At 44.5% G+C, this 72089-nt stretch overlaps 2 protein-coding genes across 4 annotated transcripts; one reads left to right on the plus strand and one right to left on the minus strand.

Moving 5' to 3' along the window:
• Positions 1–11692: 11692 nt before the first annotated feature.
• Positions 11693–13722, minus strand: TP53RK (TP53 regulating kinase). Its single transcript, XM_056548253.1, has 2 exons — positions 13288–13722; positions 11693–12295 (listed from the first exon to the last, which is right to left on the minus strand). Exons 1-2 carry the CDS (start codon positions 13529–13531, stop codon positions 11826–11828), a joined length of 714 nt encoding a protein of 237 aa, XP_056404228.1. The 5' UTR covers positions 13532–13722; the 3' UTR covers positions 11693–11825.
• Positions 13723–24326: 10604 nt separating this feature from the next.
• Positions 24327–46420, plus strand: SLC2A10 (solute carrier family 2 member 10). 3 transcript variants are annotated; one of them, XR_008849196.1, is made up of 7 exons: positions 24327–24654; positions 25106–25154; positions 29898–31205; positions 33529–33651; positions 36054–36189; positions 42585–42759; positions 46332–46420. XR_008849196.1 is itself a non-coding variant. In XM_056547803.1 (6 exons), the coding sequence occupies exons 2-6, from the start codon at positions 25151–25153 to the stop codon at positions 42700–42702; spliced, it is 1689 nt and encodes a 562-aa protein (XP_056403778.1). In that variant the 5' UTR covers positions 24327–24654; positions 25106–25150; the 3' UTR covers positions 42703–42920. The 3 variants fall into 3 exon arrangements, 2 of the variants coding, with proteins under 2 accessions (XP_056403778.1, XP_056403779.1); XM_056547803.1 differs by lacking the exon at positions 46332–46420 and having other exon boundaries at positions 42585–42920; XM_056547804.1 differs by lacking the exons at positions 42585–42759; positions 46332–46420 and adding an exon at positions 36942–37514.
• The last annotated feature ends 25669 nt before the right edge of the window (positions 46421–72089 follow it).

Here is a 72089-nt window from a genome sequence, read left to right on the forward strand (position 1 = left end):
CACAGTGTTCTGCCTTTCGCTGACCTACGTGATAAATATAATCTCCCTGACTCTTCTATAACATTATATTAGCCCGCTTCCCCCGTCTACCTCATTTGAGGGATTATGTAAAGACGATCTCTTCCAAAGGCCTTATCTCTCGGATATACACGATACTGTCTACTCCGACTGATCTCTCATCGAATCTACGCTCATATATGCACAAATGGGAGGGCTATTTGGAACATAGCATTCCTTTTGAAAAATGGCACGTTATCTGGTCTAACGCAGCGGGATCTGCCTCGTGTGTTTCTTTAAGAGAAAATCAATATAAAATATTCCTGGACATACAAAAGCATCGTATGTTGATGCTGCCTTCAACATGCGATGGCCTCTAAGAGGCCATCGTATGTTGAAATGATCGTATGTTGGGAGGGGTCACTGCCTGCTGCATTGTGGCAAGGTGTAGGGGCAGCAAAGAGTATTCTAGATGGGGGCATAGAACCCTGATGATACATAACAGCACAGTGTATGAGAGGGTGCACTGTCTTATCCTGCTTTATATAGCAGATACTGAAGCTGTTAGCTGATGATGGTTGCTGTGATCCTTTGGTTAATATAAGTGCTGCTTGTAAAATATCCTTGGACCGGTGGAACCACAATTCCACAAGAGGAGAATTGGGCACTTGATCCAAGTATTGTTCTAGCAAGTGTGTAAATACACCACAGACACAAGGAGCCTGCTGTGCTTGGACATCTTGCGCAGCTGCAGGACGGGGGAATTGAACCCTATACAGGAGAATGAGAGGCGGACGCTCTACCCTCTGAGCCACATTCAAGGAAGTCCCTGCCTTCTCTGCTTACACTTCCTATAACCATGTGCACTCATGCCAGAGCAGAGCTCCCTGCACCTAGTGCTGAGCATTATATTAATAGACATTTGTAGGATTGTCGCACGAATGAATACGCCTTTTAGCCATAAGAATAAAACCATTGTAAATAACACAGATTATCTGATGACAGTGGCGTCTGGTTTTGAGAGGGTTATTATGAGACGAGTGACCAGATTTTGCAGTTGATGTTGGAAGCACGAGAATTGAGCAGTTATAAGGACCTGAGCAACTGTGACAAGGACCACATTATGTTGTTTTGATCCCAGGGTCAGAACATCAATTTGTAGTATAGCAGGAGTGTATATACAATTAGGTAACTCCCCAGCCCTATCAGACTCTGTTCAGACACTTTAGTCATAACGCAAGATTTCGGGGTCCTCCCCCTTATTCATCCCTGGATGTTACTGTGATATGTTCCACCTACCTAAACATTGTACAGACCAAGTCCCCTTCATTTAATCTTATAGTTGATCACTGTGTGTATATACACCACATAGAGAAAAGTACTGGCCCCTCCAAATTGGAGTTATGTGTAGTAGCTGTATACAGGGAGGAATGTGATGTATATACACTATATGGAGAAAAGTATTAGACCCCCACCTACTGGAGCTTCAAGGCCATTCTGAATTATTAGGCAATTAAAGAAGCACTTCAGGTCGTTTTGTTCCCCCAAATAATTGTACGTCTACCATCACTTGTCCTACAGTGGCATCTATTTTTTGGCAACACTGCTGCATCTATGAGTTTCTTTACTGTAACTGGGTGATGTGATCACCAGTCTGACCTCTTGTGGTCAGTCCTGGACCAGCTGACATCTTGTGAACTACAAAAGGACCTATTCAATCACTCCTCCTAGCTCACAGACCACTTCTCACCCAACTCTATCTGTATACTGCTGCGGCTGCTGCTATCTCGATGAGATCAGGATATATAGTAGTTATACACCTCCCCTGAAAATTTGTCTACCTAATGTGGGGGGACATCTGCTGCCTACTATGGGGAACTTCTGCTGCCTACTAATGGGGGGGGTGACTTCTGCTGCCTACCTAATATTGGGTACTATCTACTACATTCCTGCCGAGTTAATATGGGAACTAACTACCAAGCTAATAGGGGGCTACCTACATAGCTTATGTGGGGGGTTTTAAACAGGGGACAGCTATCTGGGGAATTTACCTACAGGGGCAACTCTATCTGGTTGGGTCCTACCCTACTTGGGGCACCTATGTGAAACTACTAAAGGACCCTGTCTAGCTACAGGAGGGACATAATTTCCTATTGGGTGGGACTTACTGATTCTTCCCTAACCCACCTATCTACCCCCTTTACTAAGTGGAAAACCAAGGGGGACATTATTATGGTATTGTAATGTCCGTTTTTGTGTTTTTGCATTTTAGGCCCTGTTCAGACTTTGTTTTTATGTATTATCTGTTTTCTGTGCTATTCTCCCTTGCTAGGGAATAGTTAATGGTATTAGCCAATGAGAACTCGGGTGGGGCTATTTAAACCCGAACTCTGCTACACGAGCTCTGCTACACTCTGTGCTGGTTATTAGATCTACTCTGACTATGTTATTAGTTATACCTTTGCTATGTTTGTTTGTCTGAATTTTAACCATGGTTATTATGCCTGTTTATGATAGATTTTAGTCTGCTTGGTTTTTACTACATCTGTTGGTTTTTAGGATTATGTATGTCCGTTCTGTGAGTCTTGCTTGTACGTGCTCTGTATTTAGTATTCCTGTTTAGAGCCCTGACCCGTATTCCTCCATGGTATGGAGTTTGGTTTTGTATTTTCCTTTTTTGTATCCTGACCAGTATTACTCCATGTTGTGGATTGGTTTTGTGGAGTCAGTTCAGGCTCATCTGGTTCTCAGTCCAGTGTTCCGTGTATTATATTTCTGTTTCCTTCTAGGCCAGCATCCTGATCACACAGTAGAATGTGCGTGCTGGTTAGAAATTTATTTGGCTTTAGTCATGATGTCCCGCCATGTTTGGAGTGGGGAGTCTAGAGAGTTCATGATTTCAGATCTCAAGTGTTTTTAGTACGTGCACTGATCGTGTACAACATTACTAATCTAGAGTGTCCTCTGTACATTACCATTGGTCTATAGTGTCCTCTGTACTTTATCACTGATCTGTGTCCTCTGAACTTTTATCTGTTTGTGTAGAGTGTTCTGTGTCCAGTGTGAAAACTGTTCTATGTCTCCTGACCGGTTTAGTGTTTTACATTCAGTTCAACTGTTAATCCCCTGCATCTCCTGGTTTCTGCTGTATACTTATTCCATATCTAGTCTTGTTCATTTATTCATATCTGCCGTTTATCTTGATTACGGTTTCTGAACTATATGTTAGTATGCTGTATACTGCCCTGTTTGTATATTTATATCCTGTCTGGTTTATCTGGTTGTTTTCCCTTTAAGTTTCTGACCTGTCCCCGACAATGTACAGTATTATTTTTGTACCTTTACTCCCATGCACTTTAGCGCAGGTAGAGACTGGCACCGTGGTTGTCAATCTGCCGTTTAGGGCAGATGGCCAAGTAGGCAGGGAGAGTGTTTCAAGGGACAACTTAGGGCTCATTCTCTCTGTCCATCCTATCGGTCATGACAGGTTTGGTGCATTATTGGTCTTGGAAAAGTTAAAAAGTTTTTTCTGGCAGGTTCTACAGAGACGAATGGTAGATGGAAAAAAATCGTCATGACGGTCTGGGCCAAATGGAGAAAAAATGGAAAGTAAACGATTCCAATCAGAGAAGACATCACCTGATCTAACTGTATGTAATTACTTATATGGTCTGTGGTGCTAATGATGTCAGTCTTTCCTCTGTATCGAAGGTCCTCCTAAACTTAGGTGAGGGACTGACACAGCTATTGCTGTTAAAGGGTGCGTTCACACTGTGGAGATTCCATCTGGCGGCTACTGCCGAAAACACTTCGGAGCTAGGGCCGCGGGGCACTGATTTGTCACCATTGACGGCTATGCAGTGCTCGTGGAATCCGCGCAAAGAATGTACATGTTCTTTCTTTGCGCTGAACAATTTCAGCGGCGGAATTGTCCGCCGCTGAAATTCTGCAGTGCAAACTGTGTCTCGCGGAGACCCATTCACACTAATGTTAAGTTCACACCGGAATTCCACCCATGGAATTCCGTGGGAATTTCGTAGTGTGAACGTACTCAAAGAGGTATTCCCACTCTGCATGTGCAGGTGTGATGAGGGAGTGGTTAGGCGTGTGGCCGAGGGCGTGGCTAGTGAGCATGGCTTGTCCCTCTTTGTTCTCAGCAAAAGTTGGGAGGTATGCAGCTCTCTGGGAGAGCCTACATACTGAAAAATAATGTGTTTTGAAATAGAATGGGATACATGACTCAGAACTTTTCAGTGCTGAACCAAGGCACCTCTATTGGCTGCCAGGTGCACACCCGCCCCCTACCATTGGTTCTTGGGGGGGTTGGGGGGGTGCGCATGTCACGTGACCATCTATATTGTGGGATTCTCTTCAGTGTGTTAGCACATGCGCTGTGGCTACAGCCAGACCCCGCAGCTTCCCCCCTTCCCCCGTTGCTCTTCTCCGTGGCCACATTTCTCTACAGCCCGATCCTCCACTCTCACACAGCGGGATATTCTGCACACACTCTCCCGCCGTGAGAGCAAGGAGTTCGGCATAGAGATGCAAGGAGGATAACCGCTCTCATCAGGACAAAGCTGCAGTCTCTGAGCCAGGGGAGAGCAGGGGCTTCATGCAGCCTCCTTATCACCTCTCCCCCTGCAGCTTCCTGCCTGCTCCTTCTCCACGATCAGAGCCAGGGGAGAGCGGAGGATCGCTCCCCACCCCTTCGGCTCTGACAGCTTCCTTATCCCCGCTCCCCTTTCAGATTCCTGCCCGCTCCTTCCACCTATTCTCCGCGATCAAAATCTCTGATGTTTTCCCCGTTGCCTCCATGTATGCTTAACCTCTTGGGGATGCAGGGCATATGCATATGCAATGCATCCCTGATCCTTGAGGACTCAGTACGCCCTGAGTATTTCCAATCCCTGCCACTCGTAGGGTAGGGACTGGGATACCTGGGATACCTGCGGATCCTCAAAGCGCAGCAGCAGGAGGTAAGGCTGGCCTCCTGCTGTTGCTTAGCAACAACTCCCAGCATGCACAAAAGGGCAAGCTGGGAATTGTTACTATGCAACAGCAGAAGGCACAACTACAACTCCCAGCAGGCCCTTTGGTAGTTTGTGCATGCTGGGGGTTGTAGTTATGCCAAAGGGCATGCTGGGAGTTGCAGTAGTGTGCCTCCAGCTGTTGCATAACTACAAGTCCCAGCATGCCCTTTGGCTGTAAGTGCATGCTGAGAGTTGTAGTTTTGCAACAGCTGAAGGCACACTGGTTGCAAAACACATCATTTGTTACCAAACTCAGAGTTTCGTAACCAGTGTGCCTCCAACTGTTGCAAACTACAACTCCCAGCATGCACTGATAGACCGTATATGCTGGGAGCTGTAGTTTGCAACAGCTGGAGGCAGACTGGTTACAAAACACAGAGTTAAGTAACAAACTCTGTGTTTTTCAACCAGTGTGCCTCCAGCTGTTGCATAACTAAAACCCCCAGCATGCACGGACAGTCAAAGGGCATGCTGGGAGTTGTAGATTTGCCACAGATGGAGGTTTGTCCCCCCCTCACCCCCATGTGAATGTACAGGGTACATTCACATCTTCAATTCCCTGGTTGGACTTGATGGACGTATATCTTTTTTCAACCATACTAACTATGTAACTATGTAACACATGGGCGGGGGTTTATAGTAAGTTTTTCGCTGCAAGTTTAGGAAGCAGCTAATTTTCCGCTGCAGCTTAAACTCCCAGCGGGAAACTCGCTGTAAACCCCCACCCTTGTGAATGTACCCTAAAAACACTACACTACACATACACAAAATAAAAAGTAAAACACTACATATACACCTACACAGTCCCCTCCCCCTTAATAAAAATGAAAAATGTCTGGTACGGCACTGTTTCCAAAATGGTGCCTCCAACAACTCCCAGTATTGCCAGACAGCCATTGACTGTCAAGGCTTGCTGGGAGTTTTGTAACAGCTGGAGGCACCCTGTTTGGGAAACATTGCTGTAGGGTAATTTTAGTATCGGAGGCAAGTGTCATTCTTGCATCCGGGTCTGTCCCTAGGCAAATCCCTAATTTAGTCCTTGAATGCGCATGGCGCTCTCTCACTTTGGAGCCCTGTCGTATTTCGTATTTACAGTTAAGTGCCACATATGGGATATTTCCTTACTCGGGAGAAATTTTATGAAAAGGTAAAGTTGGGGTCTACACCAGCATGTTGTTGTAAAAATGTTTTTCTTTTTTACACTAACATGCTGGTGTTGCCCCATACTTTTCATTTTCACAAGAGGTAAAAGGAAGAATACCCCCAAAATTTGTAACGCAATTTCTCCTAAGTACAAATATCCCATATGTGGACGTAAAATGCTCTGCGGGTGCACAACAGGGCTCAGGAGTGAGAGCACACTATGTACAGTATTTCAAAACACAATGGGGGATTTAGACTGTCCAAATTTGTCGACTTTTTCACGACTTTTGCTATAGAGGATTTTTAGTCCATGATGCATTTTAGGCTATTTTACACAGAAAAATGCATTGGTGCTGAATTTATCAATAACGACTTTTCGGCAAAAATTCACATCGGGCGTAAGTACGCTGAAATGTCAGACCATGCTGGAGCAGGTTTAAATACAGTCTAAACCGTAGATCCCGAAGTCCGTGCGCAGAATTTATCAAGAGCCTTGAGACAACTTTGATAAATCCCCCCATTATTCTTCAGTACATCAATATGGTGATATGTCTTGTGTGTCTAAACGGCTTCAACTGTTTCTGTGTCTTCTGCTACTATGCCTCCATCTTGTGGCTGCTTTGTGAATTACACTATAGGTTTGCTTTCATGCTTGCCTCTTTTTTGCATGATATAGGAATTTCTTTTCATTTGCAGATGTTTACCCAGATGTCCAGCCTGGCTCAGCGTCCTACAGCAGCTGGCTGTAATACCCCTCTTCCTGATGAGAGTGATCTTTTTTACTATAAGGACTGCTTCTCTGCAAATCCTTCAGACACCCCACCCGCCACCAGGAATGTCGTCACATGGGTGAAGGATTTTGTAAATTCTTCCTTAGGCTAGAATTCCACTGAGGTTTTTCATGCAAAAACGCCGATAAAAACCCCAATTTTGCCACACAGCGTTTTTTTTCTGTGAAAAAACGCTGTGGCCAGATGTTAGCTGCAAGTCAATAGTGAACGGCAAAATGCCAGATCCACATGGTGTTTTTCATTTTGGCGTTTTTTTTTTTTAAATCCTTTGGGTGTTTTTCAGCTCTTTTGGGCTAAGAGGCTGGTTTTCAAAAACATCCTCAAATTCAGAGTATGTTTTTTTTGGGGAAAACCTTGTGTTCGTGACACCAGGGCATGGTTTATCCTCCATACTACCCGAAGGTATACCGCTGGATCAACAGCACAATGGTTCAACGGTAGCTTTACGGAGTAATACAGGTGGAATAGTCTATACAGCTTAGCCAGGCCCACAGAGGTGACCACTGACTTCAGAGACCTTAGGGCTTGCTGGGACTTGCAGTGGACTGGGACAATTTTGATGCCGGCCACTCTGACTGAAGACAGGTTGACTTCAACTGACTTGACTGAGACTGACTATACCTTGTTTGTTGCTTAACAGGCTCTGACTGGGACCTGAGGGTTGTAGACTTCTGGTTGCGTGCTTTACTTGAAGCCTCCTCTGGACTCCAGAAACACTCTTAGGACTTGAATCCGAAAGAAGAAATTCACATCTGCACTCACCTGTGTACAAGTTCACTTTATTTCGTCATCATAAAGAATATACAAGCCGGCCTGGTGGGATCGGGAAAGGATCCAAAGGATAGGGGATAAGATGCCTGATTGCGGGAGTCCAGCCGCTGGGGACCCCCGTGATCTTGGACGCGGCACCCTGTTTGTAATCATTCCCTGGAGCGTGTTACCGGCGACCACAGGGCCGGCGGGGTGTGACGTCACGCCTCTGCCCTCGTGTGACGTCACACTCCGCCCCTCCATGCAAGCCTACGGGAGGGGGCGTGATAGCTGTCACGCCCCCTCCCATAGGCTTGCATTGAGGGGCGTAGCGTGAAGTCACACGGGGGCGGAGGTGTGACGTCACATGCTGCTGGCCCTGTGGTCGCTGGTAATCAGACCCGGAGCGAACACGCTCCAGGGAATGATTACAAACAGGGTGCCGCGTCCAAGATCACGGGGGTCCCCAGCGGCTGGACTCCCGCAATCAGGCATCTTATCCCCTATCCTTTGGATAGGGGATAAGATGTCTAAGCACCGGAGAACCCCTTTAAGGCTCACTATACCCCTTGTTACGTTCCTTGAGGGTTTCCCAAATAGGGTGCCATTTTATTTTTTTTTTGCTGTTCTGGCACCCCATTTTGCCATGCTGACCTAAGAATTTTGTCTATCCAAAAAAATAAATAAATAAATAAACCTGCTCCCGTGCTGCCAGTGGTCAGCACTGCAGTGTTACATGATCACAGGCCACACTCCTAACTCTGGAGTAATATGCATGACTGCTGAGGCTACTTATTGGCTGTGGCAGTCACATGACACCCATAACACCAGAGCACCGACCAAGGACAACTGCCGAACACCAGAGGCAGAATGGGGAAGGAGATGAGGGGACAGTATTGTCTGTGACACAGGGAGAGATGAAGGGACACCAATAGCTGTGATGCTGGGAGAGATGAGGGGACACTAATCATTGATCATATAATCTCATGTTACTAACTTTTTTTTTTTTGCTTGTTCCTAGGTTCAGCAAGTTTGTCAAGCGCTGTGTAGGGGATCAATGTAACAAAAATCTACATCAAAATCCAAAAAAAAAAAGCCAAAAGGAGTAGGCCCCTTCACCCCTGATCTTACAGAGGATTTCAGGAAAAGAATACGCTGGTATTGTGGGAGGAGTGTTCTACTGTTTATGGAAATAACTATAACAGCTGGCACCTCTCTATTGCAGTGTCCACCTATTGGCTCGAAATGTAAAAATGGAGTCAAATTTTCTGGTTGCCCTTACAAAACACTAAAGCACTTAAAAGGAGTATTCCGGTATATAAAAACATATCCCTTATCCTAAGTATAGGGGATGTGTCAGATCTCTCGTATGGGGCCCTGGCTGTCTGAAGGAGGAGGCGTGTTCAACCAATGCACAAAGCAGCGGCTGTCACACCCCCTTAAAGGGGTTCTCCAGTGCTTACACATCTTATCCCCTATCCAAAGGATCACAGGACATGCACGCGGCACCCTGTTTGTAATCAGTGCCCGGAGCGTGTTCGCTCCGGGACTGATTACGCTGGACCGCAGAGCCGGCGGCGTGTGATGTCACGCTCCGCCCCTCAATGCAAGGCTACGGGAGGGGGCGTGATAGCTATCACGCCCCCTCCCGTAGCCTTGCATTGAGGGGCGGAGCTTGACATCACACAGGGGCGTGACGTCACACGCCGCCGGCTCTGCAGTCGAACGTAATCAGTCCCAGAGCGAACACGCTCCGGGCACTTATTACAAACGGGGTGCCGCGTGCATGATCGCAGGCGTCCCCAGCTGCGGGACTCCCGCGATCAGACATCTTATCCCCTATCTTTTGGATAGGGGATAAGATGTGTAAGCACCGGAGTACCCCTTTAATACATCTCTATGGGAGAGTTGGAGGACTGCATAGAGGGCGCATGTCGGCCACTGCTTTGTGTGGGGGTGGACACACGCTTTTTGGATGGAGAGCCGGGGGCCCTGTATGGGAGAGCAGAAACTTATCCCCTATCTTTAGGATAGAGGATACGTTTTTTTATATCCCAGAGTACTCATTTAAAAGGGGTACTCCAAAATTTTATTTATTTTTTTAATCAACTGGTGCCAGAAAGTTACACAGATTTGTAAATTACCTCTATTAAAAAAAATCTTAATCCTTCCAGTACTTCTCAGCTGCTGTTTTGATCCATAGTAAGTTCTTTTGTTTTTTAATTTCCTTTCTGTCTGACCACAGAGCTCTCTGCTGACACCTCTGTCCATTTTAGGAACTGACCAGAGCAGGATAGGTTTTCTATGGGGATTTGCTCCTGCTCTGGACAGTTCCTAAAATGGACAGCAGAGAGCACTGTGGTCAGGCAGAAAGGAAATTAAAAAAAGAAAAAGAATTTCCTGTGGATCATACAGCATCTGATAAGTACTGGAAGGATTAAGATTTTTTAATAGAAGTCATTTACAAATCTGTTTAATTTTCTGGCACCAGTTTATTTAAAAAAAAAAAAAATTTAAAATTTTTTTCCTCCAAGTCTCCTCCTAGGGGAGCACTGGGCGATGCCAAATCCATGGTCACGAACCAAACATAAATAAAATAAGGTGCAATTTATTCTGCGTACAACATGTTTCAAAGCCAGTCTAACTTCTTCCTCAGGTCCAAACACAATACTGAAAAACGGAGTTATACATATTTTTACTTTATTTTTCCTAAGTTTTTCAGTATTGTGTTTGTAACTGATGAAGAAGCCGGACCGGTTTTGGAACAAAGAACAATAAATCGCACCTTAGATCATTATGCATGGTTGGTTTAGGACCACTGTTTCGGCAGCACCCGGTGATTCCCTAGGAGTCTTGGAGAAATATTTGTCTTTAATCGCACCCTGAACTATGTTTGGGGAGAAGCAGCAGCAGCTTCTCTTCCATTATTTAACCCAGTGTTTCCCAACCAGGGTGCCGCCAGCTGTTGCAAAACTACAACTCCCTGCATGCCCGGACAGCCAACGGCTGTCCGGGCATGCTGAGAGTTGTAGTTTTGCAACAGCTGGAGGCATCCTGGTTGGGAAACACTGGGTTAACCCTTTACTTTGTGTGAGTTGTGCCAACATTTCCACAACTTTGTAAGGAGAGTAGATTTTTGTCTTTATCCTCACCTGCACTTTTAAAGAAAGATTAAACTTGGGGGTGCTCTGTTTTATGTTTTTTCTTCAAAACTTGCTAGGAAGATGTTAAAACTGCTACACGTGTTTCATATAAATTACGCAAATCAAAAGGAGCTTTGTCCAGCACCAGCTCTATTGATTTATACCGAGCAGGATGAGGTTTGCTACTCTGTCTCCCTGATGTCACCAATTCATCCTTGAATTCCCTGTTTCTCTAAACTGTCCCTGACGCCAGATCAGTCTTCAGCAGTGGTCCACAGCCTGCGGTTCTCCAGCTGTTATAAAGATACAACACTAGGCTGCCAGGGCATCATCGTGACAGATGGAGAACACTGCTCTGCAGGCAGAGATTCAGATTCGGTAACAGGGATGGGTGGAGGAGGGTTTTATCCCTTGGATTGCTTGAAATTGGCCAGAAATATTAGCCACATGTCAACTCGTACAGCCGAGAAAGGGCGTTATCAGACAGATACTTCTTGCTCTAAATTCTGCAATTAGAGATGAGTGAACTTACAGTAAATTCGATTCGTCACAAACTTCTCGGCTCGGCAGTTGATTACTTATCCTGCATAAATTAGTTCAGCTTTCCAGTGCTCCGGTGGGCTGGAAAAGGTGGATACAGTCCTAGGAAAGAGTCTCCTAGGACTGTATCCACCTTTTCCAGCCCACCGGAGCACCTGAAAGCTGAAGTAATTTATGCAGGATAAGTCATCAACTGCCGAGCCGAGAAGTTCGTGACGAATCGAATTTACTGTAAGTTCGCTCATCTCTAACTGCAATGCTAATAGCCAAGAGAGCCCAGAAAGGGGGCAATGTTGCTGCGTTATTCTTTTTTGGAGATACATATATTTGTAGCGTAAAAATTACCAAGATTTAATAGCGTTTTTTACATTATACACAAAATGTCAGAGAGTCCAGAGCGGTCCCTGAAGGGTTAAACGTTGATTTCTCATCTACCCCACCATGGACCTTTTTCTGCCCCTAAGCCTGACCTCGTCCAGTTTCTTGATGACGGGGCCGGATTTCTTGGAGGTGGCAGTGTAGCTCTTGAGTAGGATCCCAAAGACGTCCTCTGTCTTGGGGTGAGTGCTGAGAAAAGCCTTTTCCAGGACATAGAGGTCAACGCCTTTATCTTCTGGAAGAGCAGAGGTGAAACTCAGTCCGAAATCAATCAGTACCAGGTTCAGGTCGGAATGTGGCGGCCGCAGGAGAATGTTAGAGGTGGTCAGGTCACCGTGGACTACATCCTCATCGTGCATCCGTGCCAATACCTGACCGATCCTTTCCGCCAGGCTACAGAGGATGCCCCCATGTTCTCGTGCATTCATTATGAAGTCCCGGACAGTGAGCGACCCCTCTATATCCTCCATGTAGATGCAGTTAGAAACGTAATCAACAAAGTAGACCACAGGGGCGGCGATACCTAAGAGACAAGGAACAGGACATGTCAGACAAAAGAGCCTGGAAGGAAGAGGTTACTGTCTGCCTCGCCCACAGTCCATCATTAGCATGAGGTATATAAAAGGGGACCAAGAACTACTCAGGCCCCACAGGTACTACAAATACATGCATAACACTTCAGGGGCCACCTTCCTAGATTACTGTCTCCCTCACAGCACCCCTGGGGGCTCACCAGCCTTCCTGCCCCTGAGAGCTAGTTACCTCTCCCACACTGTCCCCAATGGCTCATCTGCCTTCCTCCTTCAGATTTCTGAGTTTCCTTCAGTCAAAGCGCCCCCCAGTGGCTCCCCTGATTAGAATACTGCCTGTTTCCCCTCAGACACAGCGCCCCCCAGTGGCTCCCCTGATTAGAATACAGCCTGTTTCCCCTCAGACACAGCGCCCCCCCAGATTAGAATACAGCCTGTTTCCCCTCAGACACAGCGCCCCCCAGTGGCTCCCCTGATTAGAATACAGCCTGTTTCCCCTCAGACACAGCGCCCCCCCCAGATTAGAATACAGCCTGTTTCCCCTCAGACACAGCGCCCCCCAGTGGCTCCCCTGATTAGAATACTGCCTGTTTCCCCTCAGACACAGCGCCCCCCCAGTGGCTCCCCTGATTAGAATACAGCCTGTTTCCCCTCAGACACAGCGCCCCCAGATTAGAATACAGCCTGTTTCCCCTCAGACACAGCGCCCCCCAGTGGCTCCCCTGATTAGAATACAGCCTGTTTCCCCTCAGACACAGCGCCCCCCCCAGATTAGAATACAGCCTGTTTCCCTCAGTCACAGTGCCCCCCAGTGGCTCCCCTGATTAGAATACAGCCTGTTTCCCTCAGTCACAGTGCCCCCCAGTGGCTCCCCTGATTAGAATACAGCCTGTTTCCCCTCAGACACAGCGCCCCCCAGTGGCTCACTTGACTTCCTGCCTCAGACGGTTTCCCTCAGTTGCGGAGTCGCTCCCTGGTGGCTCACCTGCCTTCCTGCACCGGAGGATGGAGCGCACCTCCTGCGCCGTGCGCCTGTGTGTCAGCTTCTCATCCAGCGCGGGATGTCTGTACGACTTAGGGAATCTTTCCTTCACCACAGCCGCCTTCCCCAGAAAGCTTCCCCGGTACACCCGCGCCTCGGCCCCCTGCTTCATCAGCTGCAGCCCCTCCAGGTACCGCCGAGTTCGCTCCCGGCTGCAGCTCTCCGCGCCGTTCTCCATGGCATTCATGCTGACAGTCTTTACGTAAAGAGCGTAAGCAGCAAGCGTATAAGAGCGGCACGTTACTTTATAGCGCAAACAATATGAAGAATCCAAGAGAACGTACGTACGGGTTCAACTTAAAACAACGTCCGGGTAGAAACGGGACACGGCGAAATAAAGATCCGGGATAATTCGCGGAAAGATGCATCACTTTTAGGTGTCCGCCAACGTGGTCACAGCAAAGTCCGAGATGAACCCGCCCAAAAATCTTATGACAGGTTGTGTGACGGATATAAACTCCAGAAGAGGCCACTGCAATGTGCATGATCTGCTCTGGTCCTGATCATGACTGTACTCACCTCCAGAGCTGCAGTCACTATTCTGCTGTTACATCATGTCTTATTTTACAGTTACAACCAGAGCTGCAGTCACTATTCTGCTGTTACATCATGTCTTATCCTACAGTTACATCCAGAGCTGCAGTCACTATTCTGCTGTTACATCATGTCTTATTTTACAGTTACATCCAGAGCTGCAGTCACTATTCTGCTGTTACATCATGTCTTATCCTCCACTTACATCCAGAGCTGCAGTCACTATTCTGCTGTTACATCAGGTCTTATCCTACAGTTACATCCAAAGCTGCAGTCACTATTCTGCTGTTACATCAGGTCTTTTCCTACAGTTAAATCCAGAGATGCAGTCACTATTCTGCTGTTACATCATGTCTTATCCTCCAGTTACATCCACCCCCTTAACCCTAGAGCAGTGGTCTTGAACCTGCGGACCTCCAGATGTTGCAAAACTACAACTCCCAGCATGCCCGGACAGCCGTTGGCTGTCCGGGCATGCTGGGAGCTGTAGTTTTGCAACATCTGGAGGTCTGCAGGTTGAAGACCACTGCCCTAGAGGATGCAGGGGGCGTACAGGTACACCCTGGGTGCCTGGGACTTGGTGCACCAGGACTTCCCGCCCAGCTATGAAGCGAGAGCAGAAGCTGCGCTCGCATCATAGCCCTCGGGTCCCAGCTGATATCAGCAGTCAGGGACCCGCTGGTAATGGTGGACATTAGTTGTCGCGCTGATGCCTGCCATTAACCCCACAGATGCCGTGATCAATATAGGTAATTGGGCGGTTTGGTTGACTGATCTGATCGCCCCCGACACGGCCACGGTAATTAGATCAGCGAAGATGGCGGCCGGAGGTCTTCCCTGCCTCCTGCCATCATTATGGGGTCTTCTTCACTGGTGTGCCTTCAGAAAAACAAATCAACATACTTGGTATCGCCATGTGCGGAAATATCCGATCTATTAAAATATTATGTTAATAATCCTGTATGGTGAATGGCGTAAAGGTAAAAAATACATTCCAAAGAAAGATCACATCATATATCAGAATTTTTTTATGAAAAACGATCTAAAAGTCCCATCAAAACAAGAATGGTACCAATAAATACTACAGATCGCAGCGCAAAAAATGAGCCCACATACATCCCCGTATACAGAAAAATAATAAAAGTTATAGGGGTCAGAAGATGACAATTTTAATACACTGGTTTTGTTTAAGTTTGATTTCTTATTAAAGCAGTAAAATAATAGAAAAACAATATCAATTGGGTAACGTTTTATTCGCATTGAGTTATAGTATAGAGAGAACATTTATACTATAAAGTGCACTGTGAAAAAATAAATTAAAAAAAAGTTGCAAAATTGCAGTTTTCTTTTAAATTTCCCCCCACAAATAATACTTTTTATGGTTTCACTGTACAGTTTCTGGTTAAATGAGTGATGTCATTACAAAGTACAATTGGTCACACAAAAAACAAGCCCTCAAATGTGTCTGTGGATGGAAAAATAAAAAAAGTAATGGCTCTTTGGAGAGGAGGAAAGAGTGAAAATGCAAAAATAAAAATTTCCTGTGTCCTTAAAGAGTAGCTCCCACCATCCTATTTTTTTTCTGTCCCTGCCTATTGCCAATCTATCCCTAACCCCCTCCCTGCTTTTAATTTGTATTTTTACTATATTAAAAATGCTTTTTGTCTGCCTGGCAGTGTGCTCACTACCAGGCAGACTTCCCCAGCAGGCACCACATCACTGATGCCTGCTGGGGGGGGGGGGGACGGGGACTTCTGCCCTTAGTTCATCTACACACGGTGCCTCCAGTTGTTTCATCACTACAACTCCCAGCTTGCCCTGACATCTATTGGCTGTCAGGGCATTCTGGGTGTTGTAGTATTGAAACAGCTGGAGGCACCCTGTGTAGATAAACTATTAGTTACATGCGGCGCTAGCCCGTCCCCTCCGTCTCCCTCTCCCCCCCCCCCCGCGCCCACGCCATACCCCGTTCCCTCCATCACAACCCCCCCCCCCCCCCCCCCCATTACACTTACTGCAGAGTCCGGCAGCGGGCGTGCAGGGACAGCGGCGGCGGTGGCGATGTGCGGGAGGAGTGGCCTCCCAGCCATTGGCTAGGGAGCCAATGCGCTCGCTCCCTGCCTGTCTGATTGACAGGCAGGGAGCAAACGCAGGCTGAATGAAAAAGGACCGATGCCCGGCCGCATCGGTCCTTTTTCAGGCGTGACGTCACGGTAGGCTGCAGCCGGCCACTAGGAGGGAGACCCCTAGTGGCCGGTTTTCAAATGTAAATTAAACTATTTTAATAAAAAAATAAAAGTATATTAGAGAAATATGTTGTAGTACATAAGTACTACAACATATCAAAAAATAAAGTTGGTGACAGTGCCCATTTAAGGGGTTAAACACACCAAGTCTCCTTCTTTAAAGGGGTACTCCAGTGGAAAACATTATTTATTTTTTATCAACTGGTACCACAAAATTAAACAGATTTGTAAATGACTTCTATTTAAAAATCTTTATCCTTACAGTACTTAGCTGCTGTATGCTTCAGAGGAAGTTGTATAATTATTTTCTGTCTAACCACAGTGCTCACACCTTTGTCTGTGTCTCTGTCTAACTGTCCAGAGTAGAAGCAAATCCCCATAGCAAACCTCTCCTGCTCTGGACAGTTCCTGACATGGTCAGAGGTGTCAGCAGAGAGCACTGTGGTCAGACAGAAAAGAACAACTCAACTTCCTCTGTAGTATACAGCAGCTGATAAGTACTGGAAGAATTAAGATTTTTAAATAAAAGTAATTTACAAATCTGTTTAACTTTGTCACCAGTTGATTTTAAAACAATTTCCGCTGGAGAGTCCCTTTAATATTTTTCCTCTGCTGACACACCGCACATGCATGGCCAACACACTAGTCATTGTTTATGGAGCAGTGTCCACTCCACATATAAAAAAAGGGCGCTGGTCTCGCTTTATTCTCCTCCATTCTGGTGATCGTGGGGCTCCAAGCAGTCAGGCCTCTACTTATTACCAAAGTATGCCGTATCCTGTGGATCAGGAACGATTTTAGATTGTGGGAATACCTCTTTAACCCCTTAAGGACTAAGAATTTCCATTTTTGCATTTTCACTTTTTCCTCCTCACCTTATAAGAGCCACAACTTTTTTTTATTACCCCCCCTACAGACCCATAGGAGGGCTTGTTATCTGCATGACCAACTGTATTTTATGATGACACTTTTTATTTTACCATAAAATCTACATAAAAAAAAAAATATTTGTGGTGGAAAATTGAAAAGAAAACTGGACCTTAAGAAGGAGTTGGAGGAGACAGCCCACTAGCTCTCCAGTGGCAGCCCCTGTTAGTCCATGTAGGTGGCACACTGAAACACAACTGCTTGCTGCAGGTCCACCATGATGCTGATGACCCTGCCTGCATGTTTTAACAACAAATGGGATGTATATTCAGGTAGAAAACAGACATGGTGCACATCTACAATCTTGCACAATGATCCAATTGCTTCTCAGCATAATTTCAAAAACCTAACAGGTTGTTAGTATACGTTTTGATCAAAAAGTACAAAGCCCACTCGCCACGTCAAGGCCACCTATTCAGAGTGGGTCCCTAACGTCCCTAGCATAAAATGGCGCAGCACTGGGCAGCGACCACCACTGCCGCGACACCAGTGCCCACAGGGGGAACGACCCAGTGGCAGATCGGCCCCAACGCCACTCAAACCAGTCTATGGGTCACACCTCCCCGCAGACACGGCAGCAACAGACGGCGCACAGCACCACACCAGTGTGAACAGGATGTGATAGCTCACTTACCATGCACTTCCAGTCAGACTGGGAGGCAGCCAGGAAAGAAATGACCCTTGTGTAGCTAACTACTACTTATATAGGGTTGGGCTGAGGGGGTGGGGAAGAGTGCAAATGGGATGTATGTTTCCCTTACCAGGTTCAAGAGACAGTACTCAAAAAGCGGTACTGTCATGCTGGATCTGGGGTGGTTGGAAGGTATGTCTTCCAGACACCTTCAGAACTTCACTCACTATTTTGCCATTACATCAAGTCTTATACTCCAGTCACCTCCAAAGCTGTATTCACTATTCTACTATTACATCATGTCTTATTTTCCAGCTGCAGTCAGTGTTCTAATATTACATCTTGTCTTATACTATACCTTCCAAGGCTGAATTCTGCATGAATTTATAGCCAATACACTTCAATGGGATTCCGTTTTCCATTCACACAGCTGTGTGTTCTTCCATTGAAGTGAATGAGCTATACATTCATGCAGAATTCAGTGCAGACATTCTGCTGTGTGAATCCAGCCCAAGTGTCCCTTTTAGAGGAACAGTCTCTACTTTTGACCCAGGTCCTTCTACCCCTCTTTGCTCTCTCTCTTTCTCCCTTCCAGAGCTGCAGTAACTATTCCGCTGTTATATTATGTCTTATACTCCAGAGTTGCAGCCACTATTCTGCTGTTCCATCATGTCTTATTGTGGTGAGGCAGGATGGTGATGATGTGGATACTTAGCTGTCAAGTTCGTGACGCCAGAAGTAGGGTTGTGATTGTAGTAAATGATGGATGACAATGGTTTTACTGTCACGTGGCAGGAGTGGTGCAACCCTATAGTGAGAAATATAGTCCCACAAACCACTACTTCAATAAATCTGAAATCCATACCAATGCCTGGGGAAATACATATAAAGCTTTACTTGTGAAGCATATCCAATACAGAAGAATACACTTGTAATCATACAGGCTGTGGGATATAGTAATTGATATGCACTTTAAGGCTAAGTTTCCACATAGGTTTTTCTCTGGCATTTTTTGGATATCTGCCACTGCAGTTTTTGAGCCAAAACCAGAAGTGGATCCAGAAGGAAGGAGAAGTGTAAGTCCTTCCTTTATATTTCCCATTCCTTCTGAATACACTTCTGGCTTTAGCTCAAAAACTGTAGTGGCAGTTTTCCCAAAAAAACGCCAGAAAAACCCTGTGTGGAAGCCTTAGGGTAGGGTCACCCATAGCATATATGTACACAAACCTCACTGCGCACAAAGGGCTGCCACTGGGTAGGCCTGTGTGTCTGCTTATAGGAGAATACGCAGCATATTTCCCACTGCGCAGAAGATTTATGGCAGCTTGAAATAAGCTGTGTATATGCTATGTGTGACCCACCCTAAAGGTTGGGAATTATCTGGTAATTGGTCACGGTCCTGAATTAATTGATATATCTTAGACTTGGAAGGATGGGAATTGTAGTCCTCCTGAGATTTAAGCCGGTTTTCTATCCCTTGTGGTACGTGTAAGATTTAGAGGCCTAGCTTGTTCTCTACTGCATTCTAGGATGAGACCTGACTTGGCTTGTGACTAAGAATGTACTAGACTTGTGACTGAAGGATTTGAGACTTTTTTTGCAATGATGACTGCAGAACTGTACTTCCTGTGCTTTTCTGTAACACGTGCTGGCTTGAATTTTGGTTTTGGCTTAAATGGGTACTCCGCCCCTAGACATCTTATCCCCTATCCAAAGGATAGGGGATAAGATGTCAGATCGCCGCGGTGCCGCTGCTGGGGACCCCGGGGATCGCTGCTGCAGTACCCCGCTATCATTACAGCACAGAGCGAGATCGCTCTGCACGTAATGACGGGCAATACAAGGGCCGGAGCATCATTACATCACGGCTCCGCCCCTCATGACATCACGGCCCGCCCCGTCAATACAAGTCTATGGGAGGGGGCGTGGCGGTCGTCACGCCCCCTGCCATAGACTTGCATTAAGGGGACGGGCCGTGATATCACGAGGGGCGGAGCCAGGACATCACGCTGCTCCGGCCCCTGTATCGCCCGTCATTACGCACAGAGCGAACTCGCTATGTGCAGTAATGATAGCGCAGTGGAGATCCCCGGGGTCCCCAGCAGCGGAACCGCGGCAATCTAACATCTTATGCCCTATCCTTTGGATAGGGGATAAGATGCCAGGGGCGGAGTACCCCTTTAAGGCTGCACTAGCTATTATCCAATGTGTGAGTACATGCCTCAGGTGTCTTCACAGGGGTGAGTGCCGTGGTACAATATGCAAAGATTTCCTCCCTCACTTACGATTCCTTGGGTTACTCTAAAACACTACTATCTTTGAGGGCATCCAGAAGGAGATCCCCAGACATTAGTCCGTTGATAGACTAGGCCGGCCCAGAGGATACTCAAACCTAGTCTTTACTTTACAAAAGAGCCCAGCTAGTTCTGCCTTTGTCTCTTTTGCTATTGCTTGTGATGGTATTCTCCCTGTAGCAGGACATGCTAGACAGCTTGCAGCTACTGTATGTTGCTTTGTGCTGACATGTTGGAGGTTTGGGCAAACTGTGAGAGCTGCTGGATATGACCTTACTCCTTCTCTAAGTGCCAGACTCATCATATGCTTTAGATTCCTCCCCTGGGGGCAGAGCAGACAGTAGCCCATAATTGGCTGTAGGGTGGACATGTGACATATTACCAGTTCTTGTACAGAAATAGTTTGCTAAGAAAGCTAACACCTTACCCCTGTATAGGCTCACTTCATGCAGACATTATACATTTACATTGTAATACACCTAGGCTAGGTTCAGACTACGGGTGCGGCCAGCGCTGACTGAATCAGTCGGCGCTAGGACCGCGAGGACACTGCAGTCTCCAATAGACTGCAATGTGTTCCGCGCGGATTTCCGCCTGAAGAAACAGCAACGCCATTCTTCAGGCAGAAATTTCCAAGCAGATTTTCCGTTCACAAATTCCGAAGTGTGAATTTGTGAACGGAAACCCCTTCACTACACTATACATTTTAGCAAGCGGAATTTCCGCCTGCAATTTCAAAGCGGAATTGCAGGCGGAAATTCCATAGTCTGACCCTAGCCTAAAAGAAATAGACCTGAGACTAAGCTGGAGACCTTTGAGGCTACAGCCGCCTGAACAGTGTTCAGAGTGGCAAAAATTGACCCTGCTCCGGGATACCACATTATATAGTCACCTCCAGAGCTGCAGTCACAATTCTGCTGTTACATTATCTCTTATACTCCAGTCACATCCAGAGCTGCACTTACTATTTGGGTATGTTCTTACCATAGTTTTTTCATGCAATTTCATCAAATTCTTTCCCGCTGTTTTGTAGCTAAAAAACATCTTGAAATACTGCATGTGCATAAAGCGTTCTTCTTTTGCACTAAGTCTTATACTTCAGGTACATCTGTAGTTGTAGTTAATATTCATCCTCCAACCCCCTACTCACTCTCTGCCCCACACTTTTCCCTCCCTTGCTCTCTGTCCCTAGTTGCACTTATCCCTTGCTTCCCCTTTGTCCCTCTGCTTACTTTCTGTCCCCCCTGCTCGCTCTCCATCGTCTCATCCTGGTCTCATTATCATTAGAGAGGATGTTGCTATAGCTGCAGTGAAATCCTGTCTATAATCTGTCACAAGTTGCTGCTTTGTTCTGTGGTTGTGAGAGTGCTGCACTCGGGTGAGGCCAGCGATACTGTGGGGTTCTTCCAGGTAAGTGACACCACATATAGACTTCAAGTATAACATCACTCTTCTTATTGACGTAAAACACTGCGAGAGAACAACTCTAAGGCTGCTTTCACACTAGGAAAAGTACCCGTTATAAAATAGCGGGCGATCGCGGGGTTAAACCGCCATTAGAAAATCCCTAACATACGTTAGAAAATCCCATTATAGTCTATGAGATTTTTCTAATAGCCGTTTTAACCCGTTATAGCCCGTTATTCATAACGGACGTTATTTTGTGATGGGCGATGGTAACGGGAGAATTAGTGCATCCACGATTTCTCCCGTTACTATCTCCCCTCATAAAATAATGTCCGTTATGAATAACGGGCTATAACGGGTTAAAACGGCTATTAGAAAAATCCCATAGACTATAATGGGATTTTATAACGTATGTTAGTGATTTTCTAAAGGCGGTTTAACCCCGCGATCTCCCGCTATTTTATAACGGGTATTTTTCATAGTGTGAAACCAGCCTTAGCCTGTGTGGGGGGGGGGTGATTATAGTTTGGCGCATATGACCCAAACGCCATTCGGTCCTATGAAATAAAAGGGACCCATTGCCTTGCATTACAGTATACAGTGATATCCCATTTTCAGCTGTATGCCAATATATATGTCTGTTGAGTGAACACACTACGTTACTGCCCCTTTAAAGGGGTACTCCGGTGCTAAGACACAGCTGTCATGCCCCCTCCCATAGGCTTGCTTTGAAGGGGCGGAGCGTGATGTCACACAGGGGCGGAGCCGTGACGTCACAATACTCTGGCCCCGTGATCCGCAGTCATCAGACCCGGAGCGAACATGCTCCGGGGGCTGATGGTAAGGGGGTGCTGCGTGTAAGATAATGGGGGTCCCCAGCGGCGGGACCCCCGCGATCAGGCATCTTATCCCCTATCCTTTGGATACGGGGATAAGATGTCTTAGTGCCAGAGTAGCCCTTTAATCGTATCTGTAGGCAATCCACTGAAAACGAGGGGGCCGATGTATACTGTTAGTGGGAGCAGCGAGCCCATTCACTTCTATAGCCGAAAGGAGTCACCCTCCTTTTGGGACTTATGAACTATTTTAAAAGTGCAAAAGCCCCCATGAGTCCATTAAAAATAGCACATACACATTCTGCCATAGAAGTGAATGCGGTCCACTGCTTCTATTAACAGTGTTTTGGGGGGGATGCTGACTGATACGATTAAAGGCTATGTTCACATGCCAGAATTTCTGTATCGAATTCTGCATGAAAATTCTGCATTAATTTATAGCCAAAACACTTGGGATTCCGCTGTCCCATTCACACAGTAAATTGGATATCAATTCTTGGTAAATTTTGCTAAATTTTCATGCACAATTCTGTGCAGAAATTCTGCTGTGTGAACACAGCCTAACAGGGGCAGAAACATAGCGTGTTCGTACCCTAAGATTTTTACAATTATCGTTAGTGAGCTAAACTATCAGCCCAGAAGAGAGATTTGTGTGCTGCTGTTGCCTTAATTGGATACATCTGTATTAAATCCTTAGCTGTGAAAAGTATTAGTCGTGTCTGCCCCTATTAAAGGGGCAGAAACTAAAAATTTAAAACATTTTTAATCAACTGGTGCCAGAAAGTTAAACAAATTTGTAAATTACTTCTATTTAAAAATCTTAATCCTTCCAGTACTTATCAGCTGCTGTATAATACAGAGGAAGTTCATTTATTTTTTAAAGGGTAGCTCCCACCATCATGTTTTTTTTTCTGTCCCTGCCTATTGCCCATCTATCCCTAACACCCTCCCTGCCTTTATTTTTATTTTTTTTTACTATTTTTAAAATGGCATTTAGTCTGCCTGGTAGTGTGCTCACTACCAGGCAGACTTCCCCAGCAGTCACCACGTCACTGATGCCTGCTGGGGGGGCCAACTTCCGCCCTTAGTTCTCCTAACAGGGTGCCTCCAGCTGTTTCACCACTACAACTCCCAGCATGCCCTGACATCTATTGGCTGTCAGGGAATGCTGGGAGTTGTAGTGGTAAAATAACTGGAGGCACCCAGGGCAGGAGCTTCATCGGGGAAGGAGTGAGCCAGGAGCCGATGCGGGAGGGACGGGTGCGGGGGAGCCTCTTCCTGCCGCTCAGTGAGTACACCCAACACCCAAACATCCCCCGCGCTCCCTGGACCTTGCAGCAGTGCCCCCCATCCCCCCCATACCTTTCAGCAGCGCCCCCCACACCTTGCAGCAGTGCCCCCCATCCCCCCCGCACCTTGCAGCACGTAATTTACAAATCTGTTTAACTTTGGCACCAGTTGATTTAAAAAAAATGTTTTCCCACCGTAGTACCCCTTTGTATTCTTGGCATTCTGCTTAAATGGGATGCCAACGTATACTGTCAATGGAGCAGCAGACCCCATTCACTTCTACACCCGAATGGAGTCACCTAATGACTCCTTTTAGGATGTATAAGCCATTTCAAAAGCACAAAAGCCCCCATTTTTAATATGTCCCAAACAGTCACTAGGTGACCTACTTCGGCCATAGAAGTGAATGGCATTCTGTTTTCAGCAGGATGCCAACGGATCCATGCGCCAAATTGATAAATTTGGCACGCATCCAGCAAAATCAACACAAGAAAACAAAAGCGGCATACCTCAACCACTTTTGTTAAAATGTCCTATTTGTGCTTCGGTTTCTCTGCATGTGGTAAGTTTGGCGCAGATTAAACAGCATCTAATAATTGCTCTGCCCGTGTGGGTTGTGGTTGGGTGGGGTTGTGCTTTTTGAGGGCTGTTTGCGCCAGAATTATGCCACTTTTGCCTGCAACCTTACAAAATCTTTCTATTTTAAAAGGCGCTTTTATAACTGTTCAAATATACACTGATTAGTTGTCATTTACATAGGACTGCCTGCTCAAACCTAGTCACTGTATATGTCTGTGTGTGAAGCTCTTAGGGGGGCTGCATAAGCATCAGAGCTATTGATATTGTTGTGGGGGACGATGAAGCTTAGAAATCTGGATCATCAGTTTCATACATTTCTCCTTTAAGTTCCAAGTTTTGTTTTCTTTTGTAACAATAAACTTTGTAGAATATAAACATTTCAATCTAAACGGACTAAAGACAAGTTTTAAAGGGGGGGTTGTGTGTGCAGGTCAGAGCTGGCAGCGAGGGGTTAATGGTGTAACATTCCTGCACTTTGGGAGGAGAGAAGCGTTCTCTGCCACGTCCTCCACACTTCCTGCAGCCGCCCCCTCCTCCCAGCGCTCCGTCCTGCTCTCCCTGTGCCAGTAAGTAGCACTCACCTGTGTTTACTCATCTACCTTTCACCTTATCACTACAGCGCCCCAGGGAAGTAGCACTGTGCCCCAGGGAAGTAGTACTGTGCACCCAGATATGACTCATTGGCCGGGTCCTTACACATTACTGGATTGCAGTGGATACAATTGTATAAAGTCTAAACAATCTCCTGTGATCTGAGGCTGATGATATATAGTAGAAAACTAAGTCAGATTTATCACTAAAAGGCAACACAGTCCATTAGAAAGATAAAGGACTTGTTATTGATCTTTGAGAACTGTTAGTAGGTCCTCCCCCTCCAGCTGTAGGTGCTGACTGGACTGGTATATGTTGGCAGATGTTCCCAGTCACTGACTAGTGGGATCAGTATCCTCTGTGGACTCTGCGCTTCCTCTCTTGTTTCCATTTGTTCACTCTCCTTTTTGTTGTGATTATTTGCAGTTATACCTGTGATGTGAGGACGTTGTTGGTGGCCACCGCTCCAGTATGGGTATGTCTCACTAAGCCTCGCTGTACACAGATATTTAACTCTTTTCATCCATGTGATAAAGTATGAGCTGCTAGTAATGGTGCAAATGTATCCCAGCAACTCACAGCAAAAAAAAAAAACCCATATAATGTTCGTCATTCGTGTAAAAACTCCACAGGATAAGGGATGAGTTGGGGGGGGGAGGGGTGCTTGGGTGTCCGACCGCTGGGACCGCAGCAATCTCCACAATGGGCCCCAGCTCGGATTGAGGAGTGTGTGCCGTAGACAGCGCGCGCTCTATTGATTTCTACGGAAGCGCTGAAGAGGCCCAAGTCCAGCACTCGGAAATCATCAGCGTTCCCATAAAAATGAATGGAGCACGTGCCGTCTAACAGTAGACGACACTCGCTCCTCACTGAGCGAGACAGGGTCCCAGAGATCATGGGGGTCCCAGTGGTCGGACCCCCTTGATCAGCTATTTATCCCCTATGGGTAGGGGATAAGTTAATTTTGGCTGCAGTACCCCTTTAATGATCCTGATTTATATCATGTCTTCCATGCCAGTCACCTTTAGTACTGCAGTCACTATTCTGCTGTCACATCCTGAGTTGCAGTCACTATTCTTTTGATACATCATGTCTTATACTCTAGTCACATCCAAAACTGCAGTCGCTATTCTGATGTTACAACATGTATTATAGTCCAGTCGCATCTAAAATTGCAGTCACTATTCTGCTGTTAGATTATGTCTTATCCTCCTCTCACCTCCAAAGCTGCAGTCACTATTCTGCTGTTACTTTAGCTCAGAAGGTGACTGGAGCATTTAACAGCAGAATAGTGACTGCAGTTCTGGAGGTGACAGGAGGATAAGACATAATGTAACAGCAGAATAGTGACTGCAGTTCTAGAAGTGACTGGACAATACGACATTTTGTAACAGCAGAATAGTTACTTTAGCTCAGAAGGGGACTGGAGCATTTAACTATTCTGCTGTTAAATAATATCTTATTCTCCAGTCACATCCAGAGCTGCAGTCACTATTCTGGTGTTCACATCATCTACTTTAGTAACATAGTTCTTAAGGTTGAAAAAAGACCAGAGTCCATCAAGTTCAACCTATATCCCTAATGAGTCCCTACTGAGTTGATCCAGAGGAAGGAAAAAAAACCTCATACTAGAGGTAAAAATTCCTTCCCGACTCCAAATATGGCATCAGAATAAATCCCTGGATCAACCTTCTGTCCCTATAGCTCTAGAATCCATTAGGATGTTATTATTCTCCAAAAATGCATCCAGACCCCTTTTATATTCTTTTACAGAGTTCACCATGACCACCTCCTCCGGGAGAGAATTCCACAGTCTCACTGCTCTTACAGTAAAGAATCCCCCGTCTGTGCTGGTGTAGAAACCTTCTTTCCTCTAGACGTAGAGGATGCCCCCTTGTTATGGATACAGTCCTGGGTATGAATAGATCATGGGAGAGATCTCTGTACTGTCCCCTGATATATTTATACATAGTTATTAGGTCTCCCCTAAGCCTTCTTTTTTTCTAAACTAAATAACCCTAATTCTGATAATCTTTCTGGGTACTGTAGTCCTCCCATTCCCCGTATTACTCTGGTGGCCCGTCTTTGAACCCTCTCCAGCTCCACTATATCTTCCTTGTACACTGGTCCTTGTAGAGATGAGCGAACTTACAGTAATTCGATTCATCACGAACCTTGCGGCTCGGTAGTTGCTGACTTTAGCCGGTATAAATTAGCTTTCAGGTGTTCCGGTGGGCTGGAAAAGGTGGATACAGTCCTAGGAGAGAATCTCCAGCCCACCGGAGCACCTAAAAGCTGAACTAATTTATGCAGGATAAAGTCAGCAACTGCCGAGCCGAGAAGTTCGTGACGAATCAAATCACTGTAAGTTCGCTCATCTCTAGTGCCCAGTACTGTACACAGTATTCCATGTGTGGTCTGACTAGTGATTTGTACAGCGGTAGAATTATTTCCTTGTCGTGGGCATTAGAGATGAGCGAACTTACAGTAAATTCGGTTCGTCACGAACTTCTCGGCTCGGCAGTTGATGACTTTTCCTGCATTAATTAGTTCAGCTTTCAGGTGCTCCGGTGGGCTGGAGACTCTCTCCTAGGACTGTATCCACCTTTTCCAGCCCACCGGAGCACCTGAAAGCTGAACTAATTAATGCAGGAAAAGTCATCAACTGCCGAGCCGAGAAGTTCGTGACGAACCGAATTTACTGTAAGTTCGCTCATCTCTAGTGGGCATCTATGCCCCTATTGATGCACCCCTTGATTTTATAGTCCTATATAGAGCTGCAGTAACGTTGGCAGCCACCTCTTACCACCATTCTGTGTAGGACTGTTGGAAGTACCTCCAATGTTACGCCAATTGTCTGTGAAGTGAGAAAAATGTTTGTCCAAATCTTGTGCAAAGCAGAATTGTGCAAAAAACTATAGATCTTAATTGTGAATTGAGTATGTACTGGACAAGATGGGGGAATTCATCAATAATTGTGGTCCTGTGCATGTTTTTACCCCCCCCCCCTTTTTTTTTTTTTTTTTTTTTTTTTGCTTTTTTTGTTGTCCAGGTTCAAATTCATCATAAGGTGTACGCCATTTGATGAATCTGGTTCGGACAACTGTTTTTTGGACCGTTGCTGTGGATAGCGATTTTTCTACACCATAAACTATATGGTGTAGAAATACGACAAAACGGGTGACTACATGCGTTTGTCGCATATGATGAATTCGTGACCACTGAACAAAAACGGCTAAATTTAGAGGAAACCCAGTGTGGTATGAAAAGCGGCAAAAACGGTTTGGTGGTTTGGCGCATCAAATATTCGCACACGATCAAAGGCGACAAATATAAGCAAAAAAAGGGGTGAACGGCTTGATGAATTTCCCACGATGTGACAGCAGAATGGAGAGATGTTACTGTCATTAAATATCTTAGGATGCCCTGATCACACACCTGTTTGTAGTTTCTTTATATGTCGTACAGTTCCCCAGATATGAGGGTTTATAATTTGTCTGGAAATTCAGGGAATCGGTCAAATGGGCGTGATCAATTGTCAAAATATAAACCCACATATCTCTGGAACTGGAGGGTACATCAAGAAACTGTAAACAGGTGTGTGATCGGAGCTCCATAAGCTATTAATAGTAACAGCTCACTTTTATGAGTTGGCCACGGGTCCACTTTAAACGGCTTACCGTATATACTCGAGTATAAGCCGAGTTTTTCAGCACGATTTTTCGTGCTGAAAACACCCCCCTCGGCTTATACTCGAGTGAACTCTCCACCCGCAGTGGTCTTCAACCTGCGGACCTCCAGAGGTTTCAAAACTACAACTCGCCATCGGCTGCCCGGGCTTGCTGGGAGTTGTAGTTTTGAAACCTCCGGAGGTCCGCAGGTTGAAGACCACTGCGGCCTTCGACATCATCCAGCCCCCTCTCACCCCTCTTTAGTTCTGTACAGTACTCACCTCCGCTCGGCGCTGGTCCGGTGCTGCAGGACTGTCCGGAGAGGAGGTGGTCCGGTGGGATAGTGGTTCCGGGCTGCTATCTTCACCGGGGAGGCCTCTTCTAAGCGCTTCGGGCCCGGCCCCAGAATAGTCACGTTGCCTTGACAACGATGCAGAGGTACGTTCATTGCCAACGTACTTCTGCGTCATTGTCAAGGCAACGCCTCTATTTTGGGCCCGAAGCGCGGAGAAGAGGCGCCCCCGGTGAAGATAGCAGCCCGGAACCACTATCCCACCGGACCACCTCCTCTCCGGACAGTCCTGCAGCACCGGACCAGCGCCGAGCGTAGGTGAGTACTGTACAGAACTAAAGGGGGGTGAGAGGGGGCTGAATGATGTCGAAGGCCGCAGTGGTCTTCAATCTGCGGACCTCCGGAGGTTTCAAAACTACAACTCCCAGCAAGCCCGGACAGCCGATGGCTGCCCGGGCTTGCTGGGAGTTGTAGTTTTGAAACCTCTGGAGGTCCGCAGGTTGAATACCACTGAGGGCGGATGATGAGAAGAGGATGATGAAGGGGGGGGTGTGGGATGATGACAAGGGGATGATGAAGGGGGGTGGGGATGATGACAAGGGGATGATGAAGGGGGGATGTGTGGGATGATAACAAGGGGATGATGACAGGTGATGATGATGAGGGTCTGGATGATGACAGGCGGTGATGATGATGAGGATGTTAATGACGGGTCTGGATGATGACAGGGGGGGATGATGTATTTCCCACCCTAGGCTTATACTCGAGTCAATAACTTTTCCTGGGATTTTGGGTTGAAATTAGGGGTCTCGGCTTATACTCGGGTCGGCTTATACTCGAGTATATACGGTATATAAAAAAAAAATCCCTTTTAAAAAAAAAAAAAAAGACAAATTTTTTTTTCGTTGACTAACAAGGGTGAGGCAACATATACCGGCTGATAAGTGGCTTCAGTAAAAAAAAAACAGATGCTGTGAATCTGAATGGTTTTCTAATATGAATTTTGACTTTACTGTGGTATTGGATGTGGATTAGCCCCTTACAGTTCATCTAATCAGCGTTCTGGCTACTCATCGTGGTTTTCAAGTGATGTCACTTTTTTTGGTAAAGAGTCTTCAGTGCCAACTTCCGATGCATAAATGTGGCCCAAAACTGAAATCAGTTCCAGTAAAACTGCAGGTTGTCCACCACTATGTATGACCTTACCTTATGCATCTGACCTCACAGCTGTTCCTATTTTCTGGCTTTTCTCCAGGTGTCTCGGTGGTTACCCTCCTCTTGTCAGCAGTAGTGTCACTACTGGGTGGCCTTATATTTGGATACGAGCTCGGGATTATCTCTGGGGCTCTACTTCAGCTGAAGAATGACTTTCTCCTGACCTGTTTCCAGCAGGAGGTCCTGGTGAGTGCAATCCTTGTGGGAGCCCTGGCGGCTTCCCTTGTAGGTGGCTTCCTGATTGACCACTCTAGTCGCCGGACATCCATACTAGCCAGCAATGTGGTGCTGCTGAGCGGCAGCATCGTTCTAGTCTGTTCTGGATCTTTCTGGTGGTTGGTGCTTGGCCGTGTCACAGTTGGTTTTGCCATCTCCATCTCTTCAATGGCTTGCTGCATCTACGTATCTGAACTGGTCCAGCCTCACCAGCGTGGCAAGCTGGTATCACTCTATGAGACAGGCGTCACTGTGGGCATTCTTATCTCCTATGGGATGAACTACTTTTTATCCAGCTGGCAATACATGTTCGGTTTTGCAATTTCTCCAGCTTTTTTACAGTTTATCAGCATTTTGTTTCTTCCATCCAAACATTTGAAGGCGAATCCCTCAGACCAAGAATCCCACAGTGGACTAATTCAGCTACAGGACTTTGAGGAAGTAGAAGATTCAAAGATGCCTTCTGCCAAAAAAGTCTACGCTTTCCTTGACCTCTTCAGCACTAAGGACAATATGAGGACCAGGACTCTGGTGGGGGTGGGACTGGTGCTCTTTCAGCAGTTGACCGGCCAGCCCAATGTCCTGTACTATGCCTCCACCATTTTTCACTCGGTTGGGTTCCGGAATAATTCCTCAGCCGTTCTGGCCTCTGTGGGGCTCGGTGCAGTCAAGGTTCTCTCTACACTGGTGGCCATGAGTTGTGCAGACAAGGCAGGCAGAAGAGTGTTACTTCTCACTGGCTGCATCATGATGACTGTCTCTGTAACTGGCATAGGATGTGCAAGTTTTATGGTCCAGTTGGATCCTCACAAGAGCTGCCAGTCCCTGACTCAGGTCAATGCATCATCTCTATCATTGAACTCCACCTTAAGACTGGAATTTATTGATGACCGGACTCTGTCCTTTAAACCTCATCTGAGGGACCCCAAGATGGAGGTGCAGGCTTTAACTTCAGACGTAGACGTAATGAGTAGTTACACAGCTGGAGTTACCAGTGCCGGCAAGGGGCGGATAAAGCACACAGATTCCGCAGTCACGGCTGGCCCCCTGCAAACTTATGCTGTTTTGAATTGGATTACTCTTTTGAGTTTAATGGCCTTTGTAAGTGCCTTTTCTGTTGGCTTTGGACCAAGTAAGTGCAGAGCAAATAAGTGCATAAGAATTACTGTGATTTGTGGATTAGTCAGGTCTGGCACAGAATATGTAGAAACCTACAGCTGTAGTCAAATGTGCAGTTTTGTGACAAAGCGGATAAAGAAGGTGTAATGTTTTTGTTAAGGAAGACCCTCCACTATCTTTATAAGTCGACTGTACTAAATAAGTGTGTTCCTTATAATATAACAATTCTGCAGCTTCTTTTGTTATAGCTCAAACTGCACCAAAGTTCTAATAAGGCTGGGTTTACAATTTTATTTCTACAAAAATGGCAAAAACGCTGCTCCCCGATGTTAGCTGGGCATCAATAGGGAAATATGAAATGTCAAACCCACTGGCAAGAAAAACACAATGTGGGTTTAACATTGACGTTTCCTTTGGTGTTTTTTTTTTCTACACTTGGACACTTTTATCTTTGTGAAAAACATTATTCTAAAAGCAGTGAAAAACTGCCAAATGCTCAAAAAAAGCTATTTCTAAAAAAGCTATTTTGTGTAGAAACATAGCAATTAAAGGGGCTGTCCAGTGAAAACGATCTTTTCCCCTATCCACAGGATAGGAGATAAGTATCTGATCACTGGGACCCCTCCCCCCAGATAGAGACCCTGGCTCTCAGTTTGCAAGTGCTGAAGATACCAAAGTCCAGCACTTGGGCATCTCCGGCGCTTATCTTCAATTTATCACTGATAAGTGCTGTGTCCTTGGGAAAGCGGCACATTCATGCTCGTAGTCTAGGGCCACACTGACGCATGATGACGTGGACACAACACATATTGGTGACGTGCTGTAGAGAATAAGATAAATAATTATGTATGGGGCTGTATTAAACAGACCAGCAGGCTGGCCAAAACCGTGCACCAAAGAGCATGCCCCCAGTTCTCCAAGAAGATCATTTGCATATTCAGCTTTTTCTCTTGAACAATGCAACAGACTTCAAAAAGTTGAACTGTATTAGAATCAACGTCACCTGCCTTATTTCCCTGTATACACAGGTTAGTGCGGGTAATGCTGATGACATATTCCCTTTAGGGATTCAGTGCTCATGGTATGAAAGTGTGGATATAAGTGAGAAGACAATGATGAGACAAATCTAATAGAGCTCTCACAGAGCATTGGCTTCAGTCAGCAGCTATACGCCCAACATTCTCAGAGCGTCAGCTCCTGTTAGCAGCTGGACACCAATTACATTGGCTCCTGGCAGCAGCTGTGCACCCAGTACGTTGGCTCCTGTCAGCAGCTGTGCACCCAGTACATTGGCTCCTGTCAGCAGCTGTGCACCCAGTACATTGGCTCCTGTCAGCAGCTGTGCACCCAGTACATTGGCTCCTGGCAGCAGCTGGGCACCCAGTACATTGGCTTCAGTCAGCAGCTATACGCCCAACATTCTCAGAGCGTCAGCTCCTGTTAGCAGCTGGACACCAATTACATTGGCTCCTGGCAGCAGCTGTGCACCCAGTACATTGGCTCCTGTCAGCAGCTGTGCACCCAGTACGTTGGCTCCTGTCAGCAGCTGTGCACCCAGTACATTGGCTCCTGTCAGCAGCTGTGCACCCAGTACATTGGCTCCTGTCAGCAGCTGGGCACCCAGTACATTGGCTCCTGGCAGCAGCTGGGCACCCAGTACATTGGCTCCTGGCAGCAGCTGGGCACCCAGTACATTGGCTCCTGGCAGCAGCTGGGCACCCAGTACATTGGCTCCTGGCAGCAGCTGGGCACCCAGTACATTGGCTCCTGGCAGCAGCTGGGCACCCAGTACATTGGCTCCTGGCAGCAGCTGGGCACCCAGTACATTGGCTCCTGGCAGCAGCTGGGCACCCAGTACATTGGCTCCTGGCAGCAGCTGGGCACCCAGTACATTGGCTCCTGTCAGCAGCTGGGCACCCAGTACACTGGCTCCTGTCAGCAGCTGGGCACCCAGTACACTGGCTCCTGTCAGCAGCGTGGCACCCAGTACACTGGCTCCTGGCAGCAGCTGGGCACCCAGTACACTGGCTCCTGGCAGCAGCTGGGCACCCAGTACACTGGCTCCTGGCAGCAGCTGGGCACCCAGTATATTAACTCATCAGCCGCTGGATACCCAGCATTTTTGCTACTGTTAGCAGCTTATGACTGACAAAACAGATGGAGAAAGCTGAAGCTTATGTGCAGAAAGGGGATGGCGACAATGACAGCCCCCTGACTGTCCACTTGTAATATAACTGAACATTGTATATGGTCAGTGACATTGATTTGCTATTTAAAGGATGCAGTGGCTCCAACACTCATGCATCTCTCACATGCTTCCCCCTGTCTTCTTTCAGTGACCTGGCTGGTCCTCAGTGAGATCTACCCCACTGAAATCCGGGGCCGAGCCTTTGCCTTCTGTAACAGCTTAAACTGGGCCACCAACCTGCTGATCACACTGTCCTTCCTGGATGTCATCGGTGAGTCACACAACACAGTATTGTAAATCCAAAAATCCATCTGATGACTTATCTGCTCTGTATGCTTAGTGTCAGTCTCTGTTCACCTGCACTCCAACAAGCTCTAGCTAGAATGAATGGGGGAGTTTCATCAAAACTTGTGCAAAGGAAAAGTTGACAAGCTCCACAACCAATCAGAACGCTATCATTTTTTTAGAAAGGTCTCTGACAAATAAAATAAGCATTCTGATTGGTTGCTATGGGCAATTGGTCAACTTTTTCTTAGAACAGATCTTGATGAATCTCCACCAATGACATAGCTGCATTGTCTGTTGGAGATAAAGGTAGTTTAGACACCATCTGATTGTTGTATAAGTCAGTACAGAGAGGATGAAAAATGATATCCGACGGGAAACTAAACGTCCAATGAGAAGATGATCAGGGAACTGTTATACAGAATCTAGGGTCCTCAGAACAGCATTTACCCTTTTACTGTGAATTTACTACAATATGATTTATAGTAAAAGTTCAACTTCTGTAGTTTTATTGAGGTATGTGGTATACAGTCATGGCTGTAAATGTTGGCACCGTTGACATTTTTCTAGAAAATGAAGTATTTCTCACAGAAAAGGATTGCAGTAACACTTTTTGCTATACACGTTTATTCCCTTTGTGTGTATTGTAACTAAACCTAAAATGGAGGAAAAAAAGCAAATTGGACATAATGTCACACCAAACCCTTAACTTAATATTTGGTTGCACACCCTTTGGAGAAAATAACTGAAATCCGTCGCTTCCTATAACCATCAATAAGCTTCTTACACCTCTCAGCCGGAATGTTGGACCACTCTTCCTTTGCAAACTGCTCCAGGTCTCTCTTATTGGAAGGGCGCCTTTTCCCAACAGCAATTTTAAGATCTCTTCACAGGTGTTCAATGGGATTTAGATCTGGACTCATTGTTGGCCACTTCAGAACTCCCCAGCACTTTGTTGCCATCCATTTCTGGGTGATTTTTGACATATGTTTGGGGGTCATGACCCAAGATCTCAGAATCAAACCCAGCTTTCTGACACTGGGCTGTACAGTGCAACCCAAAATCCATTGGTAATCCTCAGATTTCATGATGCCTTGCACACATTCAAGGCACCCAGTGCCAGAGGCAGCAAAACAACCCCAAAACATCATTGAACCTCCACCATATTTCACTGTAGGTACTGTGTTTTTTTTTTTTTCTTTGTAGGCCTCATTCTGTTTTCGGTAAACAGTAGAATGATGTGCTTTACCAAAAAGCTCTAACTTGGTCTCATCTGTCCACAAGACGTTTTCCCAGAAGGATTTTGGCTTACTCAAGTAATGTAAATGTAAAATGTAGTCTTGCTTTATGTCAGCAGTGGGGTCCTCCTGGGTCTCCTGCCATAGCGTTTCATTTCATTTAAACATCAACGGATAGTTTGCGCTGACACTGAAGCTCCCTGAGCCTGCAGGACAGCTTGAATGTCTTTGAAACTTGTTTGGGGCTGCTTATCCACCATCTGGACTAACCTGTGTTGACACCTTTCATTAATTTGTCTCTTCCATCCACACCCAGGGAGATTAGCTACAGTGCCATGGGTTGCAAACTTCTTGAAAATGTTGCGCACTGTGGACAAAGATAAATCTAGATCTCTGGAGATGGACTTGTACCATCAAGATTGTTGATATTTTTCCGCAATTTTGGTTCTCAAGTCCTCAGACAGTTCTCTTATCCTCTTTCTGTTGTCCATGCTTAGTGTGACACACACAGACACAATGCAAAGACTAAATGAACTTCTCTCCTTTCTATCTGCTTTTAGTTGTGATTTTTATATTGCCCACACTTGTTACTTGCCACAAATGAGTTTAAAGGAGCATCACATGCTTGAAACAATCTTATTTTTCCACAATTTTGAAAGGGTGCCAATAATTTTGTCCAGACCATTTTTGTGTTTTGTGTGACATTATGTCCAATTTTGCTTTTTTCCTCCCTTTTTTTTGTTTAGTTCCAATACACACAAAGGGAATAAACATGTGTATAGCAAAACATGTGTTACTTCAACCCTTTTCTTTGAGAAATACTTCATTTTCTAGAAAAATTTCAGGGGTGCCAACATTTCCATGACTGCCATGACTGTACCCATACAACATGGATAAAATATTTGCCTTTCAGCAGAATGGTACTCCTGTGACCTCCTGTTGACCATTCACAATGGCTGCCATTCCAATAGATATAAGGCATAGGTGGTCATACTTACCCCAGGACCTCTCCATTTTAATCTAAGGTACATACAAACAGAAGGAGCCGTGATATTTTTCGCTCCAGTACATGAACTGTTATGACTGGCAACCACACATTGTTTTGCTATGTCTCTGATTTACTGTGTTCTGTGTTATCTTTCCTCCCTAGAGTCTATTGGCCTGTCCTGGACCTTTCTGCTGTACGGCATCATGGGAGTCGCAGCCATAATATTTATTTATATGTTCATTCCTGAAACCAAAGGACGGACATTACTAGAGATAGATGAGCTGTTCCTGGATAAAAGGTGAATGTTATTAAGTATGCAACATACAGTGGGGCTATTAGTCAGCCACCAGTTGTGCAAGTTCTCACACTTAAAAAGATGAGAGGCCTGTAATTTTCATCATAGATATACCTCAACTATGAGAGACATAATAGAAAAAAAATCTGTAAAATCATTGTCTGATTTTTAAAGAATTTATTTGCAAATTATGGTGAAAAATAAGTAGTGAGGAGTGAGTGGAAGCTGTGATTGGCCGAGACGACCAGCCAATCACAGCTCAGACCGTGAAATAAGAAATAACACTGTAGTTTCTTATTCCGGGGAGCCGGACGGCCTGCATCTACCACCAGCTGGCTCATCGCTGCAACTACAACTCCCAGCATGTCCTCACTGAGAGGACATTCTGGGAGTTTCAATCCAACCAAATGTTGCTAAACTGCAACTCCCATCATGGGAGTTGTAGTTTAGCTACGGGGTCCCTCCAGCTGTTACTAAACTACAACTCCCATAAAGGTAGTTGTAGTTTAGGAATGGGGTACCTCCAGCTGTTGCTAAACTACAACTTCCATCAGGGGAGTTGTAGTTTAGTTACAGGGGGCCTCCAGCTGTTGATAAACTGGAGGCTCGCAGTTGCTAAATTACAAATGATGGGGGTTATAGTTTAGCAACAGCTAGTGGCTCCTTGTTTGGAAATGCTGGTTTATGGTCGTTTTCCCCAAGGGAGGGCGCCATAAGTGAACTAACCAATTTCCGTGCTTTTTTTCTTATTTCAGATCCGTGTATGCAGAGGACTTCTTCGATTACGGTAGACTACTTCGATGACCAGCTTTTTTTTGTTTGTTTGTTTGTTTGTTTTTTTACTTTTCAGGCTTCTTAGTGGAAGCTGTCTTATAGACTGAATCCATTACTAGCACAAAAAACAAAACAGTACACCATAAAGCGCACATCCGAATAAATGTACAAAAAAATATATTTTATTAGAAAATACACAATACACTTACAATATGTCTAATCAGACAACAAACAAACCCCCATAAAAACATTTAAAAAGGCATAAACATGCCCTCCCACAACAGAGGGAGCCCCTTGGACTCCTCCCAGGACTCCTTAATCTATAGTAAAGTTCTAACACCACCTCTGAATATATCCAAATAACACAAATATATCCGTATATCTATACAGTCTGCATGTATTATCACAAAAACTCTGTCAAGTACAAATATATAGTATACAACCTGATCCACAGATATGACAGACCAGAAACTGGGAAATGCAAGAACCAGAGGTAGTGCAGTAAAAAATCCTTGTACAGGTGTCCTCCTGAACCCCACGTGTTCTGTCACCTATCGGTGACTTCCTCAGGGGTGTTTGTTTTTATGGGGGTTGGTTTGTTGTCTGATTAGACATATTGTAAGTGCATTTTCTAATAAAAGATTTATTTGTACATTCGGGTGTGCGCTTTATTGTGTACTGTTTTTGTTCTTTGTGCTTTGATTACTAGTTGGTACATGCTGCAGCACCCCCCCCCCCCCCCCGCTTATTTGGATACATATATAGCTGAGCCTGCTAGTGGTTTAAAGTGTAGATTATTGGTGTAGGAATCCATTACTAAGCCGGGACTTAGAGTTAGCCCCAAAACCAGCTAGCGCTAACCCCCAATTATTACCCTGGTACCCACCGCCACAGGGGTGCTGGGAAGAGCCGGTACCAATAGGCCCAGAGCATCAAAAATGGCACTCCTGGGCCTAGGTGATAACAGGCTGGCGTTATTTAGGCTTGGGAGTGCCAGTAACAATGCTCCTTGTCCACCCTGGTAACGTAATTCTGTTGCTACTTGGTTGGTATCTGGCTGATACTGAAAATATGAGGAACTCTATCCGGCTTTTTTTTTTATTTTTTTTTAAAATAATAATAAAAAAATGCATTGGGTTCTCTGTATTTTCATTTTCAGCCAGATACCATCCAAGCAGCAACAGCCTGACATTACCAGGGTGGGCGAGGACCATTGTTAGTGGCCCTCCCCAGCCTAAATCACGCCCGTTACCACCTAGGCCCAGGAGAGACATTTTTGATGCTCGGGGGTTAGCACTAGCTGTTTTTGGAGCGAACGATCAGCCCCGGCTTAGTAATTGATTCTGTCTATAAGACTGCTTCCATTACTAAGCCTGTGAAGTAAATAAAAAATTTAAAAACACAACACGTTTAAAAAACTTTTATTCAAAAAAACACTTTCCCCACAAGCCCTCGTTAAATATTTTATTAATATTAAACCAAACAAACGTGGGTCATTGTAGTCCACCAAATCTGAAGTCCACAGGATACACGGATCTGAAATGAGAAAAAAGAAAAACTAGGGGTAAAAAGTGGTAAAAAAAATGTAGTAAACCCATATATATATATATATATATATATATATATATATATATATATATATATATATCTAGCACATTTTTCTCACAGCTGTGACTTGAGCTGGGGTTACAAAGTGGTGTTCTTAAGTAATTTGTTTTTGCTTATGTGTGCTAAAAAATGGCATTCAAGAGTGATTTCTTGCTTTTTGCTTATGTAAGCCAAATTTATCAACCCCCCCTGTGATAGTATGATAAATACATCACGCATAAGCAAACCCAAAGCAAAAAAATAAATTAAAAAAAATGCCTACAGAACTCTCTTACCAAAGCAACGATGATAAATGTCCCCGAGTGTCCTAGTGATAAAAAGGAGGTTTTCACTCAAAATCTCACGATACATGGCCCCATTCATTCTTTTCTTTACATGGATCAATCGTCCTGGTCCCTTTGCTGAACAACAGCCCCAAAGCATGATGTTTCCACCCCCATTCTTCACAGTAGGTATGGTGTTCCTTGGATGCAACTCAGCATTCTTTCTCCTCCAACCACGACAAGTTGTGTTTTTACCAAAAAGTTCTACTTTGGTTTCATCTGACCGTATGATATTTGCCCAATCCTCTTCTGGATCAACCAAATGCTTTCTAGCAAACTTCAGATGGGTCTGGACATGTACTGGCTTAAGCAGGGGGACACGTCTGGCACTGCATGATTTGAGTCCCTTGTGGCGTTGTGTGTTACTGATGGTAGCCTTTGTTACTTTGGTCCCAGCTCTCTGCAGGTCATTCACTAGGTTCTTGTGATCATTTTGACACCACGGGGTGAGATCTTGCGTGTAGCCCCAGATCGAGGGAGATTATCAGTGGTCTTGTATGTCTTCCATTTTCTAATAATTGCTCCCACAGTTGATTTCTTCAAACCAAGCTGCTTGCCTATTGCAGATTAAAGGGGTTATCCAGCATAAGGTTATTTTAAGTACATACGTGGCAGACAGTAATGGACATGCTTAGGAAGGATCTGCACTTGTCTTGGGCTAAATGGCTATGTTGTGAGATTACCATAACACTGTGGCTAGCTTTTTGTGAGCTTGTATTTCCTGTTTTCAGTTTTCTTGTTTGCCTACAAATCCCATGATTCCATTTTCGACCTTCCTACAAATCGGCCACCCTACCCATTGAAACATAAATTAGCTGCAGACCTGTGGTTTTCAATCAGGGTGCCTCCAGCTGTTGCATTACTTGCAGATTGCTCTCTCCACCCATTGAAGCAGACAGGCTCCCTGTCATCAGCTGACTAGTGAGTCAGGTCTCGACCGCATTGCAAGCTGGGAAAAATCTGAGACAGCAGTCATTTTGTATGCTGTTAAAAATAAATATTGGGGTGAAAATCACATAAGAATTGTGAGAAAACCGTCACACACAGGTAAAGACACTATATTATGAACTAAACTAACTTTACAGCCCCTGTAGCATAGTCAAATAAAAAAAATTCCTGGAATACCCCTTTGTCTTCCCAGCCTGGTGCAGGTCTAAATTTTTGTTTCTGGTGTCCTTCGACAGCTCTTTGGTCTTGGCCATAGTGGAGTCTGGAGTGTGACTGTTTGAGGTTGTGGACAGGTGTCTTTTATAATAACACGTTCATACAGGTAACGAGTGGAGGACAGAGGAGACTCTTAAAGAAGAAGTGACAGGTCTGTGAGACCAGAAATCTTGCTTGTTTGTTATTGACCAAATACTTATTTTCCACCATAAGTTGAAAATAAATTCTTTAAAAATCAGACAATGTGATTTTATGGATTTTTTTTTTCTCTCATTATGTCTCTCATAGTTGAGGTATACCTATGATGAAAATGACAGGCCTCATCTTTTTAAAGGAGTACTCCGCCCCTGGCATCTTATCTTATATATAAGATGTTAGATCGCCGCGGTCCCGCTGCTGGGGACCCCGGGGAATGCCGCTGTGGCATCCCGCTATCATTACTGCACAAAGCGTGTTCGCTCTGTGCGTAATGACGGGCGATACAGGGGCCGGAGCAGCGTGACATCATGGCTCCACCCCTCATGACATCATGGCCTGTCCCCTTAATGCATGTCTATGGCAGGGGGCGTGACGACCGCCACTCCCCCTCCCATAGACTTGTATTGACGGGGGCGGGCCGTGACGTAACGATGCTCCGGCCCCTGTATTGCCCGTCATTACGTGCAGAGCGATCTCGCGCAGTAATGATAGAGGGGTGCTGCAGCAGCGATCCCCGGGGTCCCCAGCAGCGGAACCCTGGCGATCTGACATCTTATCCCCTATCCTTTGGATAGGGGATAAGATGTCTAGGGGCGGAGTACCCCTTTAAGTGGGAGAACTTGCACAAATGGGGGCTGACTAAATACTTTTTTGCCCCACTGTATATGATGGTAGTGTCTGTCTTTCCTTACCACAATACCGAGGACTTGGTCTTAAGCTCAATCATTAGTATAAACCCCTCTGAAAAGAGACAACTATCAGTCAGCGCAAGCCAATCCCATTAAGTAAGTGCAAGCCCCTCCCACCTGTGATAACTATCAATCAGTGCAAGCCATGCCGATCAGGGACAGTAGAGCAAGGAACCAGTTGAAGCAGCAGCCAGCTGTGAAACAGACGTAATTCCTGTCTATTCCATTCCCTCCATGTTTGCCTTGATGTAAGTACAATAAAGGAAAATTGTTTCTTATACAAATACGTGAGTGCCGTTTGACTTTCTTCGCTTACTTTAATTATTGATCTGTACTATATTCTATACATTTGACTGAGCACCACCGAGTATTGTAGCTCAGCTTGCAGAGTTGAAAGGCTAGTCTCCCTTCAGGATCAGCTGTGGAAATTAGTAGAGCAGTGCCAAACCTACGGTATATCTCCTGTGGTGTACAGTAGAGCAAGCCCCGGCTATCAGTGATCACTATCCCTCAAAGCAAGCTCCTACCAACTATAAGTGCAGACCCTTCCTTACCCATCAGTCAGTTCAATGCCCTCCTGTTTTATTGGTTTCCTTGGTCAGTCACTCACACACCTTCTGTGACATGTCAGTCTGTGGTGACAGCTATTAGTGCAACCCTCCAACCCTATCGGTGACAACTGTCAAGGCAAGCGTCTCCTTCCCCATCAATGACAACTGTCGACCATTGCAGGACCGTACCGTGCTGCATGTTGTTGTTCACTGTGAGCTCATTGGTTTTCCCTCTACCTCTGTACATTTCCTCCATGCAGACTAGTTTTCAGAGCTGTGACCTCAGGTTTTGGGCCCAGTTTCATGGTAGTAACAGAGGCCAAGACCCAGGGTCAGCCTCCTCTGCATCTGATTAGCACAGGGATCCCTATGGCCTGATCGTTTCCAGTTGTCAGATCCGCAGAGAGCTGTGTACTTTCCATTTCTTTTGCCTTTTTTGTTTCTTTTTGATGTCATCTATGGAATATGTTGGAAAGAACTGCACATAATTACAGCGCAGCCATTGATGTAGTGCAGGGGGCGCCTGATTGTTCGCCACATTCTGGTTTTAATGCCCACAAATCCTCCAGTGATTATTGTAACCTCATTTCCCTGACTTCATAAATCCTTTCTTAAATCGTTCTGCTTTTTCCATTGTCTCGGGGTCTCTGCTTTTGGGCAGAGATGGCAGCTGTGCACCCAACCACAAAGGCCTGCAACACATTGGCTGGGAACAGCCATGGAAAATTTCTTCAGAGTGGGGGGAACTGGTGAGGCCTTGCTGTGGGATAGAGGAACCTTAAATACGGTGGGGGGGAATAAATAAATGCTGTGTAAACACAAACTATCTCATAAAAAGCTCAGGTTGTAATTGATTGCTATGGGCAAAACCAGACCTTTTTGTTGTCACAGTTTTTGTGGGCACTGTGCTTATACTGTGTATACACCATGCTGGAAGAAACTGTGGGATGAGAGGAAATTCCTAACCTCAAGAGCTTACGATCTACATGGATCACTGATAACTGCAGTTTAATATGTCCTCTATATAGTCATTGCTAGAACATATTACTGTAATGCCACATTATTTTATTACTTTTTTTTTTCTCCTACAGATTTCTTACCAGGAGTCCAATATGGAGGATAATGGGGAGGAGCCAAGTATCGAGTCACTGCTACCGAGAAATGGAACAAAGTGCCACATCTGACTCCAGTGTCTCAAGTGGCTTCTAATAACATTTAGAACACAGGCTGGATACAACATGGAGGATGAGGTGCCTCATACAAAATGTAGGATGCATTATATGAGGATATGGTTCTTTATACTACATGGAGATGTTTCTTTATACTACATGGAGATGTGGTACCTCATAGCTGCAATCTGGCTGCTGTAGGTACTGACGAGAGGGGATGTACAGTGGGGATCAAAAGTTTGGGCACCCCAGGTAAGAATTTGTATTAATGTGCATAAAGAAGCCAAGGAAAGATGGAAAGATCTCCAAAAGGAATCAAATTACAGATTAAACATTCTTATAATATGTCAACAAAAGTTAGATTTTATTTCCATAATTTACACTTTCAAAATAACAGAAAAAAAAAATGGCATCTGCAAAAGTTTGGGCACCCTGCAGAATTTATAGCATACACTGCCCCCTTTGCAAAGATGAGACCTGCCAGTGTCATGGATTGTTCCCAGTCATCATCTGGGAAGACCAGGTGATATCAATCTCAAAGATTTTAAATGCCCAGACTCATCTGACCTTGCCCCAACAATCAGCACCATGGGTTCTTCTAAGCAGTTGTCTAGAAATCTGAAACTAAAAATAGTTGATGCTCACAAAGCTGGAGAAGGCTATAAGAAGATAGCAAAACATTTTCAGATGTCAATATCCTCTGTTCAGAATGTAATTAAGAAATGGCAGTCATCAGGAACAGTGGAAGTTAAAGCAAAATCTGGAAGACCAAGAAAAATATCAGACAGAACAGCTCGCAGGATTGTGAGAATAACAATTCAAAACCCACGTATGACTGCACGATCCCTCCAGAAAGATCTGGCAGACACTGGAGTTGTGGTACACTATTCCACTATAAAGAGATACTTGTACAAATATGGTTTTCATGGAAGAGTCATCAGAAGAAAACCTCTTCTACGTCCTCGCCACAAAAATTAGCGTTTGAACGTTGCAAATTAACATATAGACAAGCCTGATGCATTTTGGAAACAAGTTCTGTGGATCGATGAGGTTAAAATTGAACTTTTTGGCCGGAATGAGCAAAGGTACGTTTGGAGAAGAAGGGGAACAGAATTTAATGAAAATAACCTCTGTCCAACTGTTAACCCCTTAAGGACCGGGGTTTTTTCCGTTTTTGCATTTTCGTTTTTTGCTCCTTGCCTTTAAAAAATCATAACTTTCAATTTTGCACCTAAAAATCCATATGATGGCTTATTTTTTGCGCCACCAATTCTACTTTGTAATGACCTCAGTTATTTTGCCCAAAAATCTACGGTGAAACGGAAAAAAAAAATCATTGTGCGACAAAATTGAAAAAAAAACGCCGTTTTGTAAATTTGGGGGCTTCCGTTTCTACGTAGTAAATTTTTTGTTAAAAATGACAACTTATCTTTATTCTGTAGGTCCATACGATTAAAATGATACCCTACTTATATAGGTTTGATTTTGTCGGACTTCTGGAAAAAATCATAACTACATGCAGGAAAATTAATACGTTTAAAATTGTCATCTTCTGACCCCTATAACTTTTTTTTATTTTTCCGTGTATGGGGCGGTGTGAGGGCTAATTTTTTGCGCCGTGATCTGAAGTTTTTAACGGTACTATTTTTGCATTGATAGGACTTATTGATCGATTATAAAAAGTGACCAAAAATGCACTGTTTTGGACTTTGGAATTTTTTTGCGCGCACACCATTGACCGAGCAGTTTAATTAATGATATATTTTTATAATTCGGACATTTCTGCACGCGGTGATACCATATATGTTTATTTTTATTTACACTGTGTTTTTTTTTTTTTATTGGAAAAGGGGGGTGATTCAAACTTTTAATAGGGGAGGAGTTAAATGATCTTTATTCACTTTTTTTTCCCCTTTTTTTTTGTCAGTGCTATAGGTCCCATAGGGACCTATAACACTGCACACACTGATCTTCATCATTGATCACTGGTTTCTCATAGGAAACCAGTGATCGACGATTCTGCCGCATGACTGCTCATGCCTGGATCTCAGGCACTGAGCAGTCATTCGGCGATCGGACAGCGAGGAGGCAGGTAGGGGCCCTCCCGCTGTCCAGTAAGCTGTTCGGGATGCCGCGATTTCGCCGCGGCTATCCCGAACAGCCCACTGAGCTAGCCGGCAACTTTCGCTGCGCGCTATTAGAGGCGGGTCCCGGCTTCACTATGACGCCGGGCCCGCCATGATATGATGCGGGGTTACTGTGTTATATCAGGAGAGCAGGACCAAGGACGTACCGGTACGTCCTTGGTCCTTAAGGGGTTAAGCATAGGGGTGGATCAATCATGCTTTGGGGTTGTATTGCAGCCAGTGGCACAGGGAACATCTCACGAGTAGAAGGAAAAATGTATTCAATAGAATTTCAGCAAATTTTGGATGCTAACTTGATGCCATCTGTGATAAAGCTGAAGTTAAAGAGAGGATGGCTTCTACAAATGGATAATGATCCTAAACACACCTCGATATCCACGGGGGATTACATCAAGAGGCGTAAACTGAAGGTTTTGCCATGGCATTCACAATCTCCTGACCTCAACATAATTGAAAATCTATGGATAGACCTTAAAAGAGCAGTGTGTGACAGACAGCCCAGAAATCTCAAAGAACTGGAAGACTTTTGTAAGGAAGAATGGGCAAAGATACCTCAAACAAGAATTGAAAGACTCTTGGTTGGCTACAAAAAGCGTTTACAAGCTGTGATACTTGCCAAAGGCGGCAGTGCAAGATATTAACTCTGCAGGGTGGCCAAACTTTTTCAGATGGAAATAAAATATAACTTTTGTTGACATATTATAAGAATGTCTAATCTGTAATTTGATGCCTTTTTGGAGATTTTTCCATCTTTCCTTGGCTTCTTTATGCACATTAATACACATTTTTACCTGGGGTGCCCAAACTTTTGATCACCACTGTATACATATCACCTTACATGTGTTACAGCCAACACCTCATAGGCTGTACAATAAGTCTGCTCTCTGTGGCTTTCATCATCATTTTTTACCTGCTAGAATAGTCATTGCCACTTTTAAGTTTGTGTTCAGGGTGACATGGTTATTCTGTTACTGTAAAAAGCACCTGTTATGTCTTTGGTACAGTGGCTGGGCTACCAGGGGACACATAGAACATCTGAGGCCTATAAATGCAGTGTTCCCTGGTTCTGGCCAAAGTTTTGTGCAATAAATTAAATGTTTTTACTTGTGTTATAAAAGAAATCAACAGATTAAATGTGATTTTATACTTTTCATATTGTCTGGTGTTTCCCGGGATTGCAAAAGTCTCTCATTTTAGGGGGAGGATCCGTTTTATTTCAGATCTGAGAAGCAACTATGTGACTATTACTGGAGGATTTTAATCCTGTACAAATTTCCAGGCTTTCTGTATTTGAAGCCGCAGCAGTCATTGTACCGTAACATTCTGTCCACTAGCCTGAATTCTTCATTACTTGATTCCTCCACCAGGGGGTGATGTCATCTTTCCTCAGAGTCTTGAGCCGTCCCTTTAATTCCTGGCTCCTATAATGTGCTTTAATGGCCTTTAGAATGTGGAGTCTCTGATCTAATCTATTTTTATAGGGCTCATTACAGTCTCCCTCTTATTTTTCTTATTTTACCAGAATTTGCTGTGATGCCAAAATAATCGGCTCAAAATTTTGGAATGACATATTGCCGGCTGCAGGAAGCAAATGTTTCAGGAGAGGTTTTTATACCTGCAGGAGGTAAATCTGACAACGTTAACAACACACAGCCTATCAATGGAGAACATAGGATCAATAGTAGCAGGATCCAAGCAGGGGGGGGGGGGGATGGAAGAGCAAGAGTGGGCCCTGCAGCCACTAAGATACAGGAGCATATATGCAACATCATACTTTAAAAATCTATAACATTAACAGGGAACGTGGAGACGCTAATTCGGTTATACACATGTAGAAGGTTGTAATGCCATACATACGTCTACGTAGTCTGCTATATAAATACGTAATATGTAGACAGTCAGAAACCCTGCAAATGAGGGACACTGTTACATAAGCATCTTAGTTGGAGTTTTTATTTTTTTAATGCATCATTTTTTTATTTTTATTAAAGGGGTACTCCAGTGGAATTTTTTTTTAAATCAACTGGTACCAGAAAGTTTAACAGATTTGTAATTTACTTCTATTAAAAAATCTTTACCCTTTCAGTACTTATTAGTATGTATGCTACAGGGGAAATTCTTTTCTTCATGAATTTTTTGGTCTTGTCCACTGTGCTCTCTGCTGACACCTGATGCCCGTATCAAGAACTGTCCACTGCAAACCTATACTGCTCTGGACAGTTCCTGACATGGACAGAGGTGTCAGCAGAGAGCACTGTGGACAAGACAAAAAAGAAATTAAAAAAGAAAATAATTTCCTCTGTATTATACAGCAGCTAATAAGTGCTGAAAGGATTAAGATTTTTAAATAGAAGTAATTTTCATATCTGTTTAACTTTCTGGCACCAGTTCATTTAAAAAAAAGTTTTCTACCGGAGTACCCCTTTAGGTAAAAAAAAAAAACATACATACCGTATATACTCGAGTATAAGCCGACCCGAGTATAAGCCGAGACCCCTAATTTCAACCCAAAATCCCAGGAAAAGTTATTGACTCGAGTATAAGCCTAGGGTGGGAAATACCTCATCCCCCCCTGTCATCATCCAGACCCGTCATTAACATCCTCATCATCATCCCCTTGTCATCATCCCACACATCCCCCCTTCATCATCCTCTTATCATCCCACACATCCCCCCTTCATCATCCCCTTATCATCCCACACATCCCCCCTTCATCATCCCCTTGTCATCATCCCACACATCCCCCCCTTCATCATCCCCTTATCATCCCGCACATCCCCCTTTCATCATCCCCTTATCATCCCACACATCCCCCCTTCATCATCCCCTTGTCATCATCCCACACATCCCCCCTTCATCATCCCCTTATCATCCCACACCCCCCCCTTCATCATCCCCACCCCCCTTCATCATCCCCACACCCCCCCTTCATCATCCTCTTCTCATCATTCGCCCTCAGTGGTCTTCAACCTGCGGACCTCCAGAGGTTTCAAAACTACAACTCCCAGCAAGCCCGGGCAGCCATCGGCTGTCCGGGCTTGCTGGGAGTTGTAGTTTTGAAACCTCCGGAGGTCCGCAGGTTGAAGACCACTGCGGCCTTCAACATCATCCAGCCCCCTCTCACCCCCTTTAGTTCTCACCTCCGCTCGGCGATGGTCCGGTGCTGCAGGGCTGTCCGGTGAGGAGGTGGTCCGGTGGGGAGGTGGTCCGGGCTGCTATCTTCACCGGGGGCGCCTCTTCTCCGCGCTTCCGGCCCGGAATAGAGGCGTTGCCTTGACAATGACGCAGAATTACGTTGGCAATGAACGCACCTCTGCGTCGTTGTCACGGCAACGTGACTATTCTGAGGCCGGGCCCGAAGCGCTTAGAAGAGGCGCCCCCGGTGAAGATAGCAGCCCGGAACACTATCCCACCGGACCACCTCCTCACCGGACAGTCCTGCAGGACCGGACCAGCGCCGAGCGGAGGTGAGTACTCAAACTAAAGGGGGTGAGAGGGGGCTGGATGATGTTGAAGGCCGCAGTGGTCTTCAACCTGCGGACCTCCGGAGGTTTCAAAACTACAACTCCCAGCAAGCCCGGACAGCCGATGGCTGCCCGGGCTTGCTGGGAGTTGTAGTTTTGAAACCTCTGGAGGTCCGCAGGTTGAAGACCACTGCGGGTGGGGGAGTTCACTCGAGTATAAGCCGAGGGGGGTGTTTTCAGCACGAAAAATCGTGCTGAAAAACTCGGCCTATACTCGAGTATATACGGTACCCCAAAGGAAGCCCCACTGTATGAAGCATTGTCGCACACATCATTTCAGTTTTTCACTTGTATACACTATAACAATCTTCTCCAATCTTATAATATCATTTATTATAAACCGTAAACTCTCTGGGGAGCCTAGCTAAGGCAATGCATGGCAATGTTTCCAGAACTGATTCAAGATATTTCTAAAAAGTTTTCACGCTAAACCTTTACATCTTCCTAAATATCTAGCTGACCGATTTGGGGGCTACAGTTACATATGCCCCTCAACCCCATACACTCTGAAATTAGGTCTAAGGTCCTATTCTAAAATAGTGTGGTGACTGGGGTGTTGCAATAGTGAATGAAGGGTCTGGTGGTATTAACCCTTAGTTGTCGTGACGCCAGGGTGAGGTTTGCTTAATAGTAATGTACCTGCCGCCAACCGGGCCCACAAACGGCAGGGATAATAAACGGAATGTCCACAGCAGATTTTATGAAGTAACCGGAAAACTTTACTTTAACTGATATGCAACAGTCTTTAGAATTATGCAGCCTTTCAGAGAGAATAGGGATGCAGGTTCCTCACAGGCTTTGCTGGGACTTGAAATAATGCGCTTTTCTTATGCAGGCCACTGTGCTACTAATTATAAGATTTTAGCTGGTAGTAGTCACACAGAATTTGATAGGTTGAGCTTGATAACTCACGGTTTTAGTGGCTGCTGGTTCTTTCAGGCTTTGGCCTAGATAAATTGAATGAAGTTATGCTGCTTGTGCTTGCTTGATAGTCCGGAACTAAGAGAGAGAATTTACAGACTACAGCCCTTTATATATTAAGGGGGCTGGACTAAGCTCATTGGCCAGCAAACCTGTAAGTCCTGAACCCAGGGAACTCTGGCTACATCACATGACCCAGTAAGGTTCTTAAAAAAATACACATCACAACTGAACATCACATGACCTGGGAAAGGTCCTATACATTTATATTTCCTATACATTAAATAATATAACCACACAATTTATATGAGGCGACCAGGGGTAAGCCCTGCAGGAGAGCTCTATGGAAATGGAGGGACTCTGGCTGAGGGGACTTTAGACAGGGACAGGACCAGGTCCTGTACCAGGACACCACAATAGGTTCAGATATCGGGAGGGGGCAGAGGCATCTGGAGAAGCATAGAGGAGCCTGCAGGGGAATCTAAAGGTTGACAGATGGATCTGAAGGTGGACGGGTAGTCAAGAGGAAGATAGTCCTGATGAGGACCGAGATGTCTACATGGGGAAAAAGTAGTTTGGAGGGGGAAAGGGGAGTCTGGATAAGGACAGGTGCAGGAGACAGAGGAGTCTGGAAGTAGATAGGGGAGTCTGGAAGAAGACAGTGGAGTCTGAAGGATTGGGTAAGTGGGGTCTGGAGAGAAAGGGTTCTAGAGAAGAATATAGGAGTTTTGCAGTGGACAGAGGAGTCTGTAGAGAATAGAAAAGTAGGAGGAGGTCTGTAGGGATCTGGGAAGCAGAAGTGTCGGGATGAGACATTGGAACACAGAGGAGGCAGTTAAGATGGGCTCTTGTCGGGGCAGCAGGGTCTGGAGATGAGGGACAGACATTTTGGGAAAGGATGGGAGTCTGAAGAGGAAAGGGGAGTCTGGAGAAGAGCAGACAGGAAGGACAGAGAAGTTGGGAAGGGATAGACAAACCTAGAGGGAAACGGGTTTGGTAAAGGATAGAGGAGTCTGGATGAGGACAGAGGGGTCTGGAGAATAAAGATGAATAGAGGAGCCTGGAGGAGAATAGAGAACTCTAGAGGAGCACAGGTGTTTGGATGGGGATTGAGAACTCTGAAGGGGGATAGAGTACTTTTAGAGGAGGACAGAGGCTTCTGGAGGGTGAAAGACACGTCTCGAGAAAAAAGAGGTGGTCTGGACAGAGATCTGGAGATGGGGGTCAGAGATGTCATGAGAGAACAGAGAAGAGGTGACAGAGGTCTTGAAACAGGGGCAATGGTGTTGGAAAGGGGAGAGGGGCCCAAAAGGGACAAAGCAATATGGAGAAATGGAGAGTCTGGAAAGAGGGGTCTGGCAGTGGCTTATTCCTTTCTTTCTATTGAGAAGACATGCACACTTAACCGAGCTACTGTAAGTGTACAGGTCTATAAGGGGGTTAGGTCAGGATAGTGGAACTGCTGACAGCAATTTAAGGTGTATACAGTGCAGCATAGGCTATTATTAGAGAATAATGTAGAGGTTATTGTGTATGCCTTCTGCTCACCTGTTTTAGTTGCTGTAGCAGGCATGTGATGATTGGCTCCATGTTGGTTTGCATTTCATTATTGAAGTGATTCTGTAATGCTGTCTCTGTTTCACATGAATCCTATGACTTTGGGTTTGGAGTAGAGATGAGCGAACTTACAGTAAATTTGATTCGTCACGAACTTCTCGGCTCGGCAGTTGATTACTTTTCCTGCATAAATTAGTTCAGCTTTCAGGTGCTCCGGTGGGCTGGAAAAGGTGGATACAGTCCTAGGAGACTCTTTCCTAGGAATGTATCCACCTTTTCCAGCCCACCGGAGCACCTGAAGGCTGAACTAATTTACGCAGGAAAAGTCATCAACTGGCGAGCCGAGAAGTTCGTGACGAATCGAATTTACTGTAAGTTCGCTCATCTCTAGTGTGGAGTTTGAGCCTTGCACCTGTTCATCTAATTAGGCTGCTGGTTTTGAGGGTCACCCAGATTAATTCATTATGTGGGTTGAATCCAGTTCACATTATGTGCAATTTAAATGCATTTTCTTATTCCAAGTGCATTATTTAGAGAATTATAATATTATATTGTAGGCCATTATGATTATAAATGATACCCACTTTATATAGGTTTTGTTTTGTTCTACTAATAAAAATAGTATGCTTAACATTTTCCTCTTCTGACCCCTAGAACACTTTTATTGTTCTATATAAAGGCCATGATCTGTAGTGTTTATCATTTTTGTTTTGATGGGACTTTTTGATCACTTTTTATAAATTTTTTATGGTATATGAAGTGACCAAAAATATGTAATTCTAGACCATAGTAATGTTTTTTTTTAGGTATACTTCATTGAATGTACGGTTTAATTATATTTTAATAGTTTGGACATTTATGCAGGTGACGATAGCGAATATGTTTATTTTTGTATACATATTAAAAAGTTAATAAATGTGAATTAACCCCTTCCCTAATTAAAGTTTGTTTATTTTTGTTTACAGGAGGGTGATTCAAACATATGTAGTATCGCCGCGTGCGTAAATGTCCGAACTATAAAAATATAATGTTACTTTAACCGCACGGTCAATGGCATATACGTAAAAAAAATACCAAAGTCCAGTATTGCATATTTTTGGTCCCTTTGTATACCCTAAAAAATATATAAAAAAGTGATCAAAAAGTCCCATCAAAACAAAAGTAAAAACTAAAAATAATGGCACAAAAAACGAGCCCTCACTAATCCCTTTATACGGAAAAATGTAAAAGTTATAGGGCTTGGAAAAGGATATTTTTAAACATGCAAATTTCCGTACAAAAAGTTTAAATTTTTTTAAAAGTAGTTAAACAAAATAAACCTGTATAAGTTGAGTATCATTTTAATCGTATGGGCCAACAGAATGAAGATAAGGAGCTACTGAGGAAAGGAGGAGTCTCCTGAAACGCGTCTAGCCGTTCATTGCCTCCCCTATGATATGCTAAGTGACTTTTCCCCTACAGAGAATACTATCCACAAGTGCATCACCACTTGTATATTGGGCGATATTCAAACCTAGCGCCTTTTCCCGAGCCCCAACACGAGGACATCGCTCCTGCTTTTGAGAGCTCGCTGAGCGGGACTGTCTGTCTAACCAGCGACAGCCCCGTACAGCTGGAGCTCCCGTGAGCAGTACGAGCAGAAGTGACAGTGTGCCACAGGAGTGCCCAGCCGGACGAGTGAGCAGTTCCAACATCTCTCTCAACAGGATCATAAGCTGCATAGCAGCTATTACTGTGTACTTGTACCTTGAAACCAAGACATTGCCTAAATTGCTACTATTGTGATTATACCTTTTCCACCCAATATAAAGGTTCACTGCATCCTACCAAGCATCACAGTACAGTGGTATCCATCTCTCCATAGGATCGTTTTCCTTTACAGGACTGGTTATATTGCACTTACAGGAATACCCATCACAGCATGGACATTTATCTGTAGGATGATTTCATAATTGCACAATAGGGGATTGTAATACTATTTATATAGTTTTTATTGCTTACCGTATATACTCGAGTATAAGCCGAGTTTTTCAGCACGATTTTTGGGGCTGAAAACACCCCCCTCGGCTTATACTCGAGTGAACTCTCCACCCGCAGTGGTCTTCAACCTGCGGACCTCCAGAGGTTTCAAAACTACAACTCCCAGCAAGCCCGGGCAGCTGTCCGGGCTTGTTGGGAGTTGTAGTTTTGAAACCTCCGGAGGTCCGCAGGTTGAAGACCACTGCGGCCTTCGACATCATCCAGCCCCCTCTCACCCCCTTTAGTTCTGTACAGTACTCACCTCCGCTCGGCGCTGGTCCGGTCCTGCAGGACTGTCCGGAGAGGAGGTGGTCCGGTGGGATAGTGGTTCCGGGCTGCTATCTTCACTGGGGAGGCCTCTTCTAAGCGCCTCGGGCCCGGCCCCAGAATAGTCACGTTGCCTTGACAACGACGCAGAGGTACGTTCATTGCCAACGTACTTCTGCGTCATCGTCCAGGCAACGCCTCTATTCTGGGCCCGAAGCGCGGAGAAGAGGCGCCGCCAGTGAAGATAGCAGCCCGGAACCACTATCCCACCGGACGACCTACTCACCGGACAGCCCTGCAGCACCGGACCAGCGCAGAGCGGTGGCGAGTACTGTACAGAACTAAAGGGGGGTGAGAGGGGGCTGGATGATGTCGAAGGCCGCAGTGGTCTTCAACCTGCGGACCTCCGGAGGTTTCAAAACTACAACTCCCAGCAAGCCCGGACAGCCGATGGCTGCCCGGGCTTGCTGGGAGTTGTAGTTTTGAAACCTCTGGAGGTCCGCAGGTTGAAGACCACTGAGGGCGGATGATGACAAGAGGATGATGAAGGGGGGGTGTGGGATGATGAAGGGGGGTGGGGATGATGACAAGGGGATGATGAAGGGGGGGTGTGGGATGATTACAAGGGGATGATGAAGGGGGGTGGGGATGATGACAAGGGGATGATGAAGGGATGATGACAAGGGGATGATGACAGGTGATGATGATGAGGGTCTGGATGATGACAGGCGGTGATGATGATGAGGATGTTAATGACGGGTCTGGATGATGACAGGGGGGGGATGATGTATTTCCCACCCTAGGCTTATACTCGAGTCAATAACTTTTCCTGGGATTTTGGGTTGAAATTAGGGGTCTCGGCTTATACTCGGGTCGGCTTATACTCGAGTATATACGGTATATACTACCTTTTATTCATCATTTTAGCTTGTGTGTAGGAGGGAATCGCAAGGGCCCTGTGATATCCCTAACCGCCATTAATAAATTGTGTATATTTTTCAGCTACTTATCTAGTAGTGGTCGGATCATTTTCTCCATTCTGTCTCACTGTCTTCATTTCTTTTTCTTCTCTCACTCTCCTTGTCCCCCCTTTTTCTTATGCCTATCACCTTCCCTCTTTTTTCTTTTCCAATATCTCCTCAGCATCATTTTCATTCTCTTTTTCTTTATTATTAGTTTATTACCATTATTATTTTTATACCATTTTATACAATTTTTTATTTATTATCATTTCCACCATCATAATATTACCACCACTATTATAACCTCCACCGTGTCCCAGCGTATCCCTGTAGAGAACATTGAGGACTGTATTCTTTTTATAGTGTTAGTTTGTTCCAATACATAGCACCTTGGGTATTGTGTTCTAACAGTTAACCTCTTCTCCCTACTTTATAGTCTATCTGTTGAGCTGCACAAACCTTTGCATACGTGTCTATTATTGTGTCAATTGTGTCACACTATTTATCATTAATGGCCGCTAATTAGACAACAGGTAATATTACTTTATTTTTGCCTCTTTTGCCATATATGGATAGCCCCTATAAATGTCTTTTTCAGCAATATGGAGTCTGGATACTTCCCTTTCCTTTTTTTCATCTAGTATAATTTAACATGAAGATAATAGCCCCTTATAATAGATAGGTATCATAAAAGACAGTTAGTGGTCTCAGGTAGTCATCAATGAGATTTTTATTATGATCTGTACATAGGATACAAATACGATTTTTGGGGGGTAAATATATATAAATATATATAGTAGTAGAAAAAGAACAGCACAGCCAATAAAAGGAAAATTCCGTAGGGAGGTGCACGCAGCTCCTGGATCCTTGGTTAAGGGATCATCTTTCACAGCACCAAAATTCATGAAAAAAAATAAATCTTGGTAATATCATACCATCAGTGTTACCGTTAATATATATACTGAAACTTCTAATCTGTCTTTTCACCCGATGACTATAATATTTTGTTGTAATTCTGTTAATAAAATGGTATATTTTTATTATTTAATTGTGTTTCATGAGTCTCTTGTGTGGCGGTTTAGTGTGGCTCTGTGGTGCAGCCTTCAATTAAATACTTTCTTTCTATTTTTCATCTTTATTATTATTATTATTATTATTATTATTATTATTTTACTATTTTTTTTATTATTTGTTAATCATTTTTTTTATTATATTTTTTATTTTCATTTATGGTTAAGTTTGTTTATTTATTATTATCCTCATTTTTGTCAATTTAGTTTTTTTATTATTATTTTGCATTATTTTGCATGATATCATATTCCAGGTTGGTCCCATTGTCCCTGAGTGTCTGATCCTGTATGTTGTTTATGGACCAAGAGGGTCCTTGGGTGGCCGGCGGAACTGTGTGCTGTGACCATACATCTACATACTATGTATGGGGATGTGGGTCGCGTGCACATTGCACGTTACTGCACTCCGAGAACCGGAGTGCGGTGATGCGTAAGAGTGTGCCGGCCACGAAAGTCTGTTTGGTACGATGGATGTAGGAGACAGGGACCTTATATACTTACCTGTGAGTTTCGTTTGAGAAGGTTTGTTATATTATCTTTTCTTTTTCTTTCTATATTTTTTCATTTGTATATGTGAAGGCTTGCTTCCCACACTGAAAATGGCGCAGGTTTACTCATGGGGATATGCGCATGCGCCTCATTTCGCTGCGCGTTGCCATGGGTGCCTGGACGCCATCCGCTGATTGGCCAAGATCTATTAACCACACGAGACACTGAGAATGAGGCGCGCAGGCGCTGTTTATACTTCCTGATGCCAAATATTGTAATAACGTGGATTTACTTGTCATCCGGTGAGTGTGTGTTCCCCCACCATTTTAACCCTGTATGTTTCACTACACATGTGTGTCACTTTATTAATTAAACACAATTAGTGTTTATCTTAATGTATTTATTGCACTTTATTGCGTAAAGGTTTTTATTATGTATTTTTCACTTTTTTGTATTTTGTAATTTACGTTTATGTACTTTTTGAATTGTTTACACTATGCATTTGCACTTTATTCATTGATTGATTTTGCACATTGTTTAGTACCGTTTGTAATTGGTACTCTTATATGGTTACCACTGATTGTGTGATGCTTGAGAAAGGTCAGGTTGAGCTGACTGAAACGTTGCTGCTGTATTGACACCTTTTATGGAATAAATACATATATATATATATATATATATATATATATATTAGTATACAAAAAAAGAGAATTGCAGCAGCACACATTGGTCAAAAAATTGAGGCTCTTAGCGCACCTTTTGATCAAAACGTGTCCCCCATCCACCACGGGGAGGTGGCCTCATTTAGGATGGGACCCTAGCACAAATTCTGAGCCTCACGCTCAACTATCCACTCACCTCTGCTGGGCATCTAGCCTCTGACTGGGTGACATGCTGGATCCATTTAAAACTCCACCTGTGAAAACGGTGGAGGGGTGCACAGCTAAAGAGGGTGCCATTTCCCCCTGAATTGTACATACAAGAAAAAAGAAAGATAGCCAGCACATCAGCCTAATACACGGGTGCACACTGCCATGGCAGATACAGAGTATACAAAAAAAGAGGATTGCAGCAGCACACATTGGTCAAAAATTTAGGCTCTTAGCGCACCTTTTGATCAAAACGTGTCCCCCATCCACCACGGGGAGGTGGCCTCATTTAGGATGGGACCCTAGCACAAATTCTGAGCCTAACGCTCAACTAAATATACCGCAACAAGAAGGAAAACAATGTATTTACGAAATATTGAGTAGGAACACGAAATTAAGTAATCACATGTTATCTTTCTTAATGGGGCTTTTAGACTTTGTTCTGGGTAAGAACTACTTTGGATTTGATACAGAGTTCTTTTTACAGATCGATGGTACATCGATGGGGTCCCCAATGGCCCCCAGCCTAGCAAATATATTTATGTCATTTTTTGAAGAAAAAAAATCTTTTTTCCGACACCGATTCCCACAGCATGGACATGCCGAAAACATGGATGTGCTATGTGGACGACATGTTCATGCTCTGGGACAAATCAGAAGAAGCACTGCTGGAGTTTGTAGATAAACTTAATAAGAAACATCCATCGATTAAATTTACATTAATTTGCAACAAATCCACTATACAATATCTAGATGTAAAAGTAACCAAAAAAGATAATACATTTGAGACTACATTGTTTGTCAAAAAAAACCTGATAAAAACAATATGTTACATAGAGATAGTTATCACAATCCAGCAGTATTTAAAGGACTCCCCAAAAGTCAATTTATTCGTACTAGAAGTAATACAAGTAGTGACAGAGAGTATGAAAAAAATGCAGAAAGTTTAACAAAAAAAATTCGTAGAAAGAGGGTATAAAAGAAAGGAGATTGAGAAAGCCAATCAAGAGGTTGCAGCAATGAATAGAGAGGATCTACTAAAGAAAAAAAGTAAAAAAGAGAATTTGAATAAATGCATCATGTATATTGGTACATATGACAAACATGCTAAACTTGTGAAAAAAACTGTGAACAAGTATTGGGGATTACTGGGAGCAGACCCCAAGTATGGGAGCCTGTTCAGAGAGCCCCCCGTATTTGTCTACAGCAAAAGAAAAACGCTCAGTAATATACTAATAAGAGGGGATATTTCTAAAAAAAAAGTAAAAGTGAACAAACTAGACTAAAAATTAATCAAAAAGGTCCATTTGCCTGCTTGCCCTGTTCCCACTGTAGTAGAATTATCAAAGGCGAACATGTTCATCATCCGAAAAAAGGTAACAAAATTGCAGTAAAAGATTACTATACATGCAATTCTGAAAATATAATATATTTACTCAAATGTCCATGTGGAGATTCATACATTGGTCAGACAAGCAGGAAAATGAAAATACAATTAAATGAACATAAATCTAACATAAGGAAAATTTTGCAAACAAAAGAACTTAAGGAATCGTAATATGGTGAGAGTACAGTGGCGAGACATTTTTTCCAAAATAAAAATAAAGTCAGTGATTTACGGTGGCAAATTATTGAAAAAATACCGCAAGGTATGAAGCCTTGAATAGAAAGCGGTTGTTACAACACGAATCTTTTTGGATTAGAGAGCTTGACACAATCTTCCCGAACGGTATGAATGAATTGTTAAGTTTTAGTGCATATTTATAATATCTGTAATACCGGTTTCGTATTGTCGAGGTATATACTATACCTGTCTTTTAATTCTGGTGTGAATTACGCACTGGAGTTGGGTTGATTGACACAGGTGTGTCTACCTCATTAATACGAACAGGTACAGAGGCTCAGTACGCATGAGTAAGGGGGCGTACCCTGAAACGTAGCGTCAGACCTCTGGATCTGATCAGTGGTGTGTAAGATCTCTGCCAGCCGGTCAGCTTGTAACCTCGAAGCCGTGCGAAGTGAGAGGAAAAAACTTGCAATCAATAAAAGAAACATACTTTGAAGCTACGAAGTAGTAAGTGAATCTTCTTTGCATTGAATGAAATAAAGCTGTGCATACACCTTACCCATATTACTGAAAAGATTGACTATTATAAGGAGAAAGGTGGAGTCTCCGAAAATGGGTGGAATTATTCACACATACTGCTTTGAACTGAGTTAGTTTGTGTTTACATCATATAGTTGACATGTTTTTTTACTTTTTGAAGACATTATAGGGCTTTTTAGTTTAGCAGCAATTTTCCCTGAAAATGTCAAAATCAGAATTTTTCAAGCACCAGTTCACTTTCAAAATGAATTTGAGGGTCTTTATGTTAGAAATACCCTGTAATGGACCCCATTATGAAAACTGCACCCCTCAACATATTCAAAATGTTCTTGTAGACCCATTTTTTTCATTGCAAGGGGTAATAGCTAAAAATGTCCCCCATAATTTGTAACCCTATTTCTCTCAAGTAAGGAAATATCTCATATGGGGATGTAAAGTGCTCTGTGAGTGCACTACAATGCTCAGAAGGGAAAGAGCGACAATGGAGAGCGAATTTTGCTGAAATGTTTTTTGGGGGGCATGTCTCATTTAGGAAGCCCCCATGGTGCCAAAACAGCAAAAAAAAAAAAAAAAACACATGGCATGCTGTTTGGGAAACTACACCCCTCACGGTACGTAACAAGGGGTATGTAGGGAGCCTTTACACACCCATCGGTGTTCGACGAATTTTTGCAAAAGTTGGATGTGAAAATGAAAAAAAAAATCTTTCACTAAAACGCTGAGGTTACCCCAAATTTAAAATTTTTATAAGAGGTAATTGGAGACATAGCCCCCCAAAATTTGTAACACCATTTCTTCTGAGTATGGAAATACCCTATATGTGAATGTAAAGTGCTCTGCGGGGAACTACAGGGCTCAGAAGAGAAGGAGCGCCATTGGGCTTTTGCAGAGAGAATTTGGTTGGAATAGAAGTTGGGGGTCTGTGTGTTTACAAAGCCCCCATGGTGCCAGAACAGTGGATCCCCCCACATGTGACCCTATTTTGGAAACTACACCCCTCACAGAATTTAATAAGGGGTGCAGTGAGCATTTACACCCCACTGGCATTTGACAGATCTTTGGAACAGTGGGCTGTGCAAATGAAAAACTACATTTTTCATTTTCACGGACCACTGTTCCAAAAATCTGTCAGACACCTGTGAGGTGTAAATGCCCACTGCACCCCTATTACATTTAGTGAGGGGTGTAATTTCTAAAATGGGGTCACATGTGGGGGGATCCACTGTTCTGGTACCATGGGGGCTTTGTAAACGCATATGGCCTTCAATTCCAGCCAAATTTTCTCTCCAAAAGCCCAAAGGCGCGCCTTCTCTTCTGAGCCCTGTAGTGCGCCCGCAGAGCACTTTACATCCACATATGGGGTATTTACTTACTCAGAAAAAATGGTGATACAAATTTTGGGGGCTTTTTCTCCAATTACCCCTTGTGAAAATAAAAACTTTGAGGTAACACCAGCATTTTTGTGAAAAAAATCAGATTTTATATTTTCACGTCCAACTTTAACGAAAAATTGTCAAACAACTGTGGGGTGTTAAGGCTCACTTCATACCCCCTGTTACGTTCCGTGAGGGGTGTATTTTCCAAAATGGGGTCACATGTGGGCGATTTTTTTTTTTTTTTTAACTGTAACCATCAGCCACCCCTGTGCAAATCACCAATTTAGGCCTCAAAAGTACATGGTGCGCTCTCACTCCTGAGCCTTGTGCGCTCGCAGAGCACTTTACACCCACATATGGGGTATTTCCGTACTTAGGAGAAATTGCGTTACAAATTTTTGGGGTCTTTTTTTCCTTTTACCTCTTGTAAAAATGAAAAGTATGAGGCAACACCAGCATGTTAGTGTAAAAAAATGTACACTAACAGGCTGGTGTAGACTCCAACTTTACCTTTTCATATGGGGTAAAAGGAGGAGCCCCACAAATTTGTAACGCAATTTCTCCCGAGTACGGAAATACCCCATATGTGGCCCTAAAATGTTGCCTCGAAATACGACAGGGCTCCGGAGTGAGAGAGCGCCATGCGCATTTGAGGACTAAATTGGGGATTTGCATAGGGAAATATAAAAAAATCTACAATTCCCAGCAAGCCTGGACAACCGAAGGACATGCTGGGAGTAGTAGTTTTGCAATATCTGGAGGTGCACACCGCCGCCATCTTTACCCCACTTTGCCCGGACTTCCAGGGGCGGGCAGAGCGGGGATCTCAACTTTTACCAGCCCTGAGTGCAGCCCTGAGTGCGCATTGGGACCCCTCGCGATCTCTCTCAGTGAGGAGCGCGTGTAGTCTACAGCACGCCTTCAATTCATTTCTATGAGCGCGCCGATGATGCCCGAGTGCTGTACTTGGGTCTTTTCGCCACTACACATGAAATGAATGAAGGGTGTGCCCCCTGCAGCACCCGCCCCTCAATGAGCGCTGGGTCCTGTCCCTGGGGGGTCCCAGTGCTCAGAGCCCCCCACGATTTGCTACTTATCCCCAATCCTATGGATAGGGGACAAGTTTATTTTTGCCAGATTTCTCCTTTACAGCATGCAGTAATTAGAGACATGCTCGGTCTAACATCTGAACTCTGAATAGTTTATTCTAGGTTCTTGCACTTCTCTCATGCGCATCTTGTCCTATGAAGCACATATGTAGCCTAATCTTGCCCTATCTGGATGTTAAACATAGCGGCACCTGATTGGTGCATTGTAATTACCTTGGCTGATTGATTGTGAATTCTGTATGACAATATGAAACCCTGTTATGTGATAGGTCCAGCGCTTATTCGTTATAAATTCTGACATGATTGTTTTTTTTCCTTGCATGAGAATATTATGGGAGGTTATTTAACCCCCAGTATGGCAGCTGATCGCCATTTCCCTGCCACCTCTTTACAAAGCCACGGCGGTAAAACATGTTGAGGGGGGCTTTGTAGAGTTCTTTTAAATAGGTAGGTGTGTGTCTAACTTACTTTTTTGATGGACTGAATCTGCAGTGATGTCTTGGAAATACGCTTTCATTTGGCTAGTGGCCGCGGTCATTAATGATAAATAGTGTGACACAATAAGAGACACAACGGTTTATTTTTAATAAGTGTGATATTTAAAAAATCATAAATTTTACTAATAGTTTAGAGTTTGGTAAAATAAGGTTTTTCGTGACCATCTTTGATGGTTTAATGTAAATAATTAAATTCATCCTCCATTTATAGTTCTCATGTCAGTTCCTGACATGGACAGATGTGTCAGCAGAGAGCATTGTGGTCAGACTGAAAATAAAAACTCAACTTTCTCTGTAGTATTGTTTTCTGTAGTAACATTCTGGCAACAGTGTTTTTGACTTCCACCAGGGTACCCCTTTAACAAATTTATTTCCTTTTTTTTAAAATTATTATATTCATAGCTTCAAAAAAAAATAAATAAAAAAAAAAGACCACTGGGGGTCTCAATACCATCTAGAACATACTCCTGTCCAGCTGCAGCATCATCTGATGTGAGGGTGGGACTAGTACTCCTGTGCTCACTCCTGTCCTATCAGACTGTAGCATGAAAACAGCAAGGAGGGAGTTACAGCGCAGCCTGCAGTGATTGAGGCCCAGCACAGCAGACTCAGGTAGGAAGCAGAGTCATGTGTGGAGATGCCCAAAGCACAGAATGACAAACCAAGTGAGCAACAGACAGAATTTATTTATGAGAGAAATACAGGTGCTAGACACATAATACCTAATTCTGTTCATGTGCATCTCCTTTTTGAGTATAACACATATAACGCATACATTTTATTATTATTTTTTATGTGGGATATGACAGTTACTCTTTAATGCAGCTTTCATTCACAATGTGGATGGTCTGCTGCAGACATACCTATCAATTGTGGGTACACAGCCGGGACTTTCTCTTTCACTCTCCTGTATATAGCAGCACTTATGCCCCATCCTCACTTCATGTGTTAGATCTTGGTTACTGAAAACAAGCCTAACAACAAGCAGTGAACAGCAGGTTGCAGAGAAGTGAGATACCTAGTGGCCAAGACTTTTCAGCTTTTGTTCTGAAATAAGGAGTCATTTTGCTAAATTACAAATATGTTAGGAATTACATAGGACATGACATTGACCACAGACCACTTTTAATCATCAGTGACCATACAATCTCATACAAGCGGGTGGCAGTGATGACTTGGGGTCACAATGAAGAAAATGTCTTTGTATTTCTATTTTTTTCTGGATCACAGTTGTGTTCCAGTTGTGTAGCTGGAAATGTGATTCCCCAGTCTCCAACTCATTCCTGTGGGTGATTCCAGCTCAATGAGTGACATGAGTCAGTATTTATCTTACAGCGTGTCCATTCACTTTGGCTGTGCATTCAAGTCGTGGACTGTACGTTTTTTCTTTCGTACCAGCCAGGACTGAGTTCATTCCAAGGAATCTTTCCTAAATACGGCTCAGCTGTTTGTGTAACTTACACCATGTTGGAACAAGATTGACAGCCAAGCACAAACCCAATCTCTGCACAAGGGGCATGCAACACCACGCCAAATTGCACTTACCCTACTGGCATTAAAGAAACTGTCACAACCAGGGTGCAAGTCCTGCAGGAACGCACAGGAATGGAGTTCCTACACTTTTTCCAGAGCAGGAACACTGTTGCCATTAGCAGGAGTCCTGCAGGACTAGCCCTTGAGTGGAAATCATGGGTGAGTTCCCACACTTTTTCCCCCAGGACTTGACCCCTGGTCACAACGCGTTCTATGCTGTCACAGCAGAACTGTTCCCATGGGCCTCAACTTTCCTCCATCTGGATGTTCTGATCTAAAATGCGCTGTGACTGTACACGCCTGATAGCTGCAGCAATGTAACAGTGTAAGGTTGGGTTCACACTACGGTTTGTAACTACGGTTCCCGTATACGGCTGGGAGGAGGGGTGGGTGGTCGACCACGTTTTTGCCTACGGCCGAAAACGCAGCCGACCGGAGGCTGCGGTTCACTCCGGTCGGCTCATAGACATACATTAACTATGGTTCCCGAATACGGCGCCGCGTAGGGGTGGGCGGTGCCGCGATTAAGCCCCGCCCACCCCTCCTCCCAGCCGTATACGGGAACCGTAGTTACAAACCGTAGTGTGAACCCAGCCTAACCATCCTGGTACCAGGACCTGCAGCAGCCGATAATGTTCATACTAGTTCAATGGAGGAGATTTACCTGTGTAGAGAAAAAGTGGAGCTGTTGCACATAGCAATCAAGGTAGCTGCTTTCATGTTTTCAGAGGCCCTTATGAAAATAAAAGAATCAATGTGATTGGTTGCTATAGGCAACTGCTCAACTTTTCCTCTGCACTGTTTTTTTTTTTTTTTTTATAGATCTCCAATTTCTCTGTATGATACAATTTATACAAGGAAGATGCTGAACAATAACCACAAAGACTGTAAGGAGCCTCCAAATATGGCGCATTGGCCTAAAAGTAGTTTAATGCAAGTGGAGAAATCCCTCACTTTATGTCAATATACACTGCTCAAAAAAAAAAAAATCTATCACACTTCTGTGAAATCACACTGTCCACTCAGGAAGCAACACTGATTGACAATCAATTCACATGCTGTTGTGCAAATGGAACAGACAACAGGTGGAAATTATAGGCAATTAGAGACGCCCCCAATAAAGGAGTGGTTCTGCAGGTGGTGACAACAGATCACTTCTCAGTTCCTATGCTTCCTGGCTGATGTTTTGGTCACTTTTGAATGCTGGCGGTGCTTTCACTCTAGTGGTAGCATGAGACAGAGTCTACAACCCACACAAGTGGCTCAGGTAGTGCAGCTCATCCAGGATGGCAAATCAATGCGAGCTGTGGCAAGAAGGTTTGCTGTGTCTGTCAGCGTAGTGTCCGAAGCATGGAGGCGCTACCAGGAGACAGGCTAGTACATCAGGAGTTGTGGAGGAGGCTGTAGGAGGGCAACAACCCAGCAGCAGGACCGCTACCTCCGCCTTTGTGCAAGGAGTAGCAGGAGGAGCACTGCCAGAACCCTGCAAAATGACCTCCAGCAGGCCCCTAATGTGCATGTGTCCACTCAAACGGTCAGAAACAGACTCCATGAGGGTGGTATGAGGGCCCGAAATCCACAGGTGGGAGTTGTGCTTACAGCCCAATACCGTGCAGGATGTTTTGCATTTGCCAGAGAACACCAAGTTTGGCAAATTTGCCACTGGCGCCCTGTGCTCTTCACAGATGAAAGCTGGTTCACACTGAGCAAAAAGACGTGACAGAGTCTGGAGACACAGTGGAGAACGTTCTGCTGCCTGCAACAACCTTCAGCATTACCGGTTATGCAGGGGGTCAATAATGGTGTGGGGTGGCATTTCTTTGGGGGGTGGCACAGCCCTCCAATGTGCTTGCCAGAGGTAGCCTGACTGCCATAAGGTACCGAGATGAGATCCTCAGACCCCTTGTGAGACCATATGCTGGTGCGGTTGGCCCTGGGTTCCTCCTAATGCAAGACAATGCTAGACCTCATGTGGCTGGAGTGTGTCAGCAGTTCCTGCAAGAGGAAGGCATTGATGCTATGGACTGGCTCGCCTGTTCCCCAGACCTGAATCCGACTGAGCACATCTGGGACATCATGTCTCGCTCCATCCACCAACGCCACGTTGTACCACAGACTGTCCAGGAGTTGGCGGATGCTTTAGTCCAGGTCTGGGAGGACATCCCTCAGGAGACCATCTCATGCCACCTCATGCCCAGGCGTTGTAGGGAGGTCATACGGGCACGTGGAGGCCACACACACTACTGACCCTCATTTTACCTTGTTTTAAGGACATAAAATCAAGGTTGGATCAACCTGTAGTGTGGTGTTCCACTTTGATTTTGAGTGTGACTCCATATCCAGACCTCCATGGGCAGATAAATTTGATTTCCACTGATAATTTTTGTGTGATTTTGTTGTCAGCACATTCTACTATGTAAAGACGAAAGTATTTCATACTATCATTCATTCAGATCTAGGACGTGTTATCTTAGTGTTCCCTTTATTTTTTTGAGCAGTGTAGTTTAGTTATTATTTTCGAACTTTGTAATGTTCTGTACTGTCTGTCAGTGAAAGGAAATACTGTATTTGTTTGTCCAGACTGGATACAATTGTAACTTGTAGCTGTGTGAACAGAACTCTGTCAGGGATGTAAACCAGAGGTGTTCCCATTCACTGCCTGTTTATTCAAGTAGTGGACTGTATTGGGGAAATTTGACATGGCCACTAATAGGACTGTTTCCCCCTTAAGGACCTTCCTTTTTTACCCCATTTCACCGTGCAGCCAAACTAATGTGTTATCTTAATACTACAATTACAACAATACCTAATGTTTTGTTTTTTAAATTGCCATTTTCTCACCCCTATGACTTTTATATTTTCGTATACAAGGCTGTATATGGATTCACCTTAATCTGTAGTTTTTATTGATAACATTGTGATATTGATTGGCCTATTAAATTGCGTCATATACCCTTAATGGCACAATGACGTGTATACATATCAGTAGGTGGGGTTAAATTTAACCCCTTAAGGACACAGCCCTTTATCACCTTAAGGACTGAGCCCTTTTTCGCAATTATGACCACCGTCACTTTATGAATGAATAACGCGAAAACGCTTTTACCGAATATTCTGATTCTGAGATTGTTTTTTCGTGACATATTCTACTTTATTTTGGTGGTAAATTTTCGGCGTTAATTGCATCCTTTTTTGGTGAAAAATCCCAAAATTTCAACTTTGAAGCTCTCTAATTGTAAGGAAAATGGATATTCCAAATACATTTTATTTTTCTTCACAAACACAATATGTCCACTTTATGTTGGCATCATAAAATGGACATACTTTTGCTTTTTGAAAAAATTAGAGGGCTTCAAAGTAGAGCAGCAATTTTCAAAAATGTCATGAAAATTGCTAACTCTGAAGGGACAGATGTTACAGAACTACAACTCCCAGCATGCCTGGGCAGTCGAGGCATGCTGAGAGTTGTAGTTTGGCAACATCTGGAGGGCTACTGTTTGGGCACCACTGTAACAGTGGTCTCCAAACTGTGACCCTCCAGATGTTGCAAATCTACAACTCCCAGCAACTCCCCTAGTGGTTAACACAGTAAAGATCGATCTACTTTCACTTTCAATTCCCCCCCCCCCCCCCCACTGTCGATTCCCTACCTGATCAGGATACAGCAGGATACAGCGAAGATCCCAGGTCCCCAGGCATCTTCTCCTGTAGGTATGGCCTCCATCTTCTTCCCAGAGCCCCTCGACATCCAGGGGCGGGCAGAACGGGGGGTTGCCATGGAGGGTTGCCAACCCCCTGTCCTGCGCTGCCATTGGTCATAACTCCGTTCTGACTAATGCCAGGGGATAGGAGTAGATCGCAGCTTTGCTACCTCACTCCTATCCTTTAGGCTGATCGGGGCTGTTGCTGAAAGCTCCGATCAGCCCTATTTTCCGGGTGTTCGGGTCACCAGAGACCCGATCAGCCCGGAATTGGAGAAAATCGCATGTCTGAATTGACATGCGATTTTCTCCGATCGCCGACATGGGGGGGTCTCAGGACCCCCCTGGGCGATGTGCCAGGGTGCCTGCTGAATGATTTCAGCAGGCATCCGGCTCCGGTCCCCAACCGGCTAGCGGTGGGGACCGGATTTCCCACGGGCGTATGGATACGCCCTCGGTCCTTAAGGACTCGGAATGCAGGGCGTATCCATACGCCCTGTGTCCTGAAGAGGTTAAAAAGGACCTTTTACGCGGGATGATGGGAGGCAGACACAAGGCACCAATCTCACTGATCAGTGCCCATTTGCTTAGCATTCACAAGGCTTAATCGTGTGGCCTATTAAATTCATCAAATTCATCCCCTGTTTAAATCGGGCAACGTGCGGCCGACAGCGATAATTTAAATGGCTGCACCAAAAATCCAGTCAGCTGACAAATGTTTGCTTGTTCTCCGGCTGATCACTGGCCCTTTTACATGGGCCACTTATCGGGAACAAGTGATCTTAGGAATGTTAATTTCCCACATAATTGGCCCATGTAAAAGGGCCTATAAACTTAACAGTTTCTGTTACACCATGATGGAGCAGCACAAAACTGATCTCAGCACAAGGGGTAAATAACACCATACCAAAATGTCAGCAAGCGGATATAACACAGAAAGAATATGGCATATTAGAAAGTTACAGAATTTGTTATTCAACATTACACAGATATTGCTGACATGGGCAACCTCATCCTAAAAACATAGAAACATATAATGTGATGGCAGATAAGAACCATGTGCCTGTCTAGTCTACCCTATAGTCTAAATACAATCCCAGTAGAGAACTCTGCTCCAAACATCTTATCCCCTATCCAAAGGAGTATCCCTTTATGCGTCAGGTCTAGAAGTCCCAGTATAGTAGTCTTTGGGGATCATTTTACTATATACTGTATGGCCCCTTTATTGGAGCCTGCTGCCATCTCATGGTTAGATCTTCCCTGTAAGACCGTGTTTACATGGCAGAAATTTTGCCAAATGTCTGCCTGGAAAACATGGGCAGACATATGACATGTAAATGCTTTTGGCAGAAGCCAGAATCGTAATTTTAGCAGCAGATGTTATAGGGGTTATAGAGGGATGTCAAGAATGGCTCTGAATCCTGATGAACAGGGTGGCGCACAGTAAAAAAAAAAAAAACTGCTGCCTTATGCAATGCTGGTGTCCATCTAATGAGTTTGAACCCACAAGTCGTCGCCCCTTAGCAAGAATGGGCTATAACAACAGATAAACAGCTGCAGGGCCATTGTATCTAAAGGAAAATAAAGGGGAGAATTCAGGGGCAAAATAGCTAAATTACATCAGTGTGCAGAGGATAAACCTCCCCTGGTCAGATGGATCCAGATCTCTGTGGCATTATGCTGACGCGAGGGGCAGAATTTGGCACAGGCAGCATAAATCAATCACCCATTCCTGTCAAGTGTGAACAGTACAGGCTGGAAGATGAAGTGTAAAAATGGGGGAAATGTTTTCTGTGTGCACCCTGGCTCCTCTGATAACATGTGGATGGATGTTTGGACGATAGGATTTACCTAAACATTGTGGCTTCCAAGTTCCTCCCTTCATGGCTGCTGTTTCCACTATGGCAGAAGGAGACTGTCTGCAGGACAATACATCATCCTCTAAGTTTGTATAGTCATGGGTTTGCCCCATGAACATGACAGTGGGTACCCTGGGCCTCCTAGTACCCTGATCCTAGTCCTATAGACATGTCTGGGAAAAGGCAGAACAGGCCGCCAGTGCCAAAATCTAATGTGAGAACTGCAAGAGGGGTTCTGCCTGCAATGGCCTGTGATTCCTGCAGAACAATCTTATCACCCAGTGGAATCAATGCCATAACATATCCCTGTGTTTCTAAAGGCTAAAGAAGGTCCAAAGTGCTACTAGATGGGAGTCCTAATAAAGGGGATGTACAATGTGTACTCTATGGTAGTGCTAATACAGAGGAGACCCAGGAGAAGGCACTTGGGGGTTCTGCTCCCTCATTGCTGACGTTCTCCTGAAACACCTTATCCCCCCCCCCCCCCCCCCCCCCCCCCCTTCTGTTTCACTGACAGGAGCCTCTTCTCCGGCTCAGGAACGCTGGCAGCTCAACCTTTTCTTAAGAGCTTAAGACAATAATCTCTCCTTTTCAAGTGGATGATTTGGAGCTAAAAGCCTCATCAGCCGCAGCGACTGATGCCGGTGAGAGGAACAGACCCATCCAACACTACAGGCTAATCCCCTACAAAGAGGCGGCTGGTAATTGTGAAATCCTGTTTTGTTCTCTTGTCACCATCTTCTTGTTGGTTAATCCTGGTGGATGAGAAAAGTGATCCGGGGCCTTGTTTTGTCAGCACAGACCTGTCTTAGGTGAAGCATTGGCGCCTTGGTGGCTGCAGGAGCACATGCCCCAACATGCAATGGTTCTTTGGCGACCTTAGGATCGGGGCCAAGCATTGCTGAAGTAAAACTCCCTCTACAGAGGACAGATTGGCGCTGAGGATGAACTCATTAATACAAGAAGGGATGCAGGTGTCAGTCGGGGGCATCTAAGCGCACAGGACAGTCAGAGGTGTTTGTGGATTGGGCCACAAATATTTCACACAACTTAGAGGATTTCTGTGACTTCAATGATTATGAGCAGAAAATATTACTGACGCCAGAATAACTTCTTAGCTGACAAAAACTTGTAGCAAAACATAAAGTATGGAGGGTAATATGACTGCTTGTGCCGTTACCCTCCATAGTTTAGAGCCGCACATTCTCCTCTGTAACTGTGGGGGCTCAGAGCTCAGGATGGGTCACACTATGTCGTTACATAGAACAGATCTGAACTTTTTTTTCACTTTGTACCATATACCGAATAGAAGGCATGAAGTGAACAAAAGTATCAACACCAAGCCTGGCAGTAGTCCTCGTTGCTGGAGACAGATTTTTGTAGATAGTAGGGTAACAGAGTCATGGGGTCCACTGTCTACAATACCCGCTTGCACACATTCACTGGCATATCCGCAAAGGCGTAATGATCAAGTTCGCAGGGGGTCTGATTGGGCCTGTGGGGTAAAGCGGACCTGCCCGGGGATCTAAGAGACTTCTTCTGGATCCCTGGACGAGTGAAGCTTTTAACTGCATGTGCATCCTTAAGATGCAAATGCAGTTGTAAAATATGAAGCAACAAAATTGAGCAGCAGCTCCCGTTCTGTCTGGGAACTAGTGAGAAGGGACAGTAGAGAAGCTGCAGAGGAACAAAGTGATGGGAGATCCAGGGTAGTGATGTCGTAGGTGAACAGATTTTATTTTTCATGAGGCATAGTAACAATTGGGGAAATTTATCAAGACATGTGCAGAGAAAAAGCGGACCAGTTGCCCATAGCAACCAATTAGATTTCTTTTTTCATTTTTCAGAGGCCCTTTTAAAAATGAAAAAAGCAATCTGATTGGTTGCTATGGGCAACTGCTCAGCTTGTCCTCAGCATAGGTTTTTATAAATCTCCCCCAATATGTGTGAAAAGATACCAAATAAACACAAAAAAGGGGATAGTGCCTCATAGGGGGAAAAAGAAGCTGTACTGGCACGCAGCTCCACACGATTAGACCAGAGGCTCACCTGGTTATGTTGTGTGAACGCACAACAACTTTAGCGCATGTATAAATCCACGCTAAGCTAACTGTGCACACCAAGGAGGATGCAGCTGCGTATCTAGCACCGCTACCCCAAAAAGAGTAAGGGTAAACTTGGAGTATATTCCTGGAACCTTCGTGATAGAAAAATGCTTCTACTCAGGGCAAACCGTCAAGCTTTATATTGTATGTAAAATACTTTTTGAGCAAGTGATACATTTAGCTCACCAACCAGTTCATTTGCACACTACACCCCCTGGGAGCACACGAGAGAAATGACAAAGCCACCATAGGCAACATTAAAAAAGCACAAAATGAGTAGATACATTCCCCCAAAGACAGGAGCAGTACAGCTGTCTGTGTTATTAGCTTAGTGTTTGTCTATAACTGTGACTTAGATAAGACCACTTTATTAGCCATCAATGCAGAAATTCGGAGAATTCCAAAGGGTTCACTTGTACTTGCAAATATATATGTAAGGCAATCTTAGACTTATTTCATTGGGCAGAGAAATACTGAATTAGACATTTGTTATTATAAGTGCAGCCTACAGGTGGCGCCCTCCACTATGCTTATTCTTCCAGTCTCGTAGTTTAAAAAATATATATTTTCATGACAGTAAATCTTATATGAATAACAATGAATATTTTACGCTGGTGCATGAGGCGGTTCACCTACTTAGGACACTGGTAACACCTACTGAACACTAGACGACTCACTGTCCTTTTACAAGTATTTTGTTGGAGTTTGTGTTTGGACTTTTTTAGAGGCTGCAGTTACATGGCACCCACTCTCTTCCACATAAGAGAATGGCAGTGCTATACATGCGGGGGGCAACTATCACCTTGTATTACAGGTAACTATCACCTTGTATTACATAGTAAATGCCCTGGATTCAGCCCCCCTGTATCTAGCCTTCAAAAGACAAACAAGCTGCAAAGTCTGTTTGTCCCTGAGGAGGATGAGGAGGAACGTTCTACAGCTTTCTGTCAATGAATAGAAACATTCTTGTTTCCAATCATAGGCTGAAATGCAGTGGTAATTTGGTATTTCTGACTGCTGAGGGTTTGTAACAGTTTTTTCTTCTCTAAGGGTCTATTCACACGTACAGTATTCTGCGCAGATTTGATGCGCAGTCATTCAGTTTACATTGAGATCTGCAGCAGAAAATCCTGCGCATCAAATCTGCGCAGAATACAGTGATCCCTCAACTTACAATGGCTTCAACATACAATAGTTTCAACAAACAATGGTCTTTTCTGGACCATTGTAACTTGAAACCAGACTCAACATACAATGCTATGGAATCTGCAAAACATGTCAATGGCTGGAAGAACCGACCAATCAGAATGGATAT

The sequence above is a fragment of the Hyla sarda genome, chromosome 12 (assembly GCF_029499605.1).
Source record: "Hyla sarda isolate aHylSar1 chromosome 12, aHylSar1.hap1, whole genome shotgun sequence".
Classification (NCBI taxonomy): Eukaryota; Metazoa; Chordata; class Amphibia; order Anura; family Hylidae; genus Hyla; species Hyla sarda.

Bases quoted from the DNA above. Each gene is read 5' to 3' on its own strand.
- TP53RK (XM_056548253.1), bottom strand. From the start codon at position 13,531: ATGAATGCCATGGAGAACGGCGCGGAGAGCTGCAGCCGGGAGCGAACT. The intron at 12,296-13,287 runs GTGAGCCACCAG...CTTGTCTCTTAG, and splicing joins CCTCCGGTGCAGGAAGGCAG to GTATCGCCGCCCCTGTGGTC.
- SLC2A10 (XM_056547803.1), top strand. The intron at 31,206-33,528 runs GTAAGTGCAGAG...GTCTTCTTTCAG, and splicing joins TTCTGTTGGCTTTGGACCAA to TGACCTGGCTGGTCCTCAGT. The intron at 33,652-36,053 runs GTGAGTCACACA...TTTCCTCCCTAG, and splicing joins GTCCTTCCTGGATGTCATCG to AGTCTATTGGCCTGTCCTGG.